This window comes from Phyllostomus discolor, chromosome X, assembly GCF_004126475.2.
Source record: "Phyllostomus discolor isolate MPI-MPIP mPhyDis1 chromosome X, mPhyDis1.pri.v3, whole genome shotgun sequence".
Taxonomy (NCBI): domain Eukaryota; kingdom Metazoa; phylum Chordata; class Mammalia; order Chiroptera; family Phyllostomidae; genus Phyllostomus; species Phyllostomus discolor.
Window position 1 is genome coordinate 62,078,010 of NC_050198.1, and position 72,089 is coordinate 62,150,098.

Consider the following 72,089-nt stretch of genomic DNA (forward strand, 5'->3'; position numbering starts at 1 on the left):
ATGGAGTATTATAGATTTGTCTCCTACCACAGATGCATATGCATTTTAAAAAATGTGATTGGCCAAACAAAATCATATTGGAAGAAATTGTGTACCTGGAATTTGTTATTATATGAATTTGTGCAGGGTCCATCAGAAACAACAACAAAAAACATTTAAGAAATGTTGGTATGTGTTTGTGACACACTGAAAAGACTGAAATGTGAGCAATTACTAATAAAAAGACAGAAAAACTTTGTAGATATCAGGTTAATATTACCCAACTTACAGAGTCCAGACCAGTCTGATTAGAAGTATGAAATGGCATAGTCAAACATAGCATGTGAAACTCTGTGTAATATATAACAAGTCAACAAAAATGAATATTTTATGAGAACCATTCATTTATTCACCCAGCATTCATTGAGGACCTTTGATAGACCAGGCAGTGTGATAATATGAAAATAAATAATAGGTATGCATGATCTCCAAGACCTCAAAGCAAGAGGGCCAGAGATGTCAATCAATAATTACAATGCAACTGAGAATATGCTGACTCAACACTCCCAGTTAATTAATTCTCCAATAATAATGGATTGGGAAGGAACAACAGAACCATCTTGAGTAACATAGATATGTAAATTGTAGTTGTATTCATGGAAATTACCTATTTAAATATTTTTATCTTCAATATTTTATTTACTTATTTTTAGAGAGGGGAAAGGATGGAGAAATATCAATGTGTGGTTGCCTCTCATGCACCTTCTATTGTAGAGTGGCCTGCAACTTAGACATGTGCCTTGACTGGGAATAGAGCAGGCAACCCTTGGGTTTTCAGGCCAGCACTCAATCCACTGAACCACACCAGCCAGGGAGAAATACTTTGAAAAATAAAAAAAAAAATCTAGAACTAATACCTTTCACTGGCACAAGATTTTGACTAATTAAGAAATTTTGCAGAAACCTATCAAACATAAAAGTCCAGGATCAGAGAGCTTCCCTGAAAAATTCTACCAATTATTCAAAGAACTATCAGTACAAATTTGTCTCAAAAATTCCAAGAAATAGAAGAGGAAAGAATACTTCCAAGTTTACTTTATGAAACCAGAATTACCTTGATACAAAACCAGATGAGGATACCATAAGAAAATAAAATTACAAGACAATATTCATAATAAATATAAATGCAAAAATATTCAACAAAGTATTAGTGAGTCAAAGTCAACCACACATTATAGAGATCATACATCATGATCAATTGAGGTATATTCCAGGGCTGGAGATATGATTCAACAGCTACAAATCAATCACTTTAATACACCTCATTCACAATATAAAGAATAAAAAGTATATGATCATCTCAGCAGATTCAGAAAAATCATTTGACAAAATTCAGTATTCATTTATGATAATAAATGTCAAGAAATGGATATAAAGCAAATGTACTTGAACATAATAAATACCATATATGAAAATCACACAGCTAAGATCATATTTAATAATAAAAAATTGAGGGTGTTCTGGTCAAGATGACAGCTTGAGTAATATCAGTACTTGAATCCTTCCACAACCACATTGAAATTACAACTAAACTACAGAATACCATCATTCAGAAACACCTGAAACTGAAATCCTACAACCAAAGATAGAAGAAACCACATTGCAAGACTGGTATGAGGGGCAGAAATTCAAAAAACCTGGTCCCTCATCAGCTGTTAAAATGGGAGAGGGATATCTCAGAATCAGAGGTCTCCCCTGAGGAGTTAGAGGTCCCAGCCCCACACCAGGCCCGCTACTTAAGAGTTTCAGTGCCAGGAAGAGAAGTTTCATAACTCCTGGCTGTAAAAACAAGCTCAGATTGTGGTTGAGTGATGCGGAGTGTTTCTGGAATCCCAGGCATTCCTCTTAAAGAGTCTACACATGGACTTACTGGAACTCACTCACTCTGAGTTGCAGTGCTTGGACATCAGGGATATACTGGGAGGTAATAAGTAATCTGGCATTGGGGTGAGATCTGACAGCGGTAGCTTTCTGCAATACAGAAGTTCTGGCAGAGGCCATTGTTCCTTTTCTGGGACTCTTTCAGAGCTGGCATGTGGATGCCCTATTTGAGTATATCAACCTGAATAACACTTTTCAGCCCCTCATGGTGATTCACTGAGACCTGGCCATACCCAAATTTCAGGCCCAATCCAAGCCATTTCCAGTGTCTTTCCCATAAAAACAGCCTGTCTCTGATCATGCTGCATAATTTCCTAAAATCCTTCAAACAAGCAGCATCTGGTCTCAGCATGCCCTTTACCTCTCATAAGGGGACCAAAATGACCAGAAATACCAGCATCCAGCCATGGTTCACAGCTTTTAATATTCTGGGAACTTTCAAATTCAGCACAAGCAGCAGTCTTCTACAAATTACTTTGTAGCTTATGCTGGGTGGCACTGGGCATGGCACAACTGGTTGGATGACCTTAACTTGCACCTCTGGGAAGGCCCCAGAGCTAATGCACCTAGTGGGGAGCTTCAGATCACATTGAAGCATCACCCTACATTTTTGAAAAGGAAAAACTCAAGGGGCAGACTCAAGAGGCACCAGAGCCCCAGTGAAGTAAGTTGTGCTCCATGAAGTCAGCCCCTGAACAGCTAATCCTCCATGGTGGTTGCAGTCAGTTCTCACAGCCAATTAACCTGTGGGTAAATACATCTCATTGATGTGCCAATAGCAATCAAGGTTCAACTACAATAGGTGGGTGTATGCCTGTACTGGGGTGGATGCACCTGGAGTGCCCAGATGGGGTGATTATGGACTCTGTGCCACTGAACCTACAGGACACTTACTACAAAAGTTCCTTTACCAAGCCTAGGAGACATAGCAGTGCTACCTAATACATAGAAACAAAAACAGGGAGGCTGCCAAAATGAGGAGATGAAGAAACATGGCCCAAATGAGAAAAAAAAAAAAAAAAGAACTGCATCAAATTGAGAGCAGCAATCTATTAGATGCAGAGTTCTTTAAAACATTGGCTCTAAGGATGCTTAATGAACTTAGGAGAAGAGTAAATGAACCTTGTAAGAACTTCAACAAAGAGATAGAAAATATAAAAAAGAACCAGACAGAAATGAAGAATACACTTACTGAAATGAAGGATACATTACAGGTAATCAACAGTCAAGTAGATGACACAGGAGATCAAATCAAAGATCTGAAAAATAAAGAAGAATACACCCAATGCAAACAGCAAAAAAGAAAAACAATCCCCCTAAAATGTGGATAGTATAAGACACAGGTGGCAAACACAAGGCCTGTAGGCTGAATCCAGCCCTCCACCTTGTTTTACCTGGCTTGGCACCTTGTTTCTACCCATCAGCAGTGCTGAGCTCTCACTGAACTGTTAAGGAGTAGTTACATTTATATAGTCCTAAGATTGCATTTGGCCCTTTGAAGGCAACAGCAAGGCTGATGTGGCCTCCAGTGAAAATGAGTTTGACACCCATGGTATAAGAAGTCTCTGGAACACCTTCAAGCATATTATCATTCACATCATGAACATGCCAAAAGGAGAAGGAACAGAACAAGGGATTGGAAACCTATTAAAAATAACTGAAAATTGTCCTAATGTAGTGAAGGAAACAGACATGCATTTCGAGGAAGCACAGAGTGCCAAACAAGATAATCTGAAGAGGCCCACACCAAAACACATAATAATTAAAATGCAAAAGCTTAAAGACAAAGAGAGAATCTTAAAGCTGCAAGAAAAAAAAAAACAGTTATTTATCCACAAGGGGGCTTCCATAATACTATCAGCTACTTTCTCAACAGAAAGTTTGCAGACCAGAAGGATTTGGCAAGTAATATTCAAAGTGCTGAAAAGCAAGACCTACAACCAAGATTGCTCTACCCAGCAAAACTATCATTTAGAATCAGAGGGCAGGTAAAACCTTCCCAGAGAAGTAAAAGCTAAAGGGATTCATCGCCACCAAACCAGTACTACAAGAAATGTTAAAGGGTCTTCTTTAAGAAGAAGAATAAAAGACCAAAAATATGAATAATAAAATGACAATAAACACATATCTGTCAATGTTTACTATATTATTTTTAATATGGAATTTATTTTGTTTTGTTTATTTATTTTGAAATGTTAGTCTTCTTTATTATTATTTTTAGATGAGTTTAAATTTTATTTTTATTTTTTAAATTTTAACATTTTTATTGTTGTTCCAGTACAGTTGTCTCCATTTATGTGCCACCACTTTCCCTTGCCCCATCCACCCCCACCTCCCACCCTCAATCCTAACCCCCTTTGGTTTGGTCCATGGGTTCTTGCAAATGGATGAATGCTCCAATCAAAACACATATGGTGGCTGAATGGATAAGAAAACAAGACCCTTTCACATGCTGTCTACAACAGACTCACTTCAGGTCAAAAGACACACATAGACTGAAAGTAAAGGTATAGAAATATATATATGTAATGAAAATGGAAACAACAAAAAAATTGAGAAAGAAACACCTACACAAGACAAAAATAGATTTTAAAACAAAAGGTACATAACAAGAGACAGACAATCCAGAAATTTCACATCTAGGTCTTTATATTTAGAAAACCAAAACATTATATCAAAAAGATACATGCATCTATATGTTCATGGTGGCATTATATATAACAGATAAGATATGAAAGCAACCTAAGTGTCCATCACTGGATGAATGAATAGAGAGGAAGTGGTGTATACAAAGGAATATGACTCAGCCATAAAAAATGAAGTTTGGCCACCAGCAACAACATGAATAGACCCAAAGTGTGTTATGCTGAGTGAAAGAAGTCAGAAGAAAACAAATCCACATGATTTAACTTATATGAGATTTGTCTGGAAAAATCCAACCATTTTTAATAATAATGAGAATTGTTTGGGTGACATTGATATAACCTGGTAACCAAAAAGAGTGAGTGACCTGGAGTGCACATGCATGAACAATGACTTCACTGTACAAGTCAGTGGGGGTGGAAGACACCATTGAGTGAGCATATGTACTATGTGGCTATCACATTCAAAATAACTGAGTTAGTGGAACAATTAATTTGCATCAAATTTTGCATTAAGCTTAAACATTCATCTGCAGAAACTATTTGGATGATTCTGAAGGCCACAGCTATGGACAACTGGTGATTGACAGCTTCATCATGAGAATGTACCCACTTATGCATCACGTCTCATTCAGAGTTTTTTGGCAAAACATCAAATCACACAGGTGACTCAGCCCCACCACAGCTCAGATTTGGCAGCCTGCTACTTCTGGCTTTTCCCAAAACTAAAATCACCTTTGAAAGGGAAGAAATTTCTGACTCTCAATGAGATTCAGGACAATACAGTAGAGCAGCTAATGGAGATTGGGAGAACTATGTGCAGTCACATAGTGCCTACTCGAAGGGGACTCAGCTGCCATTTTCCTATGTACAATGTTTCTTGTGTCTTGTATCTTCAACAGATGTCTTTCTGGTTTTATAGTGAATGGCTGGATACTTTCTGGACAGACCTCATATGTGGAATCTTAAAGACAAAATAAATGAACAAGCAGAGCATAAACAGACTCATAGATATGGAACATTTTGATGGTAGCCAAATGGGAGGGGTGTTGAATGAAATGGGTGAAAAACATGAAGGAATAAAACAGTACAGATTGGTAGTTACAGAATAGTCATGTGAATGTGAAGTACAGCATAGGGAATACAGTTAATAATGTTGTAATAACAATGTATGGTGTCAGATGAGTATTAAATTTATCTAGGGATCACTTATTAAATTATATAATGTCTAATCACTGGATTGTACCTGTAAAACTAATATTGTATGTTAACTCTAATGTAAAAATATTTATTTTTTTAAATGTTGAAGGCATTTTCTATGAGATCAGGAATAAAATAAGGATGCTCACTCTCATGACTTTTATTCATCAAAGTATTTGAAGCACACAACAGAAGAAATGGGCAAAAAAAAAAGAAATAAAAGTTATCCAGGAGAAGAAGGGGAACAAGTAATATTGTCACTATTTATAGATGACATGATATCATACAGAGAAAATTCTAGAGAATTCACCAAAAACCATTAAAACTAAAAAAATTAACTCAGTAATGTGACAAGATGCAGAAATCAATATACAGAAATCCATTGAATTCCTATATGCTAATAATGAGCTACCAGAGAAATTAAGAAAACAATCCCAATTACAATTGTATCAAAAAGATTAAAAGATCGAGGAATAAATTTAACCAAGGAAGTAAAATATCTGTTCTCTGAAACTGTATGACATGAATAAAAAACCAAAGACACAAATAAATAGAAAAATATTCTATGCTTATGAATTGGAAGAATTTGTATTGTTAAAATGCCCTTAGTACCTAGAGATTTATACACATTCAGTGCAATTCCTATCAAAAACCACAGTGGCATTTTCCATAAAAATACAATGAAGAAGACCACAAAAGACCCAAAATAGCCAAAACAGTCTAGAGAAAAACAAACTGGAAGCATCACGTTCCTTGATTTCAAACTATTATTGCAAAGCTGTAGTAGTCAAAACAGTTTGGTACTTTTTTTTTTCATTGTAACGATTCTTTTTTTTTTAATTTTAATTGTTGTTCAAGTACAGTTTACTGTCTTTTACTCCCATCCCAGCCCACCCACCCAGCACTCCACACTTCCCTACCATTTCCACCCACCCCTAGTTTTTGTCCATTTGTCCTTTATACTTGTTCCTGCAGACCCTTCCCCTTTTCCCCTGAAATTCCTCTGAAATTCCCTCCCCTCTCCCCTCTAGTCACTGTCAGCATGTTCTCTATTTCAGTGCCTTTGGCTATATTTTGTTTGTTTGTTTGTTTTGTTGTTCAGGTTCCTGTTAAAGGTGAGATCATATGGTATTTATCTTTCACTGCCTGGCTTATTGACATTTAAGAAAAATGTGTAGAACAATGAAACAGAATAGAGGAGTTCTGGCCAAGATGGAGGCATAGATAGAAACCCTCCACTTCCTTGCACAACCAAAAGGAGGACAACAACCATCTAAAATCAATAAACAAGCAGAATCACCAGCAAATTAAACTGCATGGAACTTCAATAACCAAGGAATTAAGAAAAAAATCAACCAGAACAACCAGCCCGGTAAGAAGGCAGACCACACAAGCCAGCTCAGAAAAACTGAGGCAATGAGGTGGACCCTGGGGGTGGGGGTGGCTGCAGCAAGGAGGTGGGCTGCTTGGGCAGGGCTGACTTAAGGGGAAACTGAGACTTAAAGTTGATTTTGGACTATGGCAGTTACCATGATGGGAGAAACTCCCAGTCTCACAGACTGTTGGAAAGTACGCTAGAGAGGAGCAGGAAAACTGCATTGTTCCTTCTCTGGCCCCTCCACAACAGGCAGTGTCACAGTGCAGGAAAGCGGGTTGCCCTGCCCTGGACAATGCCTAAGGCCCTGCCCCCTTACAAATTATCAGATGGTCCAAGAAAAAGAAATATGTCCAAAATGAAAGAACGGAGCAAAATCTCAGAGGGAAAACTAAACCATGAGGAGATAGCCAACCTATCTGATGGAGAATTTAAAGCCCTGGTAATCAAAATGCTCACAAATCTGATTGAGTTTGGTTAATAAATGAAAACACACACACACACACATACACACACACAAATTAAAGATACCCAAAATGAAATAAAGCAAAATATTCAGGGAACCAACAGTGACAGGAAGGAAACCAGGACTCAAAGCAATGATTTGGAACAAAAGGAAAAAATAAACACCCAACCAAAAAAAAATGAAGAAACAAGAATTCAAAAAAGTGGAGAGACTCTTACAAACCTCTGGGACAACCTGAAACATTCAAGTATCCGAATTATAGGGGTGCCAGAAGAAGAACAACAGCAAGAAATTGAAAACCTATTTGAACAAATAATGAAAGAAAACTTCCCCAATCTGAAAAAGAAAATAGACTTCCAGGAAGTCCAGGAAACCCAGAAAGTCCCAAAGAAGTTGGACCCAAAGATGAACACACCAAAGCATATCATCGTTAAGTTATCCAAGGTTAAAGATAAAGAGAGAAACCTAAAAGCAGCAAGAGGAAAGGAGAGAGTTACCTACAAAAGAGTGCTCATAAGGCTATTTCTCAAAAGTAACCTTGTAGGCAAGAAGAGGCTGGAAAGAAGTATTTGGAGTCATGAAAGGTAAGGACCTACATCCAAGATTACTCTATTCAGCAAAGATTTCACTTAGAATGGGAGGGCAGATAAAGTAGTTCCCAGATATGGTCAAGTTAAAGGAGTTCATCATCATTAAGCCATTATTATATGAAATGCTAAAGGGACTTACCTAAGAAAAAGAAGATCAAAAATATGAAAACATTAAATGACAACAAAATTACAACTATCAACAAATAAATCTATAAAAAAAAACAATGAAAACAAAAACTAAGCAAACAACTAGAACAGGAACAGAATCAGAGAAATGGGCATCACATGGAAGGTTTTCATTGGGGAGGAGGAAGAGAGGAATAGCGGGGAAAAGGTACAGGGAAGAAGAATCATAATTAGTAGGCATAAAATAGATGGGCAGAGATAAAAAATGGTATAGAAAACAGAGGACTCAAAGAACTTGTAAGTACAACCCATGGGCGTGAACTAAGGTGGGGGAATGCCAGAGAGATGGGGGTTCAGGGCAGAAGGGGAATAAGGAGGGAAAAATGGGAAAACTGTAATAGCATAATCAATAAAAATACTTTTAAAAAAGAATAGAGGGCCCAGAAGTAAACTCACACCTATATGGTAAATTAATCTACGAAAAGTGGGGCAAGGTTATACAATGGGAAAATAAAGTGTCTTCAATAAATGGTGTTGTGAAAACTGGAAAGCTGCATGCAAAAGAAAAATGACTGGATCACTATTTTACACTATACACACAAAAATTAAAGAATGTAATTTCTGAAACCATAAATCTCCTAGAATAGAAATAGTCAGTAAGCTCTTTAACATCAGTCTTGGCAATTGATTTTTTAATTTGATATGAAAACAAAGACAACAAAAGCAAAAAATAAACAAGTAAAAGTATATCAAACTAAAACAAGCAAAAGAAACCATTAACAAAATGAAAAGTCAACATACTGAATAGGAGAAAATATTTGAAAGTCATATACCTAGTAAGGGTTAATTTACAAAATATATAAAGATCTCATAGGATTTATTTATTTCTTTTTTAATACTTTATTTTTATTGTATTTTTCCATTACCATGTATCCCCCTTATACACTCATACAATATAATAGCAAAAAAAAAAAAGGCAGAGAAGATGAATAAACTTGTTTTACAAAGAGGACATACACAAGGCTGACAGGCACATTAAAAGATACTCAACATCAGTAATCATCAGTGGAATGCAAATCAAAAACTACAATGAGATGTCACTTCACTCCTGTCAGAATGTTTATCATCAGTAAATCAACAAACAAGTGTTGGCATGAAAATGGAGAAAAGGGAACCTTAGTGTGGGAATTCAGGTTTGTGCAGCCACTGTGGAAAACAGTATGGAGTTACCTCAAAAAATTAAAAATTGAATGCCTAATGACCTCGTGATTTCCTCTTCTGGGTATTTACTCACATAAACAGAAGCACTAACTCAGAAAGATTTTCGCAACTCCATATTGACAGTATCATTATTTACAGTTGCCAAAACATGGTAACAACCTACATGCCTATCGATGAGTGAATGGATAAAGAAAATGCCATACATATAATGTATGTATGAACTTGGAGTATTTTTCAACCATAAAAAGATGAAATCTTGCCATTTGTGACAATATGGATGGACCCTGAAGGTATTATGCTAAGCAAAATAAGTCAGAGAAATACAAATATATAATCTCAATTATATTTTGAATTTAAAAAATAAGCTCATGGATATAGAGAACAGATTTGTGATTGCCAGTGGCAAGTTGTGGTGGATGGGTGAAATCGGTGAAGAGAGTCAAAGGGTACAAACTTCTATTTATAAAATAAAGGAATTTTGGGAATGTAATGTACAGCGTGGTGACCTTGTATTGCATATTTCAAAATTGCTAAGTAAGTACATCTTAAAAGTTCTCATCTCCAGAAAAAAAATTCTGCAGCTACTTATAATGATGGATGTTCAGTAGCCTTACTTTTGTTGAATTTTGTGATATGTACAAATATTGAATGTGCACCTGAAACTAATGTAACATCATGTGTTTATTATACTACAATAAAATGTATTTAAACTAAATTAAAACAAGATGACTGTGGTAACAGACTTCTTGTCCTGGAAACAGAAAAGGTGCTTTGTATAATTTCTTCCTTTAATAGGATATTCATTAGGTGACATGCTAAAATGGAATCTAAAAATCCAGATTTCAATATTATTTCAGTAGGAGCACTAATAGTTGAGGAAGAGGACAAGTATATAGAAAAATAAATACAAAAGAGAAATGAAAGTCAAGAATAAAATAAATATATGACAAAAGCTAGTAGAAAATATTAAAATAATTTCAGTCATTAGCAATGCTACATCTTGTTGCAGACAGAGGGAGCTGCCTAATGAAGAAGAGCTGAATCAGGCTTCAGGCATCAGGAAGGGGATTGAAACCACCAGGCCCATATTAAATGATGTGTGGTGGCAACCCCAGGTGTCTGGCATCTGGAGGAAGCCAGAATGAGTTTTTAAATCACTTTTACTGGAATTCTTCAGCTGCAGATAAGGACTTAAGGTTTGTAGAATATGCAGATTTGAAGGAAATGCAATCTTACCATTTCCTACATTTGTCTCTTTTGACTCACTTGTAGAAAGTTCTGAGAATGTTTCTGCCACCTTCATGCCCAGCACATTTTTTGTCTTTCATGTATTCCCCCTCTCCTTCCCAATATCACTAGATCTTGGAAAGATAAATTTCTTTCACTTGTATTTTTTTTAAAGATTTTATTTATTGAGGGAAGGGAGGGAGATAGAGAGAGAGAGAAAAAAATCAATGTGCAGTTGCTGGGGGCCACGGCCCGCAACCCAGGCATGTACTGTGACTGGGAATCGAACCTAGACACTTTGGTTCACAGCCCGCACTCAATCCACTGAGCTACGCCAGCCAGGGCCACTTGTAGTTTTTGTGTATTACTTTTTTCTTTCACTCAAAATAGCACCTCAACAATGAAAAGTCCATTGGATCTCATTTAATTTTCTTTAAACAAATTGCATTGCTTTTAATTTCTACCTATAGTAGTAAGCAGAGTTGCCTCTGGTTATCAGCCAACATAATCTCAGCTCCATAATTACTTTCAGTCTTAATAATACACCTGAGGTCCAGACTAGTATATGACATACATGTAGGTGTATAGTATCTTTTAAACAGTTGAAGAGCTCTTGTGAAAAACACCTTAGGTTCAATATTTATATTTCTGTCATTAAAATAAAGATAAAACTATGAATATGAGATTCAACTAGTAAAACAGTTAATTCACACAAAATAACTACCTGTATTTGGCTTGATTATTGAAAGGAAAAGAGTATGCTGATTTACATGTGCTGCTGCTTCAATGTTCATATAGTTTACCTTTGTTGATGGCTTCTCTACCCATTCATTAGCCTGTTTTCATGGGTATCTATGAGGAGATTGAAGGAATACTAAACAAAAGAGTGTGTAATGACAACAAGGAGAGAAGTCCTTTGTAATGGCTGGTTCATCCCAGTAACCCTGATTATCTCCAGGGTTAGGACAACCTAAGGCAAAGACACTGTCACTTTATGGTCCTGACATTAAAAAACAACTTCCCCAATGACATTTTACTTCTTTTTTGTTTTTTATGAACTGTGTCCCAACCCAAACTTTTTTTTCACTCCCATAGAAAGATGCTCTATTGAAATACTGGGGAAAATCTGAAAATTAGGACAAATATATATTACTTTTCCAGTAAGTATGTCCCAATAAGTAGGTTATCTCTCTCTAATTTAGGAAACACCATAAATTATCTGTCTTCCTAATTGGCTTAGGACTAATTTTATAATACTTTTGGTATTGTAAAAAGAACTGAAGTTGGTCTAGTGCTATTTTCATTTAGTATGAATTTTATGAATAATTCAAAGTGAGAGCAACAGAGATTATTGTTGCCAGTTATTATCTACCCACACAGAACTTAAAATTTAAGAGGTAAGTATAATGTGAAATTTTTAATACATCATTAGTGACAGTTGCAGTAGCAGATGAACACCTGCATAGTACTATAGAGTTTATGTTGTTCATTCATATCATGATATATATTATTTCATAAATACCTCATGAATTAATACAACATGGAATATTCTTACCATTTTTAAGAGATGAAACTCTGAAAGACTTTATGTGTAAGGTCAAGAATTATTTTGCTACCATGTTGCTTCCCATAAACATGTACAGAATACATAAGAATCAATTATAAAAGCACTTTGAAGAAAAATGTTGAGGAAATTTCATACTATTTTCCACAGTGGCTATACCAGTCTGCATTCCCACCAACAGTATAATAGGGTTTCTTTTTCTCCACAACCTCACAGACACTTGTTGTTTGTTGATTTGTTTATGATGACCATTCTGACCTGTGTGAAGTGGTCATGGTTTTAATGTGTGTCTCTGATGGCTAATGATGCTGAGCATCCTTTCATATGTTTCCGGGTTCTCTGTATGTCCTCCTTGGAGAAGTGTAAGAAAAATACCATATGATGTCATCTATAAGTTTGTTTTGTCATCAACAAAACAAACAAGTAAGCAAAATAGAACCAGAGACATGGAAATAAAGAACAAACTTACAGTGACCAGAGGGGAGGGCAGAAGGAGATAATGAAAGAAAGAAGGGGAGGGGGCAAAGAAATTGTATGAAGGATCCAAGGGCAAAGACAATGGGGGAGGTGGATTGAATTTTGAAAGTGGGGGGTGAGCAGGGCTGGGGGGAGTAATGGGGATAAATGGGGACAACTTTAATTGAACAATAAAAAATAAATAGTAATAATAAAAAAGTTGAATCAGAGCTTCTGCCAATGTATAACATGATAGCCAAAGAGATTAGCTTCACTTTTCTAGTCACAACATAGATAAATTTTTTGGTTTTGAAAAGAAGACAGTCTGATTCCCATGAAAGTATAGAGGCCCAATCTTTCACTGAGACCTTTTGCTCACACTACCCACAAATAGCAAAAATCTTCTATCATACTGGAAGCTTAGGGTTATTCCAGTGAATCAAATTAATACACTAAGAAAAGGAGAAGCTCTGGATAAGGTGATAATTTGACTTTGAAAATTTACTTAGAGATACTATGAAGAAATATCTGTTAATTATTATACACTCAACCTAAACACAATCCAGTTTTCTCTGGAAAGATCGTGTTCCTTAACCAAGTACATGGTTTACAAAGGTAAGTGTATGTACATAAATCAGTTTATAGGTATAAAACCAGTCAGCTTCACAGAATTTGAAGAAAATTTAAAAAGGGGGACATTTTCAAAGATGTGGACAATAAGTACAAATACCACAAGAAAGAATAAGGCAAATCTTTGGGGCCAGTATAGAGTTAAAAGAAGTACGAATGAGCCAGAGGAGATGAATGGTAACAGCGACATTGAGATGGAGTAGTTATGTGGCCTGTTTGCAGGCTCAGCTAGGCCATGGTGACCCCAAAAGGAGGGAATATGGACAATAACTGCTGCTATCTCACTTTACTGATTTCTTTCTTCATTCTTTTCTTTGTTCTAACCCAAAATAAAGCCAGAAGGCAAAGGTATCCTTTAACATAGCCATTTAAGTAAAACTCCCAAGGCACAAATCAAGGTGAAAATGATGAAATGGAGATTTGGAGGGACATTTATTGTCTCCTAAGTGGTTTTTGCATGTAGTTGACTGAGCTGCAAATTAGTTAAGACTAAAACACTATGTAAATCTTACTGGAATATTTCTTTGTAACAGAAGTGAAAGCTATGTAAATATCAGTCAAGCATTTTTCGTTGTTGTTGTTTACAATGAATATTTTTTAAATGTATTGTTGTTTAATTACAGTTGTGTCCATTTTCCCTCCATTACTCTCCCCTGCTCTACCCACCCCAACCTTAGATGTTCAATCCCCCCCACCTCCCCTGTTGTCTTTGTCCATAGGTCCTTTATATATATTCCTTCACTTGACCCTTCCCCTTCTTTCCCCCATTAACACCTCCCTTCTCCTCTCTGGTCCCTGCCAGTTTGTTCTTTATTTCCATGTCTTGAGTTCTATTTTACTTGCTTGTTTGTTTTGTTGATTAGATTCCACTTATAGGTGAAATCTTATGGTATTGTTTTTCACTGCCTGGCTTATTTCACTTAGCATAATGCTCTCTAGTTCCATCCATGATGTTGCAAAGGGTAGGAGCTCTTTCCTTCTTTCTGCTGTGCAGTATTACACAATGGAATACTAAGTCAAGCAGTTTTTATTTTATTATGGTTTATATCTCCAAAGTGTTGATGGAAATGTATGGAAACAATAAATTGTTCTTATATGCCTTGATTAATTTACAAAATGATATTTTATCCATAAAGTTAATCAAATACTGTCCACTATTGAAGCAATATAGGTACTTATTTATTAAAAGCATAAGATTTGGAATCGAACACACTTGCATTTCAAATGCTACTGAACTGTTAATTTACCATGTGATTTTAAGCAAGTTAGCTACCTACTCTAAGCTCTATTGCCACACCATTGCATTGGGGATATTTATAGTAACTCTTTCATAGAGCTATGATGATTAAACAAAGTTAATTAGGATAAAATATCTAACAGTGTTCAGTGCATAAAATGCCCTCAATCAAGTTTAACTGCCAGTAATATTATTAATATTAGATCAACTATATCTAATAACTTTGTTCATCTAAATTAGAAATGATATTTCCCTAGGAAAATTCCTTCCCAAATACTGTTTTTATGAGGACTGGTAGACCCATATTGAAATTATCCAATGTATGGCCTTATGTGTACTTGCAAGTCAAGTATTATTGAAAATCTGTCTATACTAGTAATGCAAGTTAAACAATATATTTCTATAATATGATGTGAAAACAGGAGAATTTTTACCATACTTTTCTAATAAGTAGGGTAGACCACTCAGTACAAAATCTATTTATCACCAAAAGTAATTTTTGTTGTATGTAGTATTCTTCAATGTTTCCTGCTGTGATGATGTATTTCTTTAACTACAAAATATTGGAGCAAATATTTAAATTTATAGTTATTTGTATTCATTATCACCCAAAAACGATTTCCTCTTGGTAATCCAAGAGGGTTCACTCCAATACTCTGCATTTTACAGAGCACATATATTGTCTCTTTTAGTTTTAAAGTACACTTACCAGATTTATTTCTACTATTTTCAAAGAAGAATCAGTTTTCATTTTCCCAAGAAGATTAATCACTCTCATCCAGTTCTCTGGTTTGTGGCTTGTTGAGAATCACAAATCCTTCTCTTTCAATGTGTCTAGCCATTACATTGCTCACTAGCACCCATGTCAAAGGTCATAGAAGGAAAAATACTAAAGTGAAATGTTATGCAATCTCATGGACTACTGTTTTTACAGTCTTGATAAATGATATAATAGTTTAGGAGGTAGTAATCATTGGTTAAAATTAAATTTGTGGAATTTTATTTGTTTCACACATCCATGTCATTCAGTCTCAACACCTATATTTATAAATCCTAAACTACATTACTCATAAAGATCTAGCAATAACAATTTTCCTATGGTTTAAACTTTAATCAAGTTCTCAGTCAAAATCAGGCCTCTTACAGACTTAGAATGAATCAATGGATGAAATAAATAACAGTTTAAAATATAAAAATATAGCCCTGGCTCGTGTGGCTCAGTGGATTAAGTGCTAGCCTGCAAACTAAAGGGTCATTGGTTAGATTCCCAGTCAGGGAACATGCCTGGATTGTGAGCCAGGTCCCCAGTGGGGGCAGTGGGGTGTGTGAGATGCAAGTGTGCATTAATGTTTCTCTCCCTCTCTTTCTCCCTTCTTTCTCCTATGTCTAAAATACATAAATAAAATCTTTTAAAATAATAAAATAAAGTATGAAAATATAGAAAGTAAGTTAAAATGATTCATAAATTACTAAAATATAATATACATGAATATATGTGTATAGTGTGTGTGTGTGTGTATATATATATATATATATACATGTTAGTATATATATGTATATAAAACCCTGAGAGCCATAGCTTAAGCCATTCCAGTCCCAATTTTCAGAGGAAATCACTGTTAACAGTTTGTTTTTTGTCATTTCTATTTCCTTATGGTTTTACAGACATAAAATATATTCATATTGGCATTAATATCAAATAGAGGTTAGCTATAGATATATAAGAATATATGTGTTGTTTATAAAAATTAGATTACAATTTTCCATTCTCATTAACAATAAGACATGGACAACTTTAAACTAAGCTATATAGCTTTGCACTGTTCTTTTATAATGGCTCCATAATATTCCATTGAATAGATGTATCATTACTTTATCAATGAACATTTAAGCTCTCTCCAACTTTTTGTTTTTGTTTGATAGAAAAATAGTTTAATAGCTATCCTTGTACAAAAGATTTTTATTTATCTATTTTGTTATTGTTTTTTATTAATATAATCTTATAGGTGAGAGCTGGTTCATGGCACATTATATTTTAAAATCTAATAAATACTAATTGTCTTCCAAAGTGGTTTACCAATTTACATTTCTTCCCTGCCAACAGTGTATAAGAGTGCCCTGGCACTTGTACTTTATTGGATCGCAACGTTTTGTATCTTAGAGATTACACTGTTAAGGATGCTCCTTGTACATGGATTAATCAGCATGTATTTGCATGTGTGTGTGTTCTATTTCATCTCTACATTTATATAAAATCTAGGTTTCATAATATTTTAAATGTGTTGGGAATATGGAATATGTCCAACACTAATGGTGTAAAGTCCATGGTAAAAAGCATTCTGTGGTTTCATGCATTCTAAGGACATCTCAGCAACCGAGTGCCTTGATGCTGAGAACAGCATTCTGCCACAGTCTGTGCTGACAGACAACGTAAGTCATTCTGTCTATTTCATGTGGCTAAATTGCTTGTTGAAATAAGACATTAGGAGTAGAAAAGCAATGTAAATCTAGGATAATTTTTTTGAGTTTGCTAATGCTTAATAAACATGTATTCCATGGAGGCAACCAATGAACAGTATGAAACTGCTTGCTTGGGCTCACAGGTGGCAGCAAAATTACTTAGCCTCTTCTACCTATGTCAAGTTAATGGTATTGACTTACTGTATAAATCTACATGACAATAAATTAGTAAAAGCAAGAAGCATCTTTCATTCTTTATTTTCCATAGAAATCATTACAGCTAATCCAGCAGTCCATGCTTCATTTTAATCAAAGTAACTCTTGATTAATAATTTCCTCAGGTGCCCCAAAGACTTTTAAAAATATTATCTGAGGTTTCACCATACCTTTGCGTGGGTGGTGTCTGCCCACAGGCCCCCCCCCAAGCCACCATGGATGAGAATAAGTCTACCAAGACATGATCTGCTTGGGGAGGAAAGGTGGCCAATCTTTCCAAGGAGAAGGGCCAGGAGCCTATTCCTTAATGGGCTTTTATTGGGTTTATGTGCATAGGAATACAGGGTGTATATGTAAAGCTCATCGATCATTGTCAGACCTTAAGGATCAAACAATAGATAACATTCAAAGAACTATGAGGGCTTATTCTGAGTCAGGGTCAGATAGGTAAAGGGCCATAAAATTTTGGGGAAACAAACTCATTTCATGCTTGGACCCTTATCATTTAAATTGAGGGTATTAGCAAAGCAGGTTTCACAGGATTTTATGTATTCTTTCATAGGCCTGATCACCCAGGGGAACCCACCCTTTTCAGCACTGGGCAGCACCCACCTTTGCCAGAGCATTATTTCAGGCTTAAGTAGGGCAGGGGAAGTAAGGCAGCCAAGAGACTAGGAAACTTCTTGCAGATAGAATGAAGACTCGGGGTATGTCCAAGAGGCAAGGGTCCATCACTCCCTTTTTCTATAGCCCCCCCAAGTCCTTCCCTGAGGGCCCCTTCATGACTGTGCCTGTCTTAGGTCTCCCCTCCTTTTGAGGGATCTTACCCATCATTGGCTAACTGGTCATCTGCCTGGGACCAAGCTGGGTGAAGTAAAAGGGAGAAGAGGCAGTGCCCCTGCCAGGAAGATAAGCTTTGTCTCCTTAGTGGCTTATGGTCCCAAGGTCTCTTACTCAGCCTTAGCCATGGCGGGTTACAGCTTCTGAAACTAAGCAGGGTGGTTCCCAACACCTTAGACCCATGCATAAATAATGTGCTGGTCTTTGAGAAGTAATAAAGACTAAAATGGATGATTTTTTTTATTGTTCAGTTACAGTTGTCTCCATTTTCTCTCCTTATCCCACCCACCCTCATGTCTCACATTCAATCCCCTTCCATTGTCTTTGTCTATGGGTCCTTTATATATCATAAAAGTCTTAGAGGAGAACATAGGCAGGAAAATCTCAGATATTACATGCTGGAATATTTTCACTGATATGTCTCGTAGAGCAAGGGACATAAAAGAAAGAGTAAACAAATGGGACTTCATCACATTAAAAAGCTTCTTCATGGATAAAGAAAACATCAGCAAAATGAAAAGAGAACCAAATGGGAAAATATATTTGCCAATGACACTTTGGGCAAGGGTTTGATCTCTAAAATATAAAATAAGGGACCATAGTTCATGCTTATCTTCAAAACAAGGCAAACTATATATGCAGTTATTTAGCATTTTCTTAGCAGCTTCTAAAAAACATTTCAAAACGTCAGACACAACTGAAATATTCACAAAGTATTTATTGATTGAGTAATTTATGGTATAACCTAAGATTGGAAAATTTTGTGGTAATTACCTTTTATGTAAGAAAACATTTTATAGTAAGTGGACCTAAAACATAAAACTAATTTCCTTATGATTAAGAAAAAGTGTTACTTTAGAAAACTATCCTATGAAATGGAAACTTCTTTGGGAGTTGGATCCTTTTTTTCAGATTTTATTTATTTATTTTCAGAGACAGGGGAAGGGAAGGAGAAAGAGAGAGATAGGAAAGCCAATTTGTGGTTGCTTCCTGTGTGCCTCCTACTGGAAACCTGGCCAGCAACTTAGGCATGTGCCCTGACCAGGAATCAAAGTAGTGACCCTTTGGTTCGCAGGCCCACATTCATTCTACTGAGCCACACCAGCTAGAGCCAGAGTTGGCTTTTTAAATTCCAAAAGAAGAATGTTGAAATGAAATATGTAAAGTACAATTTAATTTTCTATAACAAAATACACTTAAACACCCATACATATGAGTGTAGTTTATCAGTAGTTATTGGTAGGTAGTAGTATTATAAGAGATTTGTATTTTCTTTGAATTTTTCCAAATATCCTAAAATAAGTAATTTCCAATGTGTTTATATAAGACATAAGGAAAAAATCTTAAAATTAAAAGACAATAGAATAGTTATAAGACTTCCATCCTGGCAGACATTTTTTTAATCCTCCCCTGAGGACATTTTTTCCTTGCTTTTCAACAGAGAGAGGAAATGTAACAGGGTACAGCCAAGGGGAGACAAATAGGAATTTGTAATGGGGTCCAGAACTCATGGTGTTCAGGAAATATTAGAGAAAAATATATATATGATGTCCTCATCCCAACAGTCTGTGCTGAGGGATGGGACACATGGAGCAGGGTCATTCAGAGCTGTTTTGCATAGCAACAGCTTTGCAGCTAGCCTCTGGCATGGTCATTTAACATATTTATAACATTTAACTGGTTTCATAGATATGTTAAATAGCTGTGGGCATGCTTTGAGTCAGGGGGATGGAAGTGACTTCTCCCCAAGATGTAACTGGGAGGCAACTCTCCCTGGTTATGGCACCTGGGTGAGAGTTTGGACATGATTGGCTCCACACCATGGGGCCACGCCTTCCCAGACTCACTATGTCAGCCCAGTAAAGCTGGAAGGATATGGGAATGCTGGCAGGTGTAACTGATTGTAGGAACAGTTGGAAATGGGGCTGGAGAAGAAGATTGACACAGGGACTTAAACTCAGGCAGGCAGCCATTCAAAGAGAGAACCATGGGACTTTGTCAGAGTGGGGACCCCACCGCTTTGGCAGAGTGGGAACCATGCAGCTTTGGGGTGCTCCTTTTTGCCACATTGCTTAGGAAGCAGGATAGACTTTGCCTGGAAGAAGAGGGGTGAAAGGACTCTTGCAGGTGGGTGATGAGAAGGTGCCACATGGCTGGATTAACTGGAGATCATGGTGGCAACACAGCTGATGGTGCTGGGAGCCTGAATCATGGACTTCTGCTTCTTTTCCTGAGATATGGTACCCCAGATTAGGGCAGAGGGAGAAGGAAGGACTGTGTGCATCTGTGGGTATCCTGAAAGATGTTAATATTTTAATGAAGACATTGGGCCACTACTTTAAGTCTGTATAGCTTTAAATAAACATTTACGTTCCTTTTCACAAATCTCTGGCATTGAGGCATGTCTTTCCTCTAGCGGTGGGCATAACAAAACTAGTTGGGGGGGGTTCTTTCAGTAATAGTATATCGCTCCCCCCATTGTCTCTGTTCTGTAACAGAAGGGAGAAAAAAGAGAGGGAGAAAAACGTTAATGTGAGAGAGGAACATTGATTGGTTGCCCCTTATACACGGCCCAACTGAGGAATGAACCTACAACTGAGGCATGTGCCCTTACAGGAAATCAAACCTCTGACCTCTTATTCCACCTTACAATGCCCAACCAACTGAGCCAAGCTGGTCAGGTTCATTTTGGGGGACATTAAAGTTGGTAATATGCTTAGACTTTTTTTTTGACTAAGTGTGGCTAACTTAGACCTTCTGATTGACATGGGTTTTGGCATCAGACCTGGGTACAAATCCCAGTTCAGACATTTACAAGATAACTTACTTTGGGTTAATTATACTGTATAACCAAGTTGAGTTATAATTTTATCATCTGTTAAATGAATAAAACAAAACAAATGCTGCATAGTTTCTGTGAAAATTAAACAATATAATGTTAGTTAAAATCACTACTTCACACATGCCTGGTACATATTAGGTATCACAGAGGCCATGCAGCAATACCCTTCATATATCCTCCTTGGTACAGAGCTAGTCTACATTTCTCAGCTGCAATTACATTTAAGAGTAGTGATTTTACATAGTTGTGGCCACTGTAATGTAGGTGATATGTTGTATATCACCTGGCCTATAAAAATCTGCAAAATACTCCACTCTCCCTGAATCTCTCGATAGAAGGCAATGTCACTTTTTCAAAACTGAGGAGCCTCCAACAACCTGAATTTTTTAATTACTAGAACAGAGTCACCCACTTTATTTTCCTATTGACCATTACAACAGTAATAAATTCTATTGTATGAAGTCATTAGAATTCTTAAATTTATTTGTTACAACAGCTAGTGTTACCTTAACTAAGAGAAGGTGTTCATTAAATGGCAGCTATATTTGTTACTAACATTTCTCCTAGTTCTATGATTTTACTATTTACAACCCAATTGACATGCAAGAGAGTAAAATGAAGAGCCAAAATTTAAAAGGTATTTGGGATTTGAGAAGCCTCCAGAAAGCTCACATTGCCACCCACCCCTAAGCCTATCTTTGCCACTAATGGAGGAAAGTAAAATCTTCTTATCTTCTTTACAAATCTTTATGAGTACCTCTCATCAATGGAATCTAAATGGAACTCTTACTGACAGGAGACTATAGATAAATCTAATTTTCAGGCTTCTAGGCCTTTGGGTCATTGAATAAAGGTCTGGGAAGAGACTGCATTGATATTGATACAATAAAAAGCATACTGGTTGGGAAAAACAGAAGAACCAGCTTTGGCACAACCTGCCTGGTAAGGAGTGAGGTAGACTTGAGAGGGCTGGCTGGACGCCCACAGGCAGCAGCACCAGAGGACTAATTAAATGGCCAGTTGGATCCCCCTGAGAGGAATGGGGTCTAAGCCCTAAGTTAGGATTCCCAGCCTAGAGCACCAGAGCCGCAAAAAGCTGCAAGGTTGCAGAGACAAATGGCTGGATATGTAAGAGCCATTTAAAGGGCCAAAACACAAATTTGCATTTGCAGCCACTTACCCCGGTCTCTGGCAAAGATGGGAGAAGAATGGGCTGGTGACACCGGAGGAGGGACTTGGGACAGAAGATTTGGGGAGAGAGACGAGAGAGTAGCTTCTGGGATCCTGGTGCCGAGTCATCCCCAAGATGCCAGCAGCCATCATGCTCAGGAAGACCACTCCCCTCTGAGCCATATTAACCTGAGGGGAAACAATAACTGTGACCCCAAGGGGGTCTCTGCCCTGGCTCTGTGGTGCTTAAGCCTGATAGCACTCTGAGTGCAGAGTGACCAGATTAACAACTGAAGTAGAGAACCAGGGAGTGTAGATCCCTGATCCCTGGCAAAAGGGGGCCAGAGTGGACTAGGGAGACTTGAGGAGAGATGGGGGACTGAGGCCTTGGGTAGAGACCTGTGAGAGTAGCCACTGGGATCCCATTACTGAGCCTATCCCCATATTCAGCAACCATCCTCTTCAGGAAGGCCTCTCCCCTACAAGCAGCAGCAGCCTGAGGGGAAACAATAGCCCCCGCCCCTGAGTGATTTGGCCTTGCCCTAAGGTGTTTAATCTTGATTGAGGAGTTCAGAGTGACCAGATTAACAATTTAAGAAAACAGCCAGGGTCAGCAGATCCCTGGAAGTATTGAACAGGCTGCCTAAGGTCAAATGGCTCAACACCTGACATCTCCAGAGGCAGATCCAGAAAGAAGAAAACAGTGGTAAATACAAGAGGTTACAAAGAAGAAAGCCACTGTGGTCTTCTCAATGATTGGAAATATTTTCTTTCCTGCATAGCTTTTTAACACTCAATTTTTTCCAGCATGTTTGTACATAGTAAGTCACTAGATTTTATACTATAGTGTATTTCAATTAACATATTTTGCAACACCTCCTCTTAGCCCATTTTACCATCCTCTTTCCTCACATTGTTTTCATTTCAAATTTTGTTTTCTCTGTTACTACAACTTGTTTCTATTCTGTATTCTTACTATTTCTACCCTTTCCAAACACACACACAAAAAACAATTTTCTTGTCAATGGTCAGTCATCTCACAACCTTTTTCCTTGCTCTTAAAACACCTGTGTTCTCTTTCCATCTGTAACAATCTTTGCTAGTTGGTTGTGGGCTGGGTAGTTGCTGTTGAATTGTTTTTTCAATTTTATCTCTACAGCTTCACTAACTGTATTTCAAATATCAAATTTTACTGGTCCCTGCCCCTGATCTTTTCATCTCAAATTTCAATTTTTCAGTCTTAACCTCTCTTTTTTTTTTGCATTTCTTCTTTTTCTCTTTCATTCAGCCCTTTCACTTTTCTTTATTCTACTTTTTTTTCTTTTTCCTTACCTACCAAATTTTAATTTTCCCCCTTTTAGCCTGGTTTTTGTTCCTCACTCTTTGTATTCCCTCTCTCACTATCATTTCAAAATTGTTTCCCATTTCTCTTAGCATCTCTTAGACTTTTATTTGTTTCTTTTTCCCCTTTTATTCCCATACCACTTATATTAATTTTAGCTCATTTGTTGTTGATAGTACTCTGGTGGAGCTTTCCAATTTGGCTCCTATTTTAAAATATAATTTCTTTACTATTTTCCTTCATTTTTCTTTCTCTCACTTTATTTTATATTATTTTTATTTCTATTTAAACTTAATACCATACATTTCCCTTCTCATATTCCATTCTAAATTCTTCATTCCCTTTTATTGTTCATGAGGTAAATTGTGCCTTCTCTCTTTTCATTGCTCCAACTCACGACTCTTATTAGTGCTCCTCCACCTACCCTCACAAAATCATTTTTCTTTCAGTAGGGCATCTCATATTCACTCTCTTGTCTTATAATAGTCTTAATCACTTTATAACCTTATTAATACAGGTTCATTTGCTGTTCATAGTGGTATTGTGGGGGGGGGAGTTATCTTGGCAGGTGTGGGTTTGTTTCCTGGGCTTTGTGGCTTTGTTATGGCAGGCCATGCACAACAGCACACAAGATGTGGTGGGCAGACTGACCCTCAGTCAATCAGCTGGAGGAAATGACCCACAAAAGAAAGACACAACAACAATCATAATCTAATTACATCCAGAAAACCAATTTAAAAGACATAAAGGGCATCCCCAAGGGGATCCCAAGTTCAGGAGATCAAGGACTGCACCACTGAATCTCACAAGCCTCCTACCATAGGAGTTCCCACCACAAAATAAGGAAGTCAAAACAAATCTAAAGAAGCAGAAGCAAACAAGAAGAGTCCCACAAATAAAGGGAAGACAAAAATATCCTCAATCAAAAGGAAAGGAAGAATCCTCAGAAAGAATGCTAAGTGAAATAGAGGCAAGTCAACTATTAGATATTGAGTTCAAACAATGGTTATCAGGAAGCTCAGTGAGCTCAGTGCCAATTACCAAAAACTACAGAGAAACTATGAAGAACTTACTGCAAAATGTATCCACATAAAAAGGGACATAGAAACAATCAACAAAAGCCTAGAAATGAAGAATACAATTTCTGAATTAAAAAACATAGTAGTAGAAGAAATCAAAAGCAGGCTCAATAAAGCAGAGAATTGAATCAGTGAGCTGGAGGACAAGGCAGAAAAAACTCCCAAAAGAGCAATAAAAAGAAAAAATACTCACAAAGGACAGATAGGGATTAAGGGAGACACAGGACAATAAGAAATCCATAATAATATCCATATACTAGGGATACCAGAAAGAGAAGAAGAGGAACAAAGAACAGATACCTTGTTTGAAAAAGTAGTGATATAAAACTTCTCTAATTTGGTAAGACAAAAAGCCACACAAGTCCAGGAAACAGACAGGATCGAAATCAAGAGGAACCCAAAGAGGACCACTCCAAGACACATCATAATGAAAATAGCAAAATTTAAAGAAAGAGAGAGAATTTTAAAAGCATCCAGGGAGAAACAAGAGGTAAAATACAATGGAGGCCTGATAAGGCTAACAGCTGACTTCTCAACATAATCAGTACCAGCCAGAAGGGACTGGCAACAAATACTCCAAGTAATGAAAAACAAAGGCCTGAAACGGAGACTGTTCTATCCAGCAATGCTCTTAATTAAAAAGGAAGGCCAAATAAGGAATTTCCTGGACAAAGAAGTCTCAAAGGATACACCTCCACCAAACCATCATTATAAAATATGCTAAAGGGAGTGCATTAAGGAGAGGAAGAAAACAGTGAGAGATAAAAGAACAAAGGTACAAAGGGAGTAAAATGGCAGTGAACAATTACCTATCAATAATAACCTTAAATGTAAATACATGAAATGCTTCCATCAAAGGGCACAGGTGAGCTGAATGGATAAGAAAACATGAACAGCACATATGCTGTCTACAAAAGATCCACCTAAGAACCAAAGGCCGACACAGTCTGAAAGTGAAGGGCTGGACAAAAATTGCATTAAAACAGCCAGGAAAAAAAAGTTGAGGTAGCAATACTTATTTCTGATAAAATAGACTTCAAAACAAAGGCCATAAAAAGGGACTCAGAAGGACACTTCAAATACTCAAGGGAAGAATCTGTGCAGAAGACATAAACATTATAAACATATCTGCACACAACATAGGAAGCCCCAAATATATAATGAAAATCTTGGTAGTCTCAAGAAAGATATAGATAGCAATAAACTTATATTATGGGATTTTTATACTTTATTTAAAAAAATGGATAGATCTTCCAAACAAAAGAACAAGGATATTGGGGCATTGAATAATATCTTAAATCAAATGGACTTAACAGACTATATATATATATATATATATATATATATATATATATATATATATATATCGTTATATATCCATAACCTTTCATCCCAAAGAAGCAAAATACACATTCTTTTCAAATGCACAAGGGACTTCTTTGAAGATAGACCACATAATAGGAAACAAAACAAGCCTCAACAAATCCAAGAACATTGAAATCATATTAAGCATCTTCTCAGACCAGAAAGACGTGAAACTAGAAAACAATCTCAAGGAAAAAAAATCAAGAACACTTAAACTCATAATATGAAATAGCATACTATTTAAAACATGGGTTAACAATGAGATTAAGGAAGAAATAAAAAAAAATCTGGTAACAAGTGAAAATGAACTCACTACAGACCAAAACTTATGGGACATAGTGAAGACATTCTTGAGAGTGAAGTTCATAGTGATACAGGGCTACATAAAAAAGTAAGAAACATTTCTTTTAAAGATTTTATTTATTTATTTATTTTAGAGAGGGAAGGGAGGGAGATAGAGAGATAGAGGGAGAGAGAAACATCAATGTGCAGTTGCTGGGGGTTCTGGCCTGCAACCCAGGAATGCACCCTGGCTGGGAATCGAACCTGGGGCACTTTGGTTCCCAGCCTGTGCTCAATCCACTGAGCTACACCAGCCAGAGCTTAAGAAACATTTCAATTAAACAACCTGACACTGCATCTATAAAAACTGGAGGAACAAAAACAAATAAAGCCCACAGCAAGTAGAAGGAAAGAAATATTCAAGATCAGGGCAGAATTAAAGAACATAGAGACTAAAGGACAATTTTAAGGATCAGTAAATCCAGGAGCTGTTTCTTTTAAAAGATAAACAAAATTGGTAAGCCTTTAAGCAGACTAATCAAGAAAAAGAGAGGACTCAAATAGACAAAATTAGACATGAAAGAAAAAAGATTACAACTGATATAGAAATACAAAGGATTATAAGAAATTACTATGAAGAACTATATGCCAAGAAATTTGAAAACCTAGGTGAAATGGATAAATTACTAGAAAAATGTAATCTTCACAAACTGAATGATGAAGAAGCAGAAAGCCTGAACAGACTGAAAACAGCTGGAAAAATTGAAGCAGTTATAAAAAAAAACTCCCATTACACAAAAGTCCTGGGCCAAACAGTGTCACCAGAGAACTTCACAAAACATTTAAAAGCTAACCCCATCCTTTACAGACTGGTCCAAAAAATCAAAGAAGAGGGAAGACTCCCAAACACTTCTTATGAGGCCAGCATTATCCTAATCTCAAAACCAAAGATACAACTAAGAAAGAAAACAACAGGCCAATATCACTGATGAACATAGATGCTAAAATACTCAACAAAATACTGGCAAACTACATCCAGCAATACATCAAAAAGATCATACACCATGGTCATGTGGTATTCATCTCAGGTGGGCAAGGATGGCACAATATTCACAAATCAATAAACATAATACATCATGTAAACAAAAGAAAATAGAAAAATCACATGATATATCAATAGATGCAGAAAAAGCATTTGATAAGCTACAGCACCCATTTATGATAAAAGTGGTCAGCACAGTGGGAGAAGAGGGAACATATCTCAACATGATAAAGGCCATGTATGAGAAAACTACAGGCAACATCATATTCAACTGACAAAACTAAAAGATTTCCTACTAAGATCAGGATTAACATAGGGATGTCCACTTTCACCACTTCTTTCAGCATAGTATTTGAAGTCCTAGCCACAACAATCAGACAAGAAGAAGAAATAAAAACCATGCAAATTGGAAAGGAAGAAGTAAAACTGTCATTGTTTGCAGATGACATTATAGTACACATAGAAAACCTAATAGATGCCGCCAAAAAATTACTTGACCTAATAAGTGAAATATAACAAACATTTCAAAAATTTACATAGAATCAAAAATGACCCTGAATGGCCACAGTAATTTTGAGAAAGAAAACCAAAGTAGGAGGGATCACCATACTTTACACCAAACTCTATTACAAGGCCATGGTAATCAAAATACTCTGGTACTGGCATAAGAACAGACACATAGACTTGGCTGGTGTGCCTCAGTGGAATGAGTGCTGGCCTGTGAACCAAGGAGTCACAGGTTCAATTCCTAGTTGGGGCAAATGCCTGAGTTGCAGGCTAGGTCCCTTGTGGGGGGTGCATAAGAGACAACCAGACATTGATGTTTCTTTTCCTCTCTTTCTCCTTACCTTCCCCTCTCTCTAAAAATAAGGAAATAATCTTTTTTTAAAGATTTTATTTATTTTTAGAGAGGGAAGGGGGAGAGAGAGAGAGAAACATCAATGTGTGGTTGCTGGGGGTTATGGCCTGCAACCCAGGCATGTACCCTGGCTGGGAATCGAACCTGGGACACTTTGGTTCCCAGAGGAAATGATCTTTAAAAAAGAGTATATATATAAAAAAAAAAAAACAGACATATAGTTAAATGGAACAGAATAGACATCTCAGATAAACTCAAGTCTCTATGGTCAATTAATATTGGAAAAAGAAAGTACAAGCATAAAATAGAGTAAAAATAGACTCTTCAGCAAATGGTGTTGGAAAATCTGGACAGCTATATGCAAGAAAAGTATGAAACTTGACCACAAACTTATACCATAAATACTAAAGAACACAAGATTGAAAAGAGTTAAATATAAGCTGCTATAACATAAAAGTCATAGAGGAGAACACAGGCAGGAATATCTCAGATATCCCATGCAGCCATATTTTCACTGATATGCCCCCCAGAGCAAGTGATATAAGGGAAAGAATAAATGAATGGGATTTTATCAAAAGAAAAAACTTCTGCATGGTGAAGGAAAACATCCAAATGAACAGGGAATGAATTGTATGGGGAAATATACTTACCAATCATATCTTAGACAAAGGTTTGATCTCCAAAATATATAAAGAAATCACATGACTCCACTCCAGAAAGACAAACAGTTCTATTAAAACATGGGCAAAGTACTTGAACAGACACTTCTCCAAGGAGAACATACAGAGAGCTCAGAGACATATGAAAGGATGCTCAACATCAATAGCCATCAAGGGATGCAAATTAAAACCACAATGAGAAAAACCACCATACTACTTCACACCATTGGGAATGGCCATCATAAACAAAGCAACAAATAATAGTGGTGGTGAGTTTGTGGAGGAAAGGGAACCCTAGTACATTGCTGGTAGGAATTCATACTGGTGCAGCTACTGTGGAAAATAGTATGGAATTTCCTTAAAAAAGTAACAATGGAACTGACTTTTTACCCATCAGTTCCACTGCTGGTATTATACCCTAAGAATTATGAAACACTAATTCAAAACAGTCTATGCACTCCAATGTTCACACTAGCATAATTTACAATAGCCACGTGCTGGAAAGCAACTTGATGCCCATTAGTAAATCAGTGGAACAAAAAAATGTACCACATTTATACAATAGAATACTACACAGCAGAAAGAAAAAAGGAACACCTACCCCTCATGACAGCATGGGTGTAGATAGAGAGCATTATGCTAAGTGAAATAAGCCAAGCAGTGAAAGACAAATACCATATGATCTCACCTTTAAGTGCAACATAATCAACAAAACAGTCAAGCTAAATATAACCAGAGATATTGAAATAAACAATAAACTGACAGTAACCAGAGGGGAGGAGGATAATGGGGGAAAGAAAGGAAAGTGTCATTAAAGGACACGTATAAAGACCCCATGGGCAAAGCCAAAGGTAGATAGGATTAAGGGTGGGAAGTGTGGATGGGTGGGGCAAGGGGAAATTGTGGTGATAAAATGGAAACAACTGTATTTGAATATTAATTAAAAACTTATAAGAAAGTCTTTTGGTACTAAAGCTGGAACACAATCCTTGTTGACTAGCACGCCACCTCATTCCAAAATTAAGAGTGAACCTTAGGGAACAAAAAGCTCGTGTGGAAATATATCTACTGACATGAGACTTGGAAGATGGCAGCATGGTAGGAGGGAGCAGATTCCACTTCTTGCTACACATGGGAAAAAAACTAACTGATCTAGGAGAGACAGAGCAAAAAGCTAACAATATCACAACATTTATGAAAATTGGAGATCAAAAATTATTCCAGACATTGAAAAAGCAGATGTGTTATTCCTTCCTTTCCAAATTAATCTCTTCTTCATTCCATCTTCTGCTTTTGTCCTTTGTTTTTGAATCTGCAAGTTATTGCATATTTGTATTACCTTTTTTAATTATTCTTACATTTTTTATTGTAATAGTATTTTGGTATTTCTCTGCTTTCTGTATAGTCTTTTTTGCTTCGCTGGTTATACTGTATCATTTGATATCTTTCCCCTGTTATCTCATTCATAAGGTACTGCTAATTTACTGTCCTTCATTTGTGTTCTATTAGTACACTTCTCAAGGTTCTATGCTCCTTATTCTTGTTATCTAGATCTCATAGATTCTGCCACATGATTGTTGTTCTAATATTACTGTAAATAAGACCTATTCCACATAATTGTAAATACTAGACAACATCCCTCCCAGATCTCCTGAACTGTATTCCTGTAGTGGTTAGCTCTATTCTCTCACACACTACATCTATTCACTATTCTTTAGTCTCACACTAACTCAGAATATGACCTCCCACAGCCTCACTGCTTTCTAGATCCAGCTCACAATACTTTCCTCCCCAACAAGAATCTTATCTTTTTTCCATCTTTTCTAAAAAGTGGCTAGTGTAGTGGAAGATCATGGTTAACACAATACATATCCAAAGAATCTCCTATCTCTTCTATGCTGGCTGCTACTGTAAATATCATAGAATACTCTCTTGCTACCCTAAACCATTTTGCCTTACCCCTCCAACTGATCAAAAAAAAAAAAAAAAAGAGGAAGGGGAAGTTGTGAACACTAGGATACCCAAAAAAGACTACACCAATGAATCTCACAGGTATTCTACCACAGAAGTTCACACCATAAACCCAGGGAATGAGAACAGAACAACTTAAGAAGCAGAAGGTAACAAGAAGAACCTCATGAACAATGAGAAGACAAAGAAACAATCCCCAAATGAAGGGAAAGGAGGAAACCTCAGAAAGAGTGCTGAATGAAATAGAGGCAACTCAACTATCAGATATTGAGTTAAAAAAAATGATTATCAGGAAGATCAACGAGCTCACAATGAACTACCAAAAACTACAGGGCAATCACAATGAACTAACTGAAAACTATATCAACATGAAAAAGGAAATACAGACTATCAACACAGGCCAAGAAGAAATGAAGAATACAATTTCTGAACTGAAGAATACAGTACAAAGAATGAAAAGCAGGATTGATTAAGCAGAAGATCGGATCAGCAAATTAAAAGACAAAGTAGAAAAAAATCAGAAACAGCAAGAAAAGCAAAAGAGACTAAGAAACCATGAAGAGGGATGAAAAGAAATGCAACACAATGTGAAATGTAATACTATCCATATAATGGGGATACCCAAAGAAGAAGAAGAACAGCCAGAAAAAGAAAGCCTATGTGAAAAAAGGAATTATGGAAAACTTCCCCAATTTGATGAGAGAAAAAAGTAAAACAAATCAAGGAACCACAGAGAGTCCCAATCAAGAGGAACCAAAGAGGCCCACCTCAAGACACATCATCATTAAAATGGCAAAACTCCAAGACAAAGAGAGAATCTTAAAGTCAGCCAGGGAGAAAGAGGAAGTAACATACAAGGGAGCCCCAATAAGGCTAACAGCTGACTTCTCAATGGAAACACTCCAAGCCAGAAGAGAATGGCAAGAAATATTCGAAGTAATGAGAACCAGAGGTCTGCAACCAAGGCTACTTTACCCAGCAAAGCTCTCAATCAAAATAGAAGGCCAAATAAGGAGCTTCCCAGACAAAAGAAGTCTAAACGAATACACCTCCATCAAACCAGCTCTGCAAGACATACTAAAGGGACTTCTTTAATGAAAGGAAGGAAAAGAGAGAGAGATGAACAGAGGCACATAAATGTCAATAAATAAGTACCTATCAATAATAAACTTCAATGTAAATGGATTAAATTTTCCAATCAAAATACACAGAATAGTTGAAGGGATAAGAAAGCATGACGCACACAAATGCTGCCTACTAGAGACCCACCTCAGGACAAAAGACCTACACAGACTGAAAGTGAAGGGTTGCAAACAAATTTTCCAAGCAAATGGACAGGAAAAAAAAAAAGCCGGGGTAACAATACTCGTATCAGTCATACACTTCCAAAAAAGGGCCATAAAGAGAGACCCAGAAGGTCACTACATAACACTCAAGGGAAGAATCCATTAAGAAGACATAAACATTGTAAATGTATATGCACCCAAAATCGGAGCACCCAAATACATAAAGAAAATCTTAGAGGACTACAAGAAAGATATTGACAGCAACACAATTGTAGTGGGGGACTTTAACACCCCACTGTCAAAAATGGGCAGATCTTCCAAATAAAATATTAACAAAGATATTGTGGCATTGAAGAATGCCCTAGAGGAAATGGATGTAAATAATTACACACACACTACACACACACACACACACACACACACAGACACATATATATATATATATATATATATATATATATATATATATAGAGAGAGAGAGAGAGAGAGAGAGAGAGAGAGAGAGAGAGAGAGAGGGAGCCCTCCATCCCAAAGAAGCTAAATACACACTCATTTCAAATGCACATGAAACATTTTCAAAGATAGACCACATGATAGGACACAAAACAAGCCTCAACAAATTCAAGAAAATTGAAATCATAAGAACCATTTTCTCATTACACAAGGGACTGAAACTAGAAAACAACCGCAAGGGGAAAAAAAAAAAACACTCAAAATCATGGAGATTAAATAGCATGCTATTAAACAATGAATGGGTCAAGAATGAAATTAGGGAAGAAATAAAAAAGTTCTAGAAACTAATGAAATTGAACTCTCAAGAACCCAAACCATATGGGACACAGTGAAGGCAGCCCTGAGAGGAAAGTTTATGGTGATACAGGACTACCTATAAATGATAGAAACATTTCAAATAAACAACCTAACCCTACGCCTACAAGTACTCAAGGAACAACAATAAAGACAACCAAAAGCAAGTAGAAGGAAGGAAATAACCAAGATCAGAGCAGAATTAAATGACATAGAGACTAAAAGCACAATTCTAAGGATCAATGAATCCAGGAGCTGGTTCTTTGAAAAGATAAACAAAATTGACTAACCTTTAAGCAGACTCATCAAGAAAAAAAAACAGAGAAGACCCAAATAAACACAATCAGAAATGGAAGAGGAGAGATTACAACTGATACCATAGAAATACAAAGGATTGTAAGAAATTACTACAAAGAATTATATGCCAAGAAATTTGAAAACCTAGCTGAAATGGACAAATTTCTAGAGAAAAATAATCTTCCAAAACTCAATGAAAAAGAAGCAGAAAGTCTGAACAAACCAATAACAGCAAAAAAAAAAAAAAAAAAATGAAGCAGTAATCAAAAAACTCCCAACACACAAAAGCCCTGGATCAGATGGTTTCACAGGAGAATTTTACAAAGCATTTAAGTAGGAGTTAACCCCTATACTTCAAAGACTATTTAAAAAAATCCAAAAAGATGGAAAATTCCCAAACACCTTTAATGAGGCCAGCATCATCCAAATCCCCAAATCAGATAAAGACACAACAAAGAAAGAAAACTTTAGGCCATTATTGCTGATGAACACAGACTCTAAAATCCTGAACAAAATATTGGCAAATGGCATTCAACAGTACATTGAAAAGTTCATACACCATGAGCAAGTGGGATTCATCCCAGGGATGCATGGATGGTACAATATTTTCAAGTCAGTAAATGTAATACATCACATAAAGAAAAGCAAAGACAAAAATTACATGATCATATCAATAGATGTGGAAAAAGCATTAGATAAGATGCAGAACCCATTTATGATAAAAACACTCAGCAAAGTGGGAATAGAGGGAGCATTCCTCAACATAATCAAGGCCATAGGCCATATATGAGAGACCTACAGCCAACATCATACTCAATGGGAAAAAACTAAAACCTTTTTCACTAAGATCAGGAACAGGACAAAGCTGTCCTTTTTCATCACTTCTATTCTATATAGTACTGGAGGATTTAGCCACAGCGATCAGACAAGAAAAAGAAATAAAAAGCATCCGAATTGGAAAGGAGGAAACAAAACTGTCACTGTTTGCAGATGACATATTAGTGTACATAGAAAATACTATAGACTCTGCCAAAAAACTGCCTGACCTAATAAATGAATTTGGCAAAACATCAGGATACAAAGTCAATATCCAGAAAATAAAGGCATTTCTGTGCACAAACAATGGGACAGCAGAAGCAGAAATCAAGAAAAAATTCTTATTTTTGATATAGCAAAAAAAATTATTTTTGATATAGCAAAAAGAAAAATAAAATACCTAGGAATAAACCTAACCACAGAGATAAAAGACCTGTATTTAGAAAACTAAATAACACTGAATAAAGAAATCAAGGAAAGTACAAAGAAATGGAAACATATACCGTCTTCATGGATTAGAAGAATTAACATCATCAATATGTCCATACTACCCAAAGCAATTTACAGATTCAATGCAATGCCTATTAAAGTACCAATGCCATATTTCACAAAGATCAAACACTTCAAAAATTTATATTGAACCAAAAATGACCCCGAATAGCTGCTGCAATTTTGAGAAAAAATAAAGTATGGGGGGGGGGGGTCACAATAAGTGATACTAAACTATATTACAAGGCCACTGTAATCAAAACAGCCTGGTACTGGCGTAAAAACAGGCACATGGACCAATGGAACAGAACAGAGATCCCAGAAATAAACCCACATATCAATGGTTAATTAATATTTGTCAAAGGAGGCAGCAACATAAAATGGAGTAAAAATAGCCTCTTCAAGAAATGCTGTTGGGATAACAGGACAGCTACTTGCAAAAACGAAAAAAAAAGAAAGAAAGAAAAGAAAAAGAAAGAAACTCTAGTACCAACTTACACCATATACAAAAATAAATTCAAGATGGATAAAATATTTAAATATAAACCATGTCACCAATAAATTCCTAGAGGAGAACATAGGCAGGAAAATCTCATATATGCCATGCAGCAATATTTTCACTGATATGTCCCCTAGAGCAAGGGATATAAAGGATACAACAAACAAATGGGGTCTCATCGAAATAAACAGCTTCTACATGGCTAACAAAATAGTATTAAAATAAAAAGCAAACCAACCATATGGGAACACATATTTGCCAATGACACCTCAGACAAAGTTTTGACCTCCAAAGTATATAAATAACTCGTACTACTTCATGCTAAGAAGACAAGCAACCCAATTTAAAAAAAAATGGGCAAAGGACTTGAAAAGATGCTTCTCCAAGGAGGACATACAGAGGATCCAGAGACACATGAAAAGATGCTCAATACTGCTAGCTATCAGAAAGGTGCAAATTAAAACCACAAGGAGATACCACTTCACACCAGTAAGAATGGTCATGATAAACAAAGCAACAAACAACAAGTGTTGGAGAGGTTGTGGAGAAAAGGGGACCCTAGTGCACTGTTATTGGGACTGCAGACTGGTACAACCACTATGGAAAGCAGTATGGAACTTCCTCAGAAAACTAAAAATGGATCTGCCTTTTGACCCTGCAATTCCACTGCTGGGACTATATCCTAAGAACACTGAAACATCAATACAAAAGAACCTTTGCATCCCGATGTTTATAGCAGCACAATTTACAATAGCTAGGTGCTGGAAGCAACCTAGATGCCCATCAGTAAATGAATGGATCCAAAAACTGTGGTACATTTACACAGTGGAATTCTATGCAGCAGAAAGAAAGAAGGAGCTCCTACCCTTCACAACTACTTGGATGGAGCTGGAAAGCATTATGCTAAGCGAAATAAGCCAGGCAGTGAAAGACAAATACCATATGATCTCACCTTTAACAGGAACCTAAACAACAAAACAAAGAAATAAGCAAAATATAGTCAAACACACTGAAATAGAGGACAGGCTGACAGTGACCAGAGGGGAAGGAATTTCAGGGGAGAATGGGAAGGGTTTACAGGAACAAATTTAAAGGACACATGGACAAAAACTAGGGGGGTGTAAATGGGAGGGAGGTGGGAAGGGATGGGTGGGTGGGCTGGAATGGGAGTAAAGGACAGAACAATGTACTTGAACAGTGATTAAAATAAAATAAAAAAAGAAAGAAATATAGTACAAATGAAAGAACAGAGCAAAAGGTAAGAAAGAAAACTAAGTGATGAATTGATTGCCAACCTACCTGATGGACAATTTAAAGCACTAGTAATCAAAATGGTCACAGAAGTGATTGAGCTTTGTCAAAAAATGAAAGATACCCAAAATGAAATAAAGCATAATATACAGGGAACTAACAGTGACAGGAAGGAAATCAGAATTCAAAGCAATGATTTGTAACAAAAGGAAGAAATGAACTCCCAACTGGATCAAAGTGAAGAAACATGAATCCAAAAAATGAAGAGAGGCTAAGTAACCTCTGGGATAACCTGAAACATTCCAATATTCAAATTATAGAGGTGCGAGGAGTAGAAGAACAATAGCAACAATTCGAAAACTTATTTGAACAAATAGTGAAGGAAAACTTCCTCAATTTGTCAAAGAAAATAGACTTCCAGGAAATCCAGGAAGCTGAGAGAGTCCCAATGAAATTGGACCTAAAGAGGAACACACCAAGGTGTATCATCATTAAGTTACCTAAGATTAAGGCAAATAGAAAATCCTAAAACCAGCAAGAGAAAAGGAGACAGTTACCTACAAAGGAGTTCCTACAAGGCTATCAGCTAGTTTCTCAAAAGAAATATTACAGGCAAGATGGGACTGGAAAGAAGTATTTGAAGTCATGAAAGGCAAGGACCTACACACAAGATGACTATCCAGCAAAGCTTTCATTTAGAATGGAAGGGCAGATAAAGTGCTTCCCAGATATGGTCAAATTCAAGGAGTTTATCATCACCAAGCCCTTATTATATGAAATGTTAAAGGGACTTATCTAAGAAAAAGAAGATTAAAAATATGAACAGTAAAATGAACAACAAACTCACAATTATTAACAAATGAAACTAAAAGAAAAGGAAAACAATGAAAACAAAACTAAGCAAACCAGAACAAGAACAGAATCAAAGAAATGGACATCACAAGGAGGGGGTTCAGTGGGGAGGGGGAAGGGAGGGATGTGGAGAAAAGGTACAGGGGAAAAGAAGCATAATTAGTAGGTATAAAATAGATGGAGAGAGATAAAAAATGGTATAGGAACAAGACTCAAAGAACTTATGTGTACAACCCATGGACATGAACTAAGGGGGGGAATGCTGGAGGGTTGGGGGAACAAGGTGGAGTGGGATAAAGGGGAAAATTGGGAAAACTGTAATAGCATAATTAATAAAAATTAATTAATTAATTAAAAGAAATATATGTACTGAAGCAAGTGCCTCAAAGAAGGTATATGATGTCTTGCTATATCCATCCCAAGGTTTACATAAAACTCTGCTACACTAAGAGAAAGCTGACATACCATCTCCAAAAATATCTTCTAGGTTCTGCAGTGCAATTTAAACATATGACCTTTTTGTTATACATAGTATAGAATCAAACTGTTGTAAAATTTAAGTATATGTTGCCTTTCCCTTAAAATTAGTCATAAACTTAAAGATGTGGCTAGTTGTGGTCATGAAAAATCCCTAAACTCATTCTCCACAGCAAGATGACTTTCAGTGTTACAGTAAGTAATTCCTACACATGTGTAGTTTATGAAGCTCTTTAGGATGCAGAGCCCTTTGTAATTGTGAGAGATTCTTTAGATTATTAGACAGAATGGAAAAATAAAAGTAGTTCTAAATGCTACACATCTCTAAGGGCACCAGCAATGTTCTGTAATAAAAAATGCAATAAGATATGCAAACCCTCTGCTATAGGCACTATGACAAAAGTTCAGGTTTTGATTGTCCTTCCTGGATAGTCTTAGTCTTATTTAGGCATAAAATCTATGACTTAAATCAATATACAATGTTCAGATGCTGGTAATTCCAGCTATTTTCTCCAGCTATTTTAAATACCTGATGAAAATGCCTTGTGCTTCCAGACACTTGAAGTGAACATTTCAAATCCCCATAAGAATGATGTATGTAATTACATTACTGTATAATAAATGCAGTTGTGAAATGAAAAGGTTTCAGCAGAGGAGTCCAAGAATTTCAACACATAATGATACATTCTCAGTTCTGCAGTTCAAAACGAGACATAATATGGCACAGACTTCTGAAGATACACATTAGAAGGGAAAAAAAAAGCCTCAAGCAATAGACTGATGCAGAGTAGTAACAAAAAATATCTGAATGCTACATTGTGATTACCAAATTCTGTACTTAATATGAATACCACCATTCCCAAGCAGGGTCAAAAGTTTAAAAGAAATATTACAGAAAATTAGAGACCAGAGAAAGTTACAACTAACTAAGTCAGAAGTGTTTAGACTGTCAAAATCAGAATGTCTAGAGAGCAGAAAGAGAATGTCACCAAGCTACAAGAAGCAAGCGATGACTTGCTTCTTTTATAATATTTATTCTAAATATTTATTCTAAATGATGGGATTTATTCATAATTCTAAATTTATTCATAATATTTATTCTAAAAGATGGGATTGTTGGGAGTAAGCAAGAAAATTGAATCCTGAAAATTAAAAAGTAAAAATAAAGATAACTTATCTGCCCTTGAGTTTCCTCCAAATAATATCTTAAATGAGTCAAAGCAATGACCAGGCCAAAAGCTGTGAAAGTTGTGCTAAGGAAGGGCCCCATCTGCCCCAGCCAGTGTGGCTCTGTTGGTTGGAGCACCTTATAACCTAAAGGTTGTGGGTTCAATCCCCAGCCCAGGCACATATGATCCCTGGACTAGACCCATATGACAGAACCAATCAATTCTCTCTCTCTTGCATCAATGTTTCTCTCTGCCTTCCTCTATCTCTAAAAAAGCAATGAAAAAAGAATGTCCTTGGGTTAAGATAAAAAAAAAATCTCCTCTCTCAACACTTCTTTTTTCATGTTTCCTAACACTTGCCAGGCCCTTACTTCCTGTTGTGAAATTGCTGCATGATGTCATTTGAAAGAAGGGGAAGGGGCTAGTTGAAGAACATATATGAATGACCCATGGGCATAGACAACAGTGTGAGAATTGAATGTGAGACTTGGGGAGGTAGGATGGGTGGAGGAGGACAAAGGGAGAAAAATTGGGACAACTGTAATAGAATAACAATAAAAGTCTTTTTAAAAATCTAGTTGTGATCTGTTTAAATGTGCTTTTTAAAGTTCATGATGAAAACTACCTAATTACGCCTATATCTCTGCATTTCTTCTCTTCATGATTGAATAGTTCACTGCTTCCAGTTTAACTAAATATCACATCGTTGTTATTAACAGAAACACTTTTAATAAAAATATGATTGCTTCAAAAGCATGTAAGAAGTTCCTAGCCCTGGCTGGCATAGCTCAATGGATTGAACACGGGCTGGGAACCAAAGTGTCCCAGGTTCGATTCCCAGCCAGGGTACATTCCTGGGTTGCAGGCCATAACCCCCAGCAACCGTACATTGATGTTTCTCTCTCTCTCTCTCTCTCTCTCTCTCTCTCTCTCTCTCTCTGTCTCTATCTCTATCATCTCTATCTCTATCTCCCTCCCTTCCCTCCCTAAAAATAAATAAATAAAATATTTTTAAAAAAAGAAGTTCCTTCTTGCAGTTCTCTGCATATATAACTTGTCAAATAGACATATCTGATCATTTTGAAGGGGATTTATATGAAATAAAAGTGCCAAATATTATTTTGTTCAGGAGGTTTAATATGGTGCCAGTAATGATGTAAAGGGATTCTTGGGATCTACAGGCAACCCAAATAAATAGCATCCTACTTCACCACTTTAATTGATTTTCAAAGCTAATTGAACCATGGTACATATATATGAGTACTATGGAATAATACTCAGCCATAAGATGAAATACTATCATTTGTGAAAACATGCACAACCCTTGAGAATATTATACTAAGTGAAATAAGTCAGTCAGAAAAAGCTAAGAACCATGTTATTTCACTCATGTGTAGGATATAAAACTGAAACTCATAGACACAGACAACAGTATGGTTACCAGAGAAAAGGGGATGGGGATAATAAAGGGTAAAGGGGCCAAATATAATGAAAGATGATTTGACTTTGGGTGGTTGGCATACAATGTAATATACTGAACGTATATCATTAGAAATGTACACTTCAAACTTACACAATCTTATTAACCAATGTCATTCCAAAAAACACAATAATTAAAAAAAATGCTAATTGGAGAATGTAGCATAGCTTAAAATGAAAACAGCTTTCTAATGTTGAATCTCAGAATCAGTTTTAGTGCTCCCAGTTATTCCAGCAGTTGACTGAGAGATGTGCCATCATATAGGACTTGAGGAGAATACACCCACTTTGCAGGAAAGCCAACTACATAGAGGAAAGTAGAAGCTGAATGGATCTTACTCTATTTGTTGTTTCCAAATTTACATATTTAATGTATCCAGTAGAGGAATGAGTGAAGAGACAAAGAGAAGCCAGGAGCAATATAGTTGGTAAAATGTCCTCCACATAGATAAAACCACCAGAATGAGGAATAAACATTCATACTGTATAGTGTCCAGAAAAATTAAGCAGTCCGTGGAGAGCAGCCTTGCCAACTCAAACACATGAACATTAATCTTTATTTACTTATTGCTACTGCCACCTGAGTACACAGCACTAAAAATCAAAATGTATCATCTTGATGTGTTTTAACTTCTAGGCTTCAAAAAAGACCAGGTACAATTTTTCAAAAGACAAAATTAGTCAATAGCTGGCCTGGATGGTGTTCCACTCAGTTTCATGGTAGGGAACAGAATTTATTTAGATGTTTTACATAAATGTATTTTAAATTGCATACTACTTACACATATAAATATAATATATATGGTATCTTTGTCAGCTCAGCCTGCCAAAACAAACAAGCAAACAAACAAACAAACAAACAAACAAAAAACCCACAGACTGAGTATCTTAAACAACAGAAATTTATTTCTCAGAGTTATGGAGGCTAGAAGTCCAAGATCAAGGTGTCTTCAAGGCAGGCTTCTTTCCGAGACCTCCTTGTCCTGGTTTACAGGCAGCCGCCATCTGCCAGTGTGCTCACAAGAACTTTCCCCACTGAATGCCCATGGATTCTTATAAGGACACTAATCTTATGAGTGTCACACCTTCAATATCTAATCTAAATCTAGTTACCACACAAAGATCATACCTTGAAATACCATCACAAGGTGTACTAGTGTTTCAACATATGAATTGTATGGGAATACAAACATTGAGCTCATAGCACATAGTTAAGTGAACAAGAAGTGATGAGACACTACATCACTAAAAACAGTAGAAAGCTAATACCACTTCTAGGTTAGAGAAATATAGTGTTCTCTGAACATACTGAAAGCTGGAGCTATTGAGTAAAGAGGAATTGCCTAATAAGAGACACAGTGCTAGAGGGACACAGCTGATGTCTGTGAAGTGAGGCTAAGGAAGGAGATAAGTACAGAAATGTTTTGACTTTATTTTCCCTCTTCCTTCTAAACCCTTGCCATTGTCTCCCATTGACTAAAAGCCATAGAAATTAGAGAGCAAAGGATCCAAGGGGATAGGTATTTGGTGACAGACTCCCAAGGCACGGAGCAGAACAAAGAAGAGGAGAGAGTGAACTGGAAGTTCAATGGATAACAATTAGCACAGAAATAAAAAATTCCGGAGTTAAAAATGCATATATGGTCAATGTAAGTACTATGCACTAATTTTTAAAGTCATATGGCTGAAAAGTCTTCATTCTAGCCTTGCCTCTCAGACAACATTTTCCTAAAATTATGCAAACAGATATCTGTTTAGTCATTTTTCTGCTAAACATCATCATAGGAAAATTCCATCATTTCCCATAATAGAACAATCACAACCCTGTTATTTTAATTAAGCTTATAGATATCTATCCTGTTGTCTCTCCCACTAGATGATATGCTTTTTAATATGTATTCTTAGTAATTTCACTGCTATATTCATTGTGTGTATTAGTCTTCTATTTCTGTGCAATAAATTACCACAAACTTAGGACCTTAAAACAACAAAAAATTATTATCTCACAGTTTCCATGGGTATGACCTATAATCAAGGTGTTGTCCACGCTGAGTTCTTATATGGAATGTGTAAAGAAAATGCCTTGCTCATTCTTATTTGTACAATTCAGTTCCTAGCAGTTGTAGAACTGAGGGATCCATTTATTTACTGGCTATCAGTAGGGGGCCACTCTATCTCCCAAAGGTCATTCACATTCCTTTCCATGTGACTCCTTCAATGTTCAAGCCATCAATATTAGATGAAATACTTTTTGTGCTTCAAATATTTGACTTTACTCTGAACTCTAGACAATTTTAAAAGGCTTGTGTGATTAAATAAGACACAACTGAATAATCAACCTATCTTTAGATCAACTAATTGAGGAACTTAATTCACCTGAAAAATTGTTTTACTATATAATGTAGCATAATCAAAAGAACAATTAATTGTATTCACAGGTTCTACCCACACTCAATAGGAGGAGATTATATAAAGCATGTACACCAGAGGGCAGAAATTTGGGGAGACATCATAGAATACAGTGTACCACAATACGAGAGATTAAAATATTGTTGTTGGTTAACATAATATTTTCCCCCTTAATTCTGAAATTTTCCATCCTTCGGGTGCCAGGAAAACAAAGCATGTTGGCTAATAATCAGCTTTAAAATGTAGCATACTGTTCTTACAGACATATTAAATTATGTATCTCATAAATTTTACATTTCTAATTAAATTATTTCAACCCTGTTAAGATCTTTCCATAGGCCTAATTTTCAAACACATTCATATGTCAATGTATCTTCTCTCAATCTTATTATTTTTTTCATATATCTCTCATATTGGAGAGTAAAGTCTGGTTCTTTTTGTCTTTATTTGCCTGATCCCTCCACCCCCACAACCTCCTCCAGAGTTGTCAGTCTACTCTCTATGTATGCATATGTCTCTATTTTTTAAAATCATTTACTATGGAACAAATATTTAGTATATTTTCAAGCCTTCTGCCCAGATGATTCTATTTGAAAATATTTTTATTGTTGTTCTACTAGAGAAGTCCCAATTTTCCTCCCACCACTCTTCTCATCCCCATCCCCCCACCTCCTGCTCCCACCACCACCCCTCATTTGCACTGACCATGGGTCTTTTATATGTATTCCTTGATTACCCTTCCCCTTCTTTTCCCCATTACCCTCCACTCTGCTCCACTCTGGTTATTATCACTTGTTCTTTATTTCCTTGGCACTGGTTATATTTTGCTTGTTTTTTTTTTTTTCTGTTGTTGATTAGGTTCCATTTACAGGTGAGATTATATGGTATTTGTGTTCACCAACTGGTTTATTTCACTTAGCCTAATGCTCTCCAGATACATCCATGCTGTTGTGAAGAGTACAAGCTCTTTCTTTCTTTCTGCTGTGTAGTATTCTATTGTGTAAATATACTACAGCCTTTTGATCCACTCATTTAACAGTGGGCACTTAAGATGTTTCCAGCACTTGGCTATTGTAAATTCCAGTGCTATGAACATTGGGGTCCATAGGTTCTTTTGAATGGGTGTTTCAGGATTTTTAAGGTGTAATCCCAGCAGTGAAACTGCTAGGTCAAAAGGCAGTTCCATTTTTAGTTTTGAGAAAATTTCATACTGTTTTCTACAGTGGCTTCACCCATCTGCATTCCCACCAACAGTGTACTAGGGTTTCCTTTTCTCCCCAACCTTGCCAGCACTTGTTGTTTGTTGATTTATGATGACAATTCTGATTGGCATGAAGTGGTATCTCACTGTGGCTTTAATTTGCATCTTTCTGATGACTAGTTATGCTGAACATCCTTTCATATGTCTTTGGGCCCTCTGTATGTTCTCTTGGGGAAGTGTCTGTTCAGGTCCCTTGCCCATTTTCAAATTGGTTTGTTTGTCTTCCTGGGGTGGAGTCATGTGTATTCTTTATATCTTTTGGACATCAAACACTTGTCCAAGGTATCATTTGCAAATATATTCTCCCATCAGGTTGGTTCCATTTTCATTTTCCTGATGTTTTCTTTAGTCATGCAGAAGATTTCAAGTTGATGAAATCCCGTTTGTTTATTTTTTCCTTTACATCCCTTGATCTAGGGGACATACCAGTAAAAATACTACTGCATGAAATATCTGAGATTTTCCTATCTATGTTCTTCTTCAGGGACTTTTATGGTGTCATGAGTTATATTTAATTCTTTTTTTCTATCTTGAGTTTATTTTTGTGTATGGTATAAGTTGGTGGTTGAGTTTCATATTTTTGCATGTAGCTGTCCAGATTTCCCAACACCAGTTGTTGAAGAGGCTATTTTTACTCCATTTTCTGCTCCTTCTCCCCTTGTCCAATATTTTAAAGTATAATTTTATTGATTATGCTATTACAATTGTCCTATTTTTTTTTTCTCCCTTATCACCCTCCGCCTTATATCCCCCATATCCTGGCATCCCACCGCCCAGCTTAATTCATGTCCATGGGCTGTACATATAAGTTCTTTGGCTTTTCCATTTCCTATATTCTTCTTAATCTCCCCCTGTCTATTTTATGCCTACCATTTTTGCTTCTTATTTCCTATATCTTTGCCCTGCAATACTCCCCTTTCCCAGCCCCAGTGATAACCAATCACATGATCTCCCTTTCAGTCATTCTGTTCCTGTTCTAGTTGTTTTCTTTTTTGGTTTGTTTGTTTGTTTGTTTGTTTGTTTATTTTAGGTTCAGTTGTCGATAGTTGTGACTTTGTTGTAATTTTACTTTTCGCAGTTGTTGACCTTCTATTTCTTAGATAAGTCCCCTTAACTTTTCATACAATAAGGGCTTGGTAATCATGAACTCCTTTAACTTTAGCTTATCAACGAAGCACTTTATCTGACCTTCCATTCTAAATGACAGTTTTGCTGGATAGAGTAATCTTGGATGTAGGTCCTTGTCTTCCATGACTTTGAATGCTTCTTTTGAGCCCCTTCTTGCCTGTAAGATTGCTTTTGGGAAATTAGCTGATAGTCTTATTGGAACTCCTTTGTAGGTAACTCTCTCCTTTCCTCTGACTGCTTTTAAGATTCTCTCTTTATATTTAACCTTGGACAATGTATTTATGATATGCCTTGATGTGTTCTTCCTTGGGTCCATTAGACTCTCTGGTTTCATGGGCTTCCAAGAAGTCTATTTACTTCATCAGACTGGGTAAGTTTTCTTCATTATTTGTTCAAATAAATTTTCAATTCCTTGCTCTTCCACTTCTTCTGGCACCCCTATAATTTCAATGTTGGAGCGTTTAAAGTTGTTCCAGAAGTTCCTAAGCTTCTCTTCATTTTCTTTTTAATTCTTGTTTCTTCATTTTGTTCTGGTTGGATGCTTATTTATTTCTTTTTTTCCAAATCATTGATTTGAGTCTCAGTTTCCTTCCCTTCATTGTTGGTTCCCTGTATATTTTCCTTTATTTCAGTTTATATAGCCTTCATTTCTTCCTTCATTTTGTGACCATACTCAATTCTATGAGCATACTAATTAGCAGTGTTTTGAACTCTGCATCTGATAGGTTGTATATCTCCTTGTTGCTTAGTTCTTTTTCTGGAGTTTTGATGTCTTCTATCATTTGGGCTATATTTGTTTGTCTCTGTGTGGCTGTTACATTGTATGGGGTGGAACCTTAGGTATTCTCCAGAATAGGGCAACCCACTTTGCTATGTTGTGGTGTTATATGTGAAGGAGGGGTCAGAGAGGGGACAATGCTGCTAGCTGGGTTCTCACCCCACTTTCAGTCACTCCCTCTGCTACCCACAAGTGATTTGCACTCTTCTGGTGCTGATTCTCTGATGAGTGAACTTGTGTACTTTCTAGGACACTGTGGGCCCCTCCAATGGACTCTTTTTTGAGACTGGCAGTTTCTCCTGCTGCCGAAAGCCCCACAGGTTTTTTACACCAGAGGTTTTGAAGCTTTCTTTCCAGGTTCTGGAACCCTGGGTTGCATGGTCTGTCTCACTCCCCATTTGCTCCTCCCACTTTATCTGCACGTGAATGTGAGACTACCCTGTCTGACCACCTCTACCTCTCCCACCTGGTCTGCCAATTTCTTCCTTTCCATGTGTCCTCTTCACTCCGGCTGCCTATCTCCACCCTTCCTATCAGTCTTGAGAAACACATTAATAATTAAAATAACCTATAATCTCACCATCATCAACATTTCAATGTATGTACTTGACTCCTTTGCACAATATAGGTTTCTAAGTTAGTATAACTTTGTACCTGCAACTGCGTATCTGCATTTTTATTATTTATCAATTTATGAATATATTCCCAAAAAGTGAATGTTTTTTTTTTTAATATCCTTACTCATAGCTGCATTATATTCCATTTTTTGGTGTATATAAACATCTTCCTATAGCAAAATCTTTAAATATTCACTTTGTATAATTATAAAAAATGCTGCTGTGGGATTTTTTTTTGTCTACATAGCTTAACATTTTCTTAGCATGCATTCTCAAAAAGCTGTAATGTGAACATTTTACAGCTTCTTGTATATTGTGTATTGTATGCATATGTGTTTATGTACACACAGTGATTACTTCTAAGAGAAGTTGTTTGAACTCCTCCCACCATTATATAAAAATGTATCCATGTGGGTAAGCCAAGAACAACAACTGGGGGGGGTGGAAAAACTGTGCAACCCAGGGTTCAAGCTCAGGGGAATAAAGCATCAAAACCTCTGGTTTTACATGTAAAAACCTGTGTGGGTTTCAGAAACAGGTAAAACTCTCAGTCTCACACAAGAGTCCACTGGAGAGGCCCATGGAATCCTAAAACATACACAAGTCCACCCCCACCCCCAGGAATCATCAACTGAAAGGACACAATCTGCTTGTGGGAAGGTAGGGAAGTGGTTGAAAATGGAGCAGGAGCTGAGCAAAGTAGCAACTACATTGTTCCCTCTCTGACCCTTCCCCCTCATTCAACACCACAATGTAGTGAAGTGGGTTACCCCAACTTGGCAAACACGTATGGCCCTGCCAATTACAATGTAACAGGTGCACTGAGGCAAAGAAACATGGCCCAAATGAAAGAAGAAATTAAAACTCTATCAAAAGATCTAAGTGATGAAGAGATATAGAATCTACCTGATGCAGCTTTCAAAAGACTGGTAATCAGGATGCTCACAGAATTGAGTATAGTCGCAAAATAAAGGAAGAAATGAAGGCTATACAAAGTGAAGCAAAGGGAAATATACAGCGAATGAACAGGAAAGGGAAAATAACTGTGACTCAAATCAATGAGTTGGACAAATGAAACAGAATAGATGGCCCAGAAATATCCCAAGTCTCTAAGGTCAATTCATATTCAACAAAGAGGGAAGCAGCATAAAATGGGGAAAAGATACCTTCTTCAACAAATGGTGTTGGGAGAGATGTACAGCTACATACAAAAATTGAGACTTGAGTAACAACTTACATCATACACAAAAATAAATTCAAAGTGGATAAAATATTTAAATATAAGTCATGACACCATTAAAGTCCTAGAGGAGAACATAGGCAGGAAAATCTCATATATGCCATGCAGCAATATTTTCACTGATATGTCCCCTAGAGCAAGGGACATAAAGGAAACAATAAACAAATGGGGTCTCATCAAAATAAACAGCTTCTGCATGGTTAACAAAAACAGTATTAAAATAAAAAGCAAACCAACCATATGGGAACACATATTTGTCAATGATACCTCAGACAAGGGTTTGACCTCCAAAGTATATAAATGACTCATACAACTCCACTCTAAGAAGACAAGCAACCCAATTAAAAAAAATGGGCAAAGGACTTGAAAAGATGCTTCTCCAAGGAGGACATACAGAGGATCCAGAGACACAAGTTAAGATGCTCAGTATCACCAGCTATCATAGAGATGTAAATTAAAACCATAGTGAGATACCTGTGCACACTGGTCAGAATGGCCATCATAAACAAAGCAACAAACAACAAGTGTTGGAGAGGTTGTGGAGAAAAGGGGACCCTAGTGCACTGTTGGTGGGATTGCAGGCTGCTACAACTACTATGGAAAACAGTATGGAATTTCCTCAAGAAACTAAAAAGGGAACTACCATTTGACCTGACTATTCCACTACTAGGATTATATTTTAACAACCCTGAAAAACCAATCTAAAGGGAACTATGCACCTCAGTGTTCATAGCAGCACAATTTACAATAGCTAAGTGCTGGAAGCAACCTAGGTTCCCATCAGTAAATAAATGGATCAAAAAACTGTGGTACATTTACACAATGGAATTCTATGCAGCAGAAAGAAAGAAGGAGCTCCTACCCTTTGCAACAGCATGGATGGAGCTGGATAGCATTATGCTAAGCAAAATAAGCCAGGTGGTTAAAGACAAAGACCATATGATCTCACCTTTAACAGGACCCTAATGAACAAAACAAACAAACAAGGGATATATAAACAACACCCTGAAATAAAGAACAGGATGACAATGAACAGAAGCGAGACGGGAGGGAATTTCAGGGTAAAGGGGGAAGGGTTTGCAGGAACAAGTATAAAGGATATGTAGACAAAAACAAGGGGGTGTAAATGGGAGGGAGGTGGGTTAGGCTGGGTGAGTGGGCTGGGATGGGAGTAAAAGGCAGAAAACTGTATTTGAAAAACTATCAAAATAAAGTAAAATAAAAAAATAAATTTTAAAATATTGATCATTTCAAACATTTTCTTGACTATAAGGGCCTGAAACTAGAAACCAAACTCAAGAAAAAACTAAAAAACAAACAAATTTATGGAGATCAAATACCATGCTATTAAACAATGAATTGGTTGATAATGATATCAAAGACAAAATCAAAAAGTTTCATGAAACAAATGAAAACCAACTCATAATAGTACAAAAGTTATGGGACACAGCCAAGGCAGTCCTGAGAGGGAAGTTAATAGTGATACAGGCCTACCTAAAAAAGATAGACACATTTCAAATAAACAGCCTAAGTCTACATCCAACAGAACTGGAGCAACAATAAAAAAGTCCAGAGTGAGTAGAAGAAAGGAAATAACAAAGATCAGAGCAAAAATAAATGACATAGAGACTGAGAGAACATTTCAGATGCTCTATAAATCCAGGAGCTTGTTCCTTGAAAAGAAAAATAAAAATAACAAGTTTTTAACCACACTCATCAAGAGAAAAAGAGAAATGACCCAGATAAATACAATCAGAAATGAAAGAAGAAAGATCATAACTGATTCCACACAGATACAAAGAGTTGTCAGAAATTGCTGAAATTACTATGAAGAACTATATGCCAAGAAATTTGAAAACCGAGTAAAATAGAGAAATTTCTAGGAAAATATAATCTTCCAAAGCAGATGAAGTAGGAGAAAGCCTGAAAAAAACAATAATGGTTGATGACATTGAAATAATAACAATAACAATAATAATAATCAATAATAATACTCCAGGCACACAAATGGCCTGGACTTGTTTCACAGGAAAATTTTACAAAACATATAAGGAAGGGCTAACCCCTATCCCTTTTAGACCATTCCAAAACATTCAAGAACAGGGAAGTCTCCCATACTCTTTTTACAATGTCAGCATCATCAAAACCCCAACACCAGATAAAGACATAACAAACAAAGAGAATTTTAGGCCAATATTGCTGATGAACATAGATGATAAAATCCTCAAAAATTCATGCACCCCCTCGGGAATCCTGACTCTTGTGCTGTGATCCTGGAAGGGACACAGCACTCAAGGGGTTCCTAGAGACCAAAACAGAGAAGTTGGTGGAAGTGCATGCCCCTTTACAATCCCCATAGTTTGCACTGTGAATCTAGAAAAGAAGCCGGTGCTTCCCGAGAACATAGCGCCCACCACAGTGAAATATGGGGGAAGGGCACATCTCCTCGTGATCCCCAGAGGATGCATCATGAAAGGGAAAAGACTCAGGAGACCTGCGGGGCCCTGGAGCCCAGGAGACCACTGCAGTGAGCTCCAGAGAGCTTTCTCGGGAGCACCCAGGGTCTTGTAGGGGAAAGTCACATTGGCTCTAGGGAGAGTGCCCTGCTGGCCCTGGGGATAGTACCTGAGAGACTTACTGAGATTTGACTGGGAAGAGTGATAAGCATTTCAAACACCCCTCAGCCTGCTGAAGCCATCAAATCCAGAAAAACTGGTCTGGCCAGATAGAAACCAACAAGAGTTTTCTGTTTGTTTGTTTGTTTGTTTGTTTGTTTTGTCTATTTTTTTGGCTGTCTTTGGTTGATGGTTTCATTTTTTAATCTTGTTTTTTCAGTGACTTTTAATTTTTCAATTCTTATTATTTTTATATCTCTCAATCCCTTATGTTTCTCTTCATTGCATTTTAGTATTATTTGTTCCACTCCAAATTTATCTCTCCTGCACTCTATCTTCTTCTTTTTTCCCTTTATTCGTGAGCTTGCACGTTACTGTAAATTTGTATTATCTTTTTCTCACTTTTCTGACATTTTTTATTTTAATAGTATTTTGGTATTCTTTTTCTTTCTGTATAATATTCCTTGCTTGGCTGGTTACACTATCTTTGATAAGTTCCCCCTGTTATCTCAGTCACAATGTGTTGATAATTTATTATCCTTCATTTGTGTTCCATTAGAACACCTCTCAAGGTTCTATACTCCTTATTCTTATTATCTAGATCTCATAGTTTCTGCCACATGATTGTTGCTATAATATTACTGTAAAGGAGACCAAGTTCATACAATTGTAAATACTACTCAACACCCCTCCCTGATCTCAGCCCACTTTCCAATTTCCTGAACTATATTATTGTGGGGATGGTCTCTATTTTTTAACACACTACTCCTATTTACTAATCTTTATTCCCACCCTAACTCAGAATCTGACCTCCCACAGCCTCACAGCTTTCTAGATCCAACTCACAATCCTTTCGTCCCCAATAAGAATCTAACCTTCTTTTCATCCTTTCTAAAACATAGATAGTGAGGTGGAAAATAACAGTTAACACTATAGGTAGCCAAAAAATAATCCATCTCTTCTCTACTGGCTGCTAATGTAAATATCATATGATACTGTCTTGCTGTATTAAACCATTTTGCCTTACTCCTCCAACTAATCACAAAAAAGAGTAGGGGGAAGTTGTGAACACCAGGATACATGAAGGAGACTGCACCACTGAATCACACAGGTATTCTACCGCAGAACTTCACACGATGATCACAGGGAACAAGAACAGATCAATTTAAGAAACAGAGGCTAACAAGAAGAAACTCACAAACAATGAGAAAACAAAGAAACAATCCCCAAATGAAGGGAAATGAGGAAGCCTCAGAAAGAATGCTAAATGAAATAGAGGCAACTCAACTATCAGATATTGAGTTCAAAACAATGATTATCAGGAAGCTCAATGAACTCACAGTGAGCTACCAGAAACTAGAGGGAAGCTACAATGATCTCACTGAAAACTATATAAACATTAAAGAGCAAATTGATCCTATCAACAAGGTCCAAGAGGAAATGAAGAATGCCATTTCTGAACTGAAGAACACAGTAGAAGGAATGAAAAGCAGGACTGATGAAGCAGAAGATCAGATTAGCAAACTGGAGGAGAAAGTAGAAAAGAACACCCAGAAAGAGAAAGAAAAGGAAAAGAGTCACGGAAAGAATGAAGAGGGATTAAGAGAAATGCAACACGATATAAAACATACTAATACCCATATAATAGGGATACCAGAAGGAGAAGAAGAAGAGCAAGGGATAGAAAACCTATTTCAAAAAGTAATGATGGTAAACTTCCCTAATTTGATGAGAGAAAAAGTCACACAAATCCAGGAAACACAGAGAGCCCCAATCAAGAGGAACCGAAAGAGACCCACCTCAAGACACATCATAGTTTAAATGGCAAAATTTCAAGACAAAGAGAGAATATTAAAGGCAGCAAGGGAAAAACAGGAAGTAACATACAAGGGAGCCCCAATAAGGCTAACAACTGAATTCTCAATGGAAACACTCCAAGCCAAAAAAGAATGGCAAGAAATATTCGAAGTAATGAGAACCAGAGGTCTGCAAACAAGGCTACCTTACCCACCAAGGCTCTCAATCAAGATAGAAGGCCAAGTAAGAAGCTTCCCAGACAAAAGGAGTCTAAAAGAACACACCTCCACTAAACCATCTCTGCAAGACATACTAAAGGGACTGCTTTAAGGAAAGGAAGGAAAAGAGAGAGAGAGGGACACACATACATAAAAGACAATGAATAAGTACCTATCAATAATAACCTTAAACGTAAATGGATTAAATGCTCCACTCAAAAGACATAGATAGCCGAATGGATAAAAAAACATGATGCACACATATGTTGCCTACAAGGGACCCACCTCAGGATAAAAGCCCTCCACAGGCTGAAAGTGAAGGGCTGGAAACAAATCTTCCAAGCAAATGGACAGGAATAAAAGCCGGGGTAACAATACTCATATCAGACCAAATAGACTTCCAAAAAAGGTCCATAAAGAGAGACCCAGAAAGTCACATCATAATACTTAAGGGAAGAATCGACCAAGAAGACGTAAATATTGTAAATATATGTGCACCCAACATAGGAACACCCAAATACATAAAGAAAATCTTAGAAGATTTCAAGAAAGATATGGACAGTAACACAATTATACTGGGCGATTTTAATACCCCACTATCGAAAATGGACAGATCTTCCAAACAAAATATCAACAAAGATATTGTGGCATTGAACATTACCCTAGATGAAATGTACTTTACTGATATATACAGAGCCATCCATCCCAAAGAAGCAAAATACACATTATTTTCAAATGTACACATAATATTTTCAAAGATAGACCACATGATAGGACACAAAACAAGCCTCAACAATTTCAAGAAAATTAAAATTGTGCCAAGCATTTTCTCAGATCACAAGGGACTGAAGCTAGAAACTAACCCCAAGGAAAAAAAACCCAAAACACTCAAAATGATGGAGATTAAATAGCATGCTATTAAACAATGAATGGGTCAAGAATGAAATTAGGGAAGAAATCAAAATGTTTCTGGAAGCAAATGAAAACGAACTCACAACAACGCAAAACTTATGGGACACAGCCAAGGCAGTCTGAGAGGGAAGTTTATAGCTATACAAGCCCACCTAAAAAACGTAGGAACATTTCAAACAAACAACCTAACCCTACATCTACAAAAACTTGAGGAACAACAGCAAAGACAGCCCAGAGTCAGCAGAAAGAAGGAAATAACCAAGATCAGAGCATAATTAAACGCCATAGAGACTAAAAGCACAATTCTAAGGATCAATGAATGCAAGAGCTGGTACTTAGAAAAGATACACAAAATCAACAAGCCTTTAAACAGACTCAATAAGAAAAAAAAAAAAAAAAAACAGAGAAGACCCAAATAAACACAATCAGAAATGAAAGAGGAGAGATTACAGTGGATACCACAGAAATACAAAGGATTGTAAGAAATTAAAATGAATAACTGTGTGCCAAGAAATTTGAAGACCCAGGTGAAATGGACAAATTTCTAGAATAGTATAATCTTCCAAAACTCAATGAAAAAGAAGCAGGAAGCCTTAACAGACCAATAACAGCAAAAAAATAAATAAAAATAAAAATTGAAGCAGTAATAAAAAAAACTCCGAACACACAAAAGCCCTGGACCACATGGTTTCACAGGAGAATGCTACAAAGTATTTAAGGAAGAGCTAACCCCTATCCTTCACAGACTATTCCACAAAAATCCAAAAAGATTGGAGACTCCCAAAGTCTTTTTATGAGGCCAACATCATCCTAATTCCAAAACCAGATAAAGACATAGCCAACAAAGAAAACTTCAGGCCAATATCACTGATGAACATTGATGCTAAAATCCTCAACAAAATACTGGCAAACTGCATCCAACAATACATTTAAAAGACCATACATCATGAGCAAGTGGGATTCATTCCAGGGATGCAAGGATGGTACAATATTTACAAATCAGTAAATGTTATACATCACATAAACAAAAGGAAAGACAAAACTTCCATGACCATATCAATAGATGCAGAAAAAGCATTTCATAAGGTACAGCAATCATTTATGATAAAAACACTCTGCAAAGTGGGAATACAGAAAGCATATATCAACATAAAAAAGGTCATGTATGAGAGACCAATATCCAACATCATACTCAATGGAAAAAGTTAAAATCTTTTCCACCAAGACCAGGAACAAGACAAGGCTGTCCACTTTCACCATTTCTATTCAGTATAATACTGGAAGTTTTAGCCACAGCAATCAGAGAAGAAAAAGAAATAAAAGGCACCCAAACTGGAAAGGAGGAAAGAAAACTGTCACTGTTTGCAGATGACATGATGGTGTACATAGAAAATCCTATAGAGTCCACCAAAAAACTGCTTGACCTAATAACTGAATTTGGCAAAAGAGCGGGATACAAAATCAATATCCAGAAATCAAAGGTATTTCTGTTCACCAACAATGAAACAGCAGAGCAGAAATCAAGAAAAAATCCCATTTGACATAGAAAAAAAAGAATAAGATATCTAGGAATAAACCTAACCAGAGAGGTAAAAGACCTGTATTCAGAAAACTACATAACACTGAGGAAAAAAATCAAGGAAGTCACAAACAAATGGAAATATATATCTTGTTCATGGATTGGAAGAATTAACATTATCTAAATGTCCATACTACCCAAAGCCATTTACACATTCAATGCAATACCTATTAAAGTACCAGTGGCTTATTTCACAGACATAGAACAAACACTTCAACAATTTATATGGAATCATAAACGACCCCGAATAGCTGCTGCAATTTTGAGAAAGAAGAGTAAAGTAAGAGAGAGCACAATACCTGGCACTAAACTATACTACAAGGCCACTGTAATCAAAACAGCCTGGTACTGGCATAAAAACAGGCGCATGGACCAATGGAACAGAACAGAGAGCCCAGAAATAATCCCAAGCCTCTATGGTCAATTAATATTTGACAAAGGAGGCAGCAACACAAAATGGAGTAAAAATAGCCTCCTCAACAAATGGTGTTGGGAAAACCGGACAGCCACATGCAAAAAAATGAAACTCAAGGACCAACTTACACCTTATACAAAAATAAATTCAAGGTGGATAAAAGACTTAAATATAAAACGTGACACCATTAAAGTCCTAGAGGAGAACTTAGGCAGGAAAATCTCAGATATTTCACGCAGAAACTTTTTTACTGACATGTCCCCTAGACCAAGGGACATAAAGGAAAGAATAAAAAAATGGCACCTCATCAAAATAAAAAGCTTCTGCACAGCTAAAGAAAACAGTAGTAAAATAAGAAGAGATCCAACTCTATGGGAAAACCATATTTGTCAATGATACCTCAGACAAGGGTTTAATCCCCAAAATATATGAAGAACTTACATGACTACACTCTGAGAAGACAAGGAACCCAATTAAAAAATGGGCAAAGAACTTGAACAGACACTTCTCCAAGGAAGACATCCAGAGTATCCAAAGGCACATTAAATGATGTTCAATATCGCTAGCTATCAGAGAGGTGCAAATTAAAACCACAAGGAGATACCACTTCACACCAGTCAGAATGGCCATCATAAACAAAGCAACAAACAACAAGTGCTGGAGAGGTTGTGGAGAAAAAGGGACCCTAGTGCACTGTTGGTGGGACTGCAGACTGGCACATCCACTATGGAAAGCAGTATGAAACTTCCTCGGAAAACTAAAAATGGATCTGCCTTTTGACCCAGCAATTCCACTGCTGGGACTATATCCTAAGAACACTAAAACACCAATACAAAAGAACCTTTGCACCCCAATGTTCATAGTAGCGCAATTTACAATAGCTAGGTGCTGGAAGCAACCTAGATGCCAATCAGTAAATTAATGGATCAAAAAACTATGGTACATTTACACAATGGAATTCTATGCAGCAGAAAGAAAGAAGGAGCTCCTACCCTTCGCAACTACTTGGATGGGCTGGAAAGCATTATGCTAAGTGAAACAAGCCCGGCAGTGAAAAACAAACATCATATGATGTCACCTTTAACAGGAACCTAAACAACAAAACAAATAAACAAGCAAAATATAACCAAAGGCACTGAAACAGAGGGCAAGGTGACAGTGACCAGAGGGGAGAGAAGAGGGAATTTCAAGGGAGAATGGGAAGGATTTACAGGAACAAATTTAAAGGACACATGGACAAAAACTAGAGGGAGGATGGTAATGGGAGGGAAGTGGGGAGGATTGGGTGGGTGGGCTAGATTGGGAGTAAAAGGGAGAAAACTGTACTTGAACAATGATTAAAATAAAATTTTTAAAAAAGAACTGAGTTTTAAGCAGGGATATAGCGCCATGATATTTGGGTTTTCAGATGATCACTGGCACCAGATATGAATAGATAGGTTGGTTCAATGCTAGGTTTCTCTAATACTAGAGAATTCTTTAATAATTTTGAAAAAGTATGTGACAAATTTGAGATGTTTAGAAGGCAAGAACAGTAGTAACACTTAGTGATCAATTGGATCTGTGAAAAATGGAGAAGAAGGAAGTTAGAGTCTTGGGTGCCTATTTAGAAGCATTAATGTGTGTAGGAGAGAGAGAGAGTTTTAGGCAGAGAAGAATTGGAAATAATTGTTCCCTTGGGCATGCTGAGCTTAAAAGGCAACGGGACTCTAAGAGGATATGTTCAGTAGGCCATTGGCTTGTGAATCTGCAACATCAAATGATAATGGAGGTTATAGTCACATATGTTTGGAAAACATTCATGTGAAAATAATACCAGAAGGCTTAGGCATGACTGTGGAGTCTCTTCGTTGTCCTTCCATTAAATTATTGGGTCCATCATTTATTTCTTCTCTTCTGTTTCTTCTCATCATTATTTTCTACCTTGTATCTTCTTACCAAAAATATATTTCATTATATGGCTTTCCTCTTGCCTTTTTAATTCCTTTTCAGCATCAAGTACCACACTCATGTTTATCACTTCTCCTTCTTTTTTTTTCTTTTTTCAATACTTTTTCTTCTAATAATAGCCTTATTCCTTAACACTACTCCAAATATAGAAATATTCTAAATTCAGAACCTGTATATTTTTAATTTTTAACATTTTATCATGTGAAATTCATACATAAACAGAAGTGTACAGAATATACTAATAAAGTTTCATATCCTAAAAAAAAACAAAAATAAATTCAACATAGATAAAAGACTAAACTGTAAGTCATGGCACCATAAATGTCTTAGAAGAAAATATAGGCAGGGAAATCTGAGATATTCCATGAAGCAATATTTTCACAAATATGTCCATTAGAGTGAGGCACATAAAAGAAAGAATAAACACATTGGACCTTACGGAAATAAACAGCTTCTGAATGGCTAAAGAAAACATTAGCAAAATTAGAAGGGAACAAACCATATGGGACAACATATTTGCAAATGATACTTGGACAAGTGTTTGATCTCCAAAATATATAAAGAAATCACATGATTCCACTCCAGGATGACAAACAACCCAATGAAAAAATGGGCAAAGGACCTGAACAGACACTTCTCCAAGGAGGACATACAGAGGACCCAGAGACACATGAAAGGTTTCTCAGTATCACTAGCTATCAGATAGATGCAAAGGAAAACCAGAACAAGTTACCACTACACACTGGTCAAAATGGCCGTCATAAACAAATCAACAAAAAACAAGTATTGGAGAAGATATTGTGGAAAGGGAACCCTACTACACTGTTGGTGAGAATGCAAGCTGGTGCAGCCACTGTAGAAAACAGTATGGAATTTGCTGAGAAAACTAAAAATGTAACTGCCTTTTAACCCTGCAATTCCATTACTGGGACTTCAACATAAGAATCCTGAAACACCAGTTCAAAAGAACCTGTGTGCCACAATATTTACAGCACCACAATTTACAATAGGCAAGTGATGGAGGCACCCTAAATGTCCACCAATAAATGAGAGGGTAAAAAAAAAAGGTACATTTGAAAAATGACATACTATAGAGCAGAAAGAAATGAGTTCCTATTGTTCGTGACAGCATGGATGGAACTGGGGAACATTATGCTAAGTGAGGTTATCCAGGTAATGAAAGGCAAATACTATATAATCTCACCTATAAGTGGAAGCTAATCAACAAATTAAGTGATCATATTTTAACTGGAAACATTGAAATAAAGAACAATTGACAGTAACCAGAGGGGAGGGTAGAGGAATAATGGGGGAAAGAAGGGGAAGGATCATAAAGGAACATGTGTAAAGGACCAATGGATAAAACAAAAGGGGCATAAGATTGAGGGTGGGAGGTGGAAGTGTGTGAGGAAGGGGAGAGTGGTGGGGGAAAAATTGAGACAACTGTACTTGAGTCAAAAAAAAATTCCAACAAATGAAATTCCTGGACCAGATGGTTTCATAGATTAATTTTACCAAAGATTCAAAGAATAACACACGTATTCATAAGCTATTGTAAGGCATCAAGAAGGGGGAATTCTCCCAAGTTCATTTTATGAAGATAGCATTATCATCATTCCAAAACCAGATAAAAACATTTCAAAGGAAGAAAAAACAATATTAGCCAACATCCTCGATGAACTTAGATGCAAATATCCTCATCAAAATACTACCAAACCTAATCCAGCAATGCATTTGAAAGATGATACACTATAATCACACTGGATTTATGCGTGAAGTGCAAGGTTTGTTCAATATGTTTTTGCACAGCAAGGGAAACCATAAACAAACAAAAACTCAACTCACTGAATGGGAGAACACATTCACCACTCATACACTCAATATAGGGTTACTATCCCAAATTTATAAAGGTCTCAACACCCAAAAAACAAACAATTCAATTAAAAAGTGGGCAAAGGACCTGAATAGATACTTTCCAAAAGAAGACATACAAATGGCCAATAAACATAAAAAGATGTTCAATGCCACTAATCACTGTGGAAATGCAAATTAATTTCACAAAGATATATCACCTCACACCTGTCAGAATGGATGTTCTGAATAAATCAACAAACATGTGCTGGCAAGGATGTTGAGAAAAGGGAAACCCAGTGCACTATTGGTGGAAATGCGTCTTGCAGTAGCTACTATGAAAGACATTATAGAAGGTCTTTGAAAAACTGAAACTGAAACTTACTAATGACCCAGAAATTCTACTTATGAGTATATAGCCAACAATTCCTAAAACATTTATCTGAAAGGTATAGCCGGCCCTATGTTTATTGCAGCATTATTCACAATAGCCAAGATATGGAAGCAACCCAAGTACCCATAACATGATAAATGGATAAAAAAGCAGTGGTTATATATTTACAATGGAATATTAATCATCTATGAAAAAAAACAAAATCTTATCATTTTCAACATCATAGATAGAGCTAGAGGGTATTATGCTAAGTGAAATAAGGTCACCAGGGAAAGATAAATATCATATAATTTCAAACAAACAAATGATATAGAGACAGATTCCAATACAGAGAAGAGACTGACGGTTGCTACAAGGAGATTGGGTTAGGGCACTGGATGAGAGAGGTGTAGAGGTTAAGAAGTGAAGGCGTAGGTGGATATGTCTTGCTGCCTCAGATGACCAAAAGAAGGATAACAACCAATTTAAAAACAAAAACAGCCATAACTGCCAGAAAGTTGAACTATATAGAAGTATGATCACCAAGGAGTTAAAGAAGAAACATTCATTAACACTGGTAGGAGGGGCAGAGATTGGCAGGTATGGTGGAGAAGACACGTGGCAAGGTGGTGACTGAAAGACTGGGTGTTCCCACCTTTGCATGCAGATAAACTGGGAGGAAAAACTGGGTAATGAGAAAGACAGCTCAACACAAGTTTCCAGTATTGGGAAATAAAGCCTCAAAACCTCTGGCTGTAAAAACCTATGGGGGTTGCGGTGGCAAGAAAAATTGCCAGTCTCACAGGAGAGTCCATTGGAGGGCCTCACAGGGTCCTAGAATGTACACAAACTTATTGACCTAAGAATCAGCACTAGGGCAGCACCTGGGAGGGCATAATTTTCTTGTGGGAAGTAGGGGAGGTGACTGAAAGCAGGGAAAGAATCAAGCAAGAGACACTGTTCCCTCTCTGACCCCTCCCCTATGTGTAGTACCACAACATAATGAAGTGGGTTCCCCAACCCTGGCAAATACCTAAGGCTCTACTCCTTACAATGTAGCAGATGCACTAAGACAGAGGAATATGGCCTAAATAAAAGAAAAGATCAAAATTCCAGAAAAAGAACTAAGTAACATGGAGATAGCCAACCTATCATATTTGGAGTTCAAAACACTGCTAATCAGGATGCTCACATAAATTATTGAGTATGGCCATAAAATAAAGGAAGAAGTGAAGTCTATACAAAGTAACATAAAGAAAAAATATGCAGGGAACCAACAGTGAAGGAAAGGAAATCAGGATTCAAATCTATGATTTGAAACAAAAGGAAGAAGTGAATGTTCAACCAGAAAAGAAAAGGAAAAAAGAATTTAAAAAATGAGGAGGTGCTTAGGACCCTCTGGGATAATTTAAATTTTCCAACATCCAAATCATGGCATTACCAAAAGGAGAATAGGAAGAACACAAAATTAAAAACTTATTTGAAAAAATAATAAAGGAGATTTTCCCCAATCTGGCAAAGCAAAAATACACACAAGTCCAGGAGACAGGGAGTCCCAAACAAGTTGGACCCAAAGAGGGACACAGCAAGACACATCATAATTAATATGCCAAAGATAAAATATAGGGAGAGAATCTTCAAAGCAGCAAGAGAAAAGCATATTTACCTACAAAGGGGTTTCCATAAGACTATCACAGAAATCAGCTGATTTCTCAAAAGAAATCTTGCAAGCAAGAAAGGGCTGGAAAGAAGTATTCAAAGTAATGAAAAGCAGGACCTACATACAAGATTACTCTACCAGCAAAGCTATCATTTAGCATGGAAATACAGGTAAAGTACTTCCCAGATAAGGTAAACTAAAGGGAATTCATCACCAACTAGGCCTTATTATACAAAATGTTGAAGGGACTTATCTAAGATAAAGAAGATCAAAACTATGAATAGTAAAATGACAACAAACACAACTATTGACAATTGAATTTAAAAAACCACCACCACAACAAAAAGAAACTAAGAAAACAACTAGAACAGGAACAGAATAACAGAAATGGAGATCATATGCAAGGTATCAGTGAGGAGGGGTAAAGGGAGGAATGGGAGAAAAAGTACATGGGATAAGAAGCATGAATGGTAGGTACAAAATAGACAGGGGAAATTTAAGAATAGCATAGGAAATGTAGAAGCCAAAGAAATTATATGTACAACCATAGACATGAACTAAGAGGGTGTGAAACCTGGAAGGCCCAGGGGTAGTGGATGGACAGGGATAAAGCGGAGAAAAAATGCACAACTGTGATAACATAATGAATAAAATATACTTAAAAATGAGTTGAGATAGTAGTAAAATACAGCACAGGGAATATAATTAGCAATATTGTAGTAACTATGTATGGTGCCAGTTGGGTACTGGAAATATCAGGGGGACTGCTTTGTAAAGTATATGACTGTCTAACCACTATATTATTCACCTGAAACTAACACAAAAATATTAAATATAAACTATAATTGAAAATTAATTTAAAAATAAAAAGAAAATAAACCATACCTGTTTAAAAATAAGAATTGTTTTTCTTACATTTTCTCATTTCACATATGCTCACAATGAGCCAATTATTAAATAAATATAAATGCAAATAAAAACAAAATAACTATATTCTCATCAACTAAACATCATCAGTTAACCCTTTGCCTAAATTGGCAAATGTTTTCAGTACATGAAAACACAATCTATTGTAGGAATTCAAAAATTTAGAGGGGTGATAATGTCAGATTTAGGTTCACCCCAACTGGACCCAAATGACTTTGTAGCTTCTTTGAATGCCTGACCTATCACTTGCTCTCTCCTCAGTTGACTTGCTAATACTATGTTATCCTTGAATAACTGGAAGCTTATTCTTTTATGCTGTAGTTCAATACTCTTTTATCTGTTTGGTAATTTGGAAGAATATTTCCAAGTTAGAGTTATCTACAGGATTTTCATTATGCCATTGTTAGTAATATTGAGCAGGTTATATGCATATTGGTACCTTTATAGTATTCTCATTGTACATATATACATATATTATTACATACAATATTGCATATATTATGTATACTTTATATTATGTTATATAATATAAGACTATATATTTATGTTATTTGTAAATTTGGAAAAACTCACTAGCAAAGTAATAAGGGCACAGAATATGTTTGGAGGTGATATTTGCATCTAAACAATGTGTCATACAGTTTATTTTAAATCTTGTTGAAATTTTACTTATTGTGGTAATTTTCAATATGATATGAAAATGTTGTCTCTTTTATAGGCATTTCATTTTATTAAAGTATATTTATATTTATAGTCTTTTTTCCTACTAGATAGAGAATTTTTATTAGAAAAAATACTGTTCTACTTAGAGGTAAAATATAAAGAGATATTTATAAAATATTTATCAAAATTTGTATGTGCCAATCATCTTTTTTTGTTCCAAACTTTGGTAGTAAAGATAATAGCAGCACTTTCTTTCAAATAGATTATAGTATAACTTATAAAGACAACAATAAGATAATATTGTAACAGATGACTTACTCTAAGTCAAGGAAATAAGAACCATACAGAGAGCTTCACTCTTCAGTGAGCAGTACATTCCTTGAATTTTCCTTACATAATTATAAATTTATATTCTCTGTCCAGCCAGAAAGTATGCCATGCAAAAACATACACATTAGACATTGAGCTTTGTATATTTCAGTTGCATTATTAATTATACACAAAAATATGAATGTATTATTAATTTAAAATTTGGTAACTAAGAAGAAAGTCTTATAAATGAATGACTCCACTATAATTTTTAATAATCTGTATCTCATTGAAATAGATTCCACTGTTCAAAGGCTTATGAATAATTTAATTGTTCTAATGGTTACAAAGTTAGATACATTCTATGATTTTCTTAAATATATATTAAATTAGCCCTGGCTGGCATAGCTCAGTGGATTGAGCACGGGCTGGGAACCAAAGTGTCCCAGGTTCTATTCCCAGCCAGGATACATGCCTGGGTTGCAGGCCATAACCCCCAGCAACTGCACATTGATGTTTCTCTCTCTCTCTCTATCTCCCTCCCTTCCCTCTCTAAAACTAAATGAATAAAATATTTAATATATATATATATATTAAATCAAATGCTTCAAAGTTTTTGTTTTTCAATACATTTTTTTACTGTTGCTCAGCTACAGTTGACCCAATTTCCCCCCCTTTGCTTTCCCTTACCCCACCCACCCTCCACTGGGAAGGGTCTGGTCATGGACAAGAGGGTAGGTATTGACTGCAATTATAGTCTTATGGTTTTCAATATTATTGCTGAAAAGTTGATAGACTACCATTTCTAGTTTTTATATCTTTTTCTGTTTATTTTATTGATTATTTGTGTCAACAGTTTTCAAAATTTTCTCATTCTTTGAAAAAGCTAAAACTAGAATTATTCTAAAAAGGTTATTTCCTTAACCTTTATCCTTTCACCTGCATCTGATTCTTTTTAAAAGAGATTTATTATGAGATACAAATATGCAGAATATATTACTATCCTTTTCATTTCTAGATGGTATGGTGCTTAGAAACATAGCTTTTGAAATCTAGCCAATCTAAGAAGTTTCCAATTTTAGCTTTTCCACTTATCTGTGTAACTTTGAGTCAGTTCCTTAACTTGACTAAGATGCACAACACTTTGTAAAGCATGTGATTGTCTAACCGCTATGCTGTACACCTGAACTAATACAAAATGTCAAACATAAACTTTAATTGAAAAATAAAAAAATAAATTAACTAAATGAAAAGAAAAAAGATTCAATTTCATCACCCATAAATAGAGCTAACAACATCTACCTCTTAATTTGTTTAATGTGATAAACAAGTAAAAGACACTGACTATATATCAATAGTTGAAAGTGCTCAATACATTTAACTCTTTCATTTCTGTTTTAATATTAATAATATAATCATTATAATCATTAATATTATTTTAGATCAATGTTTCTTAATTTCAGGCTGAAGATGAACAAACAACATATATACGTAGGTTTCTTTTAAACTGATCTCTTAGAGACAATGGTTGTACTTTTGTTTCATGTCTCCTATCTCCTGACTTATTGTTAGAGTCCAAAACAAAGAACATAATATGTAGGAGAAAATATTGTTTTTGATTATTGAAATTTGTGCACATATGAGTTACTAACAAGGAAATGTCTCCCCATTAACTGGGTAAGTCCTTCATCTGAGCCTGGCTTACATAAGGAATACCACAAAGAAGGCTCTTTTGTAGCCCATTCTCCATTCCAAATAACAGAAACCAACTCTAATTTAAGAACATAATACAGTGCTAAGCCTTGAGGCTATTAACTCTGAAACAACACCAAAAATCATGATACACAGCTGGTTCCATGAAGATTGTATTGTTACCTTCATTGGGAACAAATATCACAGCTTTTAACTGATTATCACCAATTTCGAAAACTGGACACTACCAGTGGAAGGACTACCTCATGAATTGCTTTAGATGACAGGGAGCTAAACCATTAGTTATTTACATGTTAGAGCCTCATGTAGTCATTTTAAATATTTGTGCCTAACGTTTATGCTGGTATTCTCTCCTATCACACTTCCTTCAACAGCATTCTCCATCCACCCTCACTCAATCTCTGTGGGCTGAGATTGTTCTGAAAAATCCCTTTACACTTTAATTCATATGTTACCCTGTTTTGTCTCTCTAAGTTTCTACTTCTTTTCTATGTTTAAGTCACTGAAGTCAGGGTTAAAAAAAGTACTTTGCCTTAGTGACAACAATGGACTTCCCCCATTAAACAAGCCTATTATTTTTCTCTCTATTTTATGAGGATGAATAAATACTATACTGTAGTTTAACAAATTTACTAGCTATGTGAATTATAGTCGTTTCACCAGAAAAAGAGGGAAGGGTTACAGTTTACCTTGATGGGAACTACAGGCAATACCCAACATGGGCATAAGTAATTCATGGTCCATTATCACAAAGTACCAACACATTTCACATGTGGAGGAGTTAAGATGTGGTAGTTGCTCTGAACTGGAGTGTGAAATAGATACTGGTCTCCTGGTGCTACTGAATGCACACACAGGGGGAAAAAGACACATACAGAAAGCTTTTTAAATCAGTCATTTAGTACTTCGGCAGTAGGAAACACAGTACAAGTACTGGACCGTAGTAAGCCTAAGCTCTCGATGCTGACAGACCTTGGCTTTCATAACTAAAAATCTTTAACGGCTTTCAAAGAACCTCAGAAATCCATGCACTGATAGCCCATCATTCTGGACTAGAAAGTCCCTAAGTGCGCATTGACATTTCAAGCTTATAAACTGACTCCCTGATTAAACAAGGAGTTAGAAAACAGAAAAGTAATTCTGTCAATTATTACCAAAGGTAGAATTACATGCATACACAAACACATCTCTCCAGAAAATCCCAGTATTTTTAAGGACTCTGTAGAACAAGAGGGACATATCACTGCATTTGTAGGATTTTTCTGCTGATGTGACAGGAAGTGAAAGGGAAAGATGGGGAGCAGCCTGCTATTGGGAGAAGGACATAGAATTCTAGTTAGGTAGTACATAAAGTCATGCCATTTGATTTGATTACATTCCTTCCATTTTAGCCTTTACTGAGAAAGCAAAAAGTAGCATTTTCTACTATTTCTTGTAGCTAGCCCTCTTATATAGCTTCTTTATCTAAGATTCCCCTTCAAACTCATAAAACTAGTAGCCTCTAAAATATTTCTTGCCATTTATTACCTAGTGTAGGAAAAAATAAACACTTTTAAAGCCAACAATTTACAAGAAGAAAAAATGTTAAGCAAGATCATTAAAACATTACAAAGAAAAAAAAAGCTTGGCTTTCCCACGTGATGGTAATTTGTTGCTCTTTTGAAACTAACAGCCAAACAGTTTGTATATTGATTCTTCCCAATGTTCATAGTGTATCACTGAATATAGGACTGCATAAGAAAGTGGATGTTTGTTGTTATTTCTCTTGTTTCCTTTCTGTTTTTTTTTTATTTAAGTCCTCTCCTTTATTTTCATAATAAGTCTGGATAAAGGTTTATATATTCTTTATCTTTTCAAATAACCAGCTCTTGGATTCATTGATTTTTTAAATAATTTTAGACTATTTTTTTATTTTGCCTCTTTTTTAAACATATTCTTTCTTCTACTCACTTTGGTCTTCGATTTTTGTTCTTTTTCAAGTACACTTAACTGTACAATTAGATTGTTTATTTGCACTTGTCTTTTCTTTTTTATTTCTTTCTTTCCTTTTTTTTTTTGAGTTAGGGCTATAATGCCATGAATTTTCCTCTTAGGATTGCTTTTTTGTGTCCTAAAGATTTTGGATTGTTTAAGGAAGACACAAACAAATGGAAACATATACCGTGTTCATGGATTAGAAGAATTAATATCATTAAAATGTCCATACTACCAAAAGCAATTTAAAGCCACATTCAATGTAATACCTATTAAAGTACCAACGGCTTATTTCACAGACATAGAACAAACACTTCAAAAATTTATATGGAACCATAAATGACCCCGAATAGCAGCAGCAATTTTGACAAAGAGGAGTAAAGTAGGAGGGATCACAATACCTGACACTAAACTATACTACAAGGCCACTGTAATCAAAACAGCCTGGTACTGGCATAAAAACAGGCACATGGACCAATGTAACAGAACAGAAAGCCCAGAAATAAACCCAAGTCTCTATGGTCAATTAATATTTGACAAAGGAAGGAGCAACATAAAATGGAATAAAAATAGCCTCTTCAACAAATGGTGTTGGGAGAACCGGACAGCTACGTGCAAAAAAATGAAACTCGAGCACCAACTTACACCATATACAAAAATAAATTCAAGGTGGATAAAAGACTTAAATATAAAATGTGACACCATTAAAGTCCTAGAGGAGAATGTAGGCAGGGAAATCTCAGATATTTCACGCAGAAACTTTTTTACTGACGTGTCTCCTAGAGCAAGGGACATAAAGGAAAGAATAAACAAATGGGATCTCATCAAAATAAAAAGCTTCTGCACGGCTAAAGAAACAGTATCAAAATAAAAAGAGAACCAACTGTATGGGAAAACATATTTGCCAATGATACCTCAGACAAGGGTTTAATCTCCAAAATATATAAAAAACTTACACGACTGCACTCTGAGAAGACAAGGAACCCAATTAAAAAATGGGCAAAGGACTTGAACACACATTTCTCCAAGGAGGACATACAGAAAATCCAAAGACACATGAAACGATGTTCAATATTGCTAGCTATCAGAGAGATGCAGATTAAAACCACCAGGAGATACCACTTCACACCAGTCAGAATGGCCATCATAAACAAAGCAACAAACAAGTGTTGGAGAGGTTGTGGAGAAAAGGGGACCCTAGTGCACTGTTATTGGGACTGCAGACTGGTACAACCACTATGGAAAGCAGTATGGAACTTCCTCAGAAAGCTAAAAATGGATCTGCCTTTTGACCCTGCAATTCCATTGCTGGGACTATATCCTAAGAACACTGAAACATCAATACAAAAGAACCTTTGCATCCTGATGTTTATAGCAGCACAATTTACAATAGCTAGGTGCTGGAAGCAACCTAGATGCCCATCAGTAAATGAATGGATCCAAAAACTGTGGTACATTTACACAATGGAATTCTATGCAGCAGAAAGAAAGAAGGAGCTCCTACCCTTCGCAACTACTTGGATGGAGCTGGAAAGCATTATGCTAAGCGAAATAAGCCAGGCAGTGAAAGACAAATACCATATGATCTCACCTTTAACAGGAACCTAAACAACAAAACAAAGAAACAAGCAAAATATAACCAACGACACTGAAACAGAGGGCAGGGTGACAGTGACCAGAGGGGAGAGAAGAGGGAATTTCAAGGGAGAATGGGAAGGATTTACAGGAACAAATTTAAAGGACACATGGACAAAAACTAGAGGGAGGATGGTAATGGGGGGAAGAGGAGAGGGTTGGGTGGGTGGGCTGGAATGGGAGTAAGTGGGAGAAAATTGTACTTGAACAATGATTAAAATAAAATAAAATAAAAATAACTTGGATTGTTGTGTTCTCATTTTCATTTGTTTCAAGGTGTCTTGTGATTTCTTTCTTGACCTCGTTGTTGACCCATTCATTGTTTATGTCAATGTCGATTTATATCAGTTGTGGATTGATCTCTGGACTGTGAATCAAACTGCCCTGGTTCAATTCTCAGTCAGGGTACATGCCTGGGTTGCAGACCAGGTTACCAGTATGGGGTGAGCAAGAGGCAACCACACATTGATGTTTCTCTCCCTCTCTTTCTTTCTCTTCTCCTCCCTCTAAAATATATATAAATAAAAATCTTTAAAAGAAAAAAAAGTATGTTATTTAGTTTCTACATCTTTGTGTATTTTTCAGTGTTTTTGTGATTGAATTCTATTTCACAGTATTGTGGTCAGAGAAGATGCTTGATATAATTTCAATCTTCTTAAAATTTATTGAGACTTGTTTTGTGACCTAGCATACGCTCTTTCCTCAAAAACACTCCATGTGTACTTGAAATCATGTGTATTCTACTGCTTTGGGGTGAGATGCTCTGAAGATATCAATTAAAATCATTTGATCTAGTGTGTTGTTTAATGCCATTGTCTCCTCATTGATTTTCTGTCTAGAAGATCAATCCATTGAAGTTTAAAGGGTGTTAAAATTCCCAAATATAACTGTATTTCTGTCAATCTGACCCTTTGTGTCCATCAAGTTTTGCTTTATATATTTAGGTGCTCCTACATTGGCTGCATAAATACTTACTTAGTTTATATTCTCTTTTGGATTATTCCCTTTATCATTATGTAGTGCCCTTCTTTGGCTCCTACTGTAGCCTTGGTTTTAAAGTCCATTTTGTTGTTTATAAGGATGCTACTACAGCTTTTTTTCTTTTCCACTTGCATAAAATATCTTTTTCCATCCTTTTTCCTTTTGCCAATATTTATCTTTTGATCTGATGTGGGTCTCCTGGAAGCAGCATATATGTGGGTCTTGTTTTCTTGTCCAATCAGCTACCCTATGTCATCTGGTTGGAGGATTTAAGCCATTTACATTTAAGGTGATTATTGATAGATATGCATATATCCATTTTATTGTTATACTGTTTTTCTCCTTCTTTTTACCCTTTCTCTCTTTTTTTTCTTCTTCTTAAAGCAAACACTTTAACATTTATTTGTTGCTGTACTGCTTTGGTATTAATGAACTCCTGGGTAAAGTAGCCTTGGTTGCAGGTCCTTGCTTTTCATCACTTTGAATATCTCACAACATTCCTTTCTGGCTTGAAATGTTTCTGTTGAGAAATCAGATAACATTCTAAGTGGTGCTCACTTTATGTATCTTCTTTTCTTTTGTGGCTGTTAGGATTTTCTCCTTGTCTTTAAGCCTTGTCATTTTCATTTTGATGTGTCTCAGTGTAGGCCTCTTTGGGTCCAACTTGTTTGGGACTCTCTGAGCTTCCTGGACTTGTGTGTCTTATTCCTTCACCAGATAAGGGAAGTTTCAACCACTATTTCTTCAAACAGGTTCTCAATCCATTGCTTGCTCTTTTCTCCTTCTGTTTTTCCCATGGTACATTTCATGTTGTCCAAAATGTTTCTTAAGTTCTCATTTTTTAAAAAAATTCTTTCTATTTGCTGCTCTGCCTTTGTCTTCCAAATCACTGATTCAATGCTGTGCTCCATCTAACCTACTTTTTATGGTTTCTAGTGTTTATTTATTTCAAATATTGTATTATTTTTCTGACTGGTTCCTTTTTTCTGATGTTATGTCTTTTTTTAATGCTCTTCAGTATACTTATAATCATTACTCTAAACTTTCCACCTGGTAAATTGCTTACCTCCATTTCATCTATTTTTTCTTCTGGAGAGTAGTCTTGTTTTTTCATTTCTAGTCTGTTTCTTTATCTTCTTCCTTTGGATATTTCTTTGCATTTGTTTCTATGTATTAGGTAGATCTGTAAGACTCTGGTGTGCACCAAGTTAAGTCCTGATTCTGACTGACCCTGGTCAACCTATTTGGGGCTGTCAGCAATCCACAGCATGTGGCTTCCTCTTCCGGGCCTGGCTTGGTGCAGAGATAATCAGGCTGCACACCAAGGTCAGCTTTTACCAGCACCAGGCCTTGGGGGAAGTCAATTTAAGCCTTAGAGCTCTTAGTGATTGACCTCTGCCTGCATCTTTTTGTAGGGTTAAAGAATGAAAATCTTGTAGCTATACTCCTCAGGAGCAGAGCTTAAGTACTACATGGTGGAGCAGAGCAATTCCTGCAGGCAAGGCTGTTGGTTCCCCTCAGGGTGATGCTACTTGGAGAGGAGTGCTCTGCTTGAGAAGAACAGCCTCTGAAGTATGGGGAAGACTCAGTACAGGGATACTGGCAGGTGTTCCTTCAGCTTTCTCCCCAGAGCCGCCAGCCCCAGACTTACCTCAAACATCTTTAGTCCACTTTGTCTTCCCCCTGCCTAAGCCCAGAGTAAGTACCTAAAAATGTATTTTTTTTAATGTGTGTGTGTATGTTGGCCATTTAAGAGGCTTTCTGAGTCTGCAGTCATCTGTCCCTGGAAGACAATAGCCCCACTGGTTTTCACAGTCATATGTTATGGGTTCCTTTCTCAGTTCTTGTGCCTTAGTCTGGGAAGCCCACGTTGGGGGTTAGACCCCATTTTTCTCAGGGGGGTCCCCACAGAGGCTGAAATATCCCTCCAGGACTTCAGCTTACACACATGGGAACCCAGCTAGCCCACATGAACCTCCTCCACACTCCCTACCAGTCATGTTGTAGTCATGTGTCTTCTTCCATGTGTCCATGATTATAAGGCTTCTCTTCAGTTAGTATTCAATTTGTTATTCAGGATAATAATTTTATAATTTAGTTGTAATTACAGTTTGGTCCTGGGAGGAACTCAGTGTAGCTTCTACTTATTCCTTAGCCATCTTGAGTCTCCCTGAAATTGTATTTTCTTTGGGTTCTAATACTCTTAAAAACACTTTTTTTTTCTGGTCCCAGACTCTTCTGTTCTCTCAAAGTGTGGGTTTAATATATTCGTTTCTGGTTCCACATGAGGTCAGTATGACATAGACTTACATTGAAATGCAGGAAATAATACAGTCCATCAAATTTAATACAGAATCAGACACAATGTAGATGAAAAAAGTTGAAGAATGGGTTTGATCTGTGGATTCAGGCTCTATATGATTAAAAAGAAAGATTGCCTCTCTTGGCACAAGGGACTAAGATTCATTACCTCCATATCCTCTATGAATTCTTTCATTGCTGGATACACTGTTTCTACTTTACCCAGTTTGAAAAAAAATTCAAAACTAGTATCACCTTTCAGTAGTGAGGTCCCATTAAAAAGTGGTAGTTTGTTATTGCATAAAGAGAGATGGAAGTCTTCTATTTTGCAGCCTATGAAATCTTTGCTAATCTTGTAATACAAGATAAGTACTGCAACTGAGAAATAAAATCTTAGTAGGGGGGTTTTATATCCCTATACATATGCTATGCATCTTTTCTGCCTGCAGAGTTCCATTTGAAGCAAATTGGAGGTGCTAAGTTAAAAGCCTAAGCCTGTGTCATTAGTCAACATTATCGGGATTGCCAATCCTGTGGCAGCAGTTTGCCCTTTTTGAGAAAGTTTCTTTAACCTACAGTT